Source organism: Pogona vitticeps, chromosome 1 (genome assembly GCF_051106095.1).
Source record: "Pogona vitticeps strain Pit_001003342236 chromosome 1, PviZW2.1, whole genome shotgun sequence".
Classification (NCBI taxonomy): domain Eukaryota; kingdom Metazoa; phylum Chordata; class Lepidosauria; order Squamata; family Agamidae; genus Pogona; species Pogona vitticeps.
Window position 1 is genome coordinate 199,327,866 of NC_135783.1, and position 72,089 is coordinate 199,399,954.

The window sequence follows — 72,089 nt, forward strand, 5'->3', positions numbered from 1 at the left end:
CATTAGCCAGGCTGGTCGGGGAGATTTAGAGTGTTGTAGTTCTGAAAGGTAAATTTCCCAAGCTCTGTTTGAAACAGCTTTCTTTACTTAGTTGCAAATTATATTACTTAAGCGTCAGTACTAATTCTGCATGCACATCCATCTGAAATCATCTTGTGAGTGCAGAGAGACAGGGAGAGGGTCGTTGTTTTTCTGTACCTAAACAAAAGCATCTGAGCTCAGATCTCTTCAGATAAATAAAGTGACTCATGCAAGCATGCATTTGCACTGCCTAGCTCTGTTTTGATTGCCTTTTATGGTTTTTGATAAACTTGACAGCCGGAGCCTTCTGAAGGTCATGGCCCGTGGACTGAGGAGGAAGTTATGCTTTCACACAAAGAACTTCATAAATATTACCGGCTCCTTGTCTACATTCTGCCTGGCTGCTGCTTCTTGGTTTAGAGAACCTGGAGACCAGATGCTGGAGGAGGGCAGAGAGGTTTCTTGGCAGAACCCCAGCTCGGTGAAAGAGAAAAACGTTTTGCTGGCAATGATGAAGCATTCGTTTCCTCAAGTTTGGAATCGTTTTGACAATGTACAACTAACACTTGACCAATGATAATGAGCGTATCCATCTATCACGTTTGAAGGGCAGGAGCTCCCTAAGGTATACGGTTCATATTCCAAACACTGAATAGCCAAAAGACATGTGGAACAAACAAACAACAAAAAAAAAGAAAAATGGCCGGCTTTGTGAGTGCTGAAAGAAGACCATAAATGGGCACCATCTTCTCGCTTACCGAAATGAACGATAAAGCTAGAAGGAAATAAGGTTCTGTGAGATGAGGGTGATCCCGAAGGAGTCCAGAATCCCTTTCTTCATTTGTTTCTGCTGCTGTTCCTTGGCAATGCTGTTTTAACATATATCCATACTGGTGGAACCTGCAACAAAATGTCTGAGTTGAAGATGGAACGGAGTGCCTGACGCAAACCCCTGTTTCATTCATCTCTTCTCTCCACCACGTACCTGTCCTTCCATTTGGGGCTACCACTTCCTCATTCTGTCCCATTGTTTGACTCTCTCTCTTCCTCTCTGCTTGGTGGGTTGCTTCCCTTGCCATTTCTCCCCCTCTGCCTCTCATTTCCATGTTCACTCTCTCGCACTGTATCTTTCATTTTTTTTTGCTACCTCTGTGTAGCTACTTCTTTTCTTTTTCTGAAACCTGTGTAGTGTACTGGCTGGCTGGATAGCTCACTGGTTTAGGTCTCTCTCTGAAGAGCCAGAGGTTGACTGTTTGATTCCTCATTGTGCCTTCCAGGAAAAGAGCCAGTTTGTGTGGTAGGCAGCAAACCCCCCAGAAGAAGGGATTAGTAAACCACATTTGTGTGTTCTCTAACTGGGAAACCCAAAAAGGGTCAGCATAAATCAGAATTGGCTTGAGGACACATTATTATTATTATTATTATTATTATTATTATTATTATTATTATTATTATTATTATTATTATTATTATTATTATTATTATTATTATTATTACAACTACAACTACAACTACAACAACTACAACAACAACAACAACAACAACAACAACAACAACAACAACAATAATAATAATAATAGAGCGCAAATAGAGAAAGGACCCGACGGATTTGAATTGGATAGCTGTTAAGGTCGCTACTAACCTTTACCTGGCTAAGGTAAAGGCTGCCAGTCGAGCATACTTCGCTAACCGGATAAGCGAAGCTTCCAACCAGCAGGCGGAGTTATTCCGTATAGTACGCGACCTATCCGGAGTTGGTCTGAGCAATGGGCCTCCCTCTAGTTTTTCGCCAGACCAATTTGCAGCATTTTTTAAATCAAAAGTGGAGGCCATCCGCCGGGACCTCTCTCCTTTTTTGAACACAGTGAGTCGAGCAGAGATGTCCAGCGCTCCGTCTTGCCCGGTGATTCTTGATACCTTTCAGCCTGTTACGCCTGACACTGTGGCCAGGGTGCTTGATCGCTGCCGTGCCACCACCTCCTCCTTAGACCCTTGCCCGGCCTGGCTAATCAAATTAGCCAGGCCTTTAACAACGGAATGGGCCACGGCTATAATTAATGGGTCTTTCCTTGAGGGCAGATTTCCATCTGCCCTGAAGGATACACTCATTAGGCCCATTAGGAAGAAACCTAGTTTGGCGGCGGACGAAATTGGCAATTACAGGCCCGTCGCCAATGTTTCTTTCCTAAGCAAAGTGGTGGAGAGGGTGGTGGCCGATCAGCTGCAAGCACTCCTGGATGAAACAGATGCCCTGGATCCGTTCCAGTCGGGCTTCAGGCCGCGCCATGGTACGGAGACGGCATTGGTCGCCCTGTGTGATGACCTATTGAGGGAGGCCGACAGGGGCAAAGTGTCACTGTTGGTCCTCCTTGATATCTCAGCGGCCTTCGATACCATTGACCACGGTATCCTCCTGGGGAGGCTCTCCGAGTTGGGAATAGGCGGCCTGGCATTGTCCTGGCTCCGTTCCTTCTTGGAGGACCGTCCTCAGAGAGTTCAGCTTGGGGAGAGTGTCTCGGCCCCGTGGATCCTCAATTGTGGGGTTCCGCAGGGGTCGATTATCTCCCCAATGCTGTTTAACATCTACATGAGGCCGCTGGGAGAGGTCATCAGGGGGTGTGGAGTCAAGTGTCATCAGTATGCTGATGACACCCAGCTCTATATCTCCTTTTTGCCAACCACAGGAGATGCCGTTCCGTCCCTTCAGCGCTGCCTGGAGACTGTACTGCAATGGATGCAGGAGAACGGGCTTAGGCTGAACCCGGACAAGACGGAGGTGCTGAGGGTGGGCGCCCCCGCAGCTCGGGATTTGGGAAACCCCCTCTCTTTTGGGGGGGTGACCCTGCCCGTCAGGGATGTGGTTCGCAGCTTGGGGATCCATCTGGACCCGGCGCTCACTATGGAGTCCCAGGTGGCGTCAGTGGTCCGTTCCGCCTTTTTTCACCTTAGGCGGATAGCCCAGCTGCGACCCTACCTTGATGTGGGGGCGCTCACTACCTTGGTACATGCGCTCGTAATCTCCAGATTAGACCACTGTAATGCGCTCTACGTGGGGCTACCTTTGGGGTTGCTGCGGAAACTACAGGTGGTGCAGAATGCGGCGGCCAGATTAATCAGTGGTGTGAAAAAATACCAACATATTTCACCCACTCTGGCCGCCTTGCATTGGCTGCCCATCCGTTTCCGCATCGACTTCAAAGTGTTGATGCTTACGTACAAAGCCCTAAACGGTTTAGGGCCTCGATACTTGGCGGAACGCCTTCTCCCGCCAAGATCTACCCGTGTCACTCGCGCGAGCCAGGAGGTGAGGTTGAGGAGCCTAACGCCGAGGGAGGCCCGGAAGGAGAAGACAAGAAATCGGGCCTTCTCGGCGGTGGCTCCTCGCCTCTGGAACAACTTACCTCCTGTGATCCGCAGGTCTCCCTCGCTGGGTGCCTTTAAGAAGCAATTGAAGACTTGGTTGTTCCGGCAGGCCTTTCCATCATACTCCTCTTGACCCCCCTTCTTTTTGTTTTTGTTTTCTGTTTTGTATATTATATGATGTAATGTAGTGCCTTCTTTTTTAGAATTGTCTGTTTTCGTTGTTTATATTATCTTTATGGTTGTTAGCCGCCTAGAGTGGTCCGTTTGGACCAGATAGGCGGGATATAAATCAAATAAATAAATAAATAAATAAATAAATAAATAAATAAATAAATAAATAAATAAATAAATAAATAAATAAATAAAAATAATAATAATAATAATAATAATAATAATAATAATAATAATAATAATAATAATAATAATAATAATAATAATAATAATAATAATAATAATAATAATAATAAACACCAGGTACAGTCAATCAAAATAAAAACATTGACCGGTATTATATAACAGACACAAGTTTTAACCAAAAACCTAAGTATCTGTTAAATATTGGCAAAGTATGTATGCCATCTTTTGTAACTCTGATGGTGTGATTTCCCAGATCTGCAAATGCTTATAGTACTGTGCGAAATTTCTTGATATTGTTCCCAAAGCCCCAATGACTACGGGGACCACTGAAGTGTCTTTCTTCCAGAGGCGAGATGTTTCGATGGCCAGGTTTCTGTACTTTGTTAGTTTTTCCAATTCTTTACTTTCAACTCTGGCATCATCATCATCATCATCATCATCATCATCATCATCATCATCATCATCATCATCGGAAAATATCAGGTGCAGTCAATCAAAATTATAATAACATTGTACAACAGATACAAATTTTAACCAAAAACCTAAGTATCTATTAAATATTGATGAAGTATATATGCTGTTCCTAATATTGCCATTTTTAAAATAATCATAAAATATTGAAGTTGCAACGGGCCTATAAGGCCATCAAGTCCAACCCCCTGCTTGATTCAGGAATACAAATCAAAGGATATCTGCCAGGTGGTTGTCTAAGTTTTTTTTAATGCCTCCAGTGTTGGGAGCAATAACCACTTCTTGAGGTAATTGGTTACACTGTCTTTCTGCTCTAACAGGAAATATTTCATGATATTCAATCGAAATCTGGCTTCCTGTAACTTGAGCTCATTGTTGCGTGTCCTGCACTCTTTTTGTAGCTCTGATGGTGTGATTTCTGAGATCTGCAACTGCTTATAATACTGTGTGAAATTTCTTGATATTGTTCCCAAAGCCCCAGTGACGATGGGGGTCACTAAGGCATGTTTCATCCACAAGCAAGATATTTCAATTGCCAGATTTCTGTATTTTGTTAGCTTTTTCAATTCTATCTTCAGCTCTGATGTCTCCTGAAACTGCAATATCAATGAGCCAGACATTTCTTCATTCTATTAGTACTCTGTCTGATGTGTTATGTTCAAAGTGTCTAGCTGCCTAGAGTGGTCCTGATCCGACCAGATAGGCGGGATATAAATAAAATAAATAGGAAAAAAAATCAGTTTGGATCCAGAAATCCCACAAGATCTTGACTTCATCATTTTCTGACACTTCTTTACCTGATGTTCCCATGGATTTTTGGAGGCTGGCAAATTATTGTTTTTGCATAATAACCGGTGCACTTTGCATAATTATTATTGTGCTTCCTGGGAAAAGAGCCATCCTCAGTCGTAGAATGTTGAAGTAAGTGATTGAATTGCACTGCTATATGTTGATGGAGACATGTTAGATGCACATGCTTTAACCAGCTTGTCTGGTCCAGGTGCACTCCAGTTTTTCACAACCTTTACTTGCCTCTTAATCATTTCAGTTCTTATTACAATATTATCTGTATGTTTTCTTTGAGTTTCTTCACAAATGTCTCCAATCCATGAGGTGTTTTGTTATGCCTGGTTGAGCTTTCCCAAATTTCTTTCCAAAGTTTTAGATCATCATCTGTACATGGGCCTAATTTCTTTTGCTGTACAATTTCTCCTAGTGATTTATATAATAATTGTTGGTATTTTGAAATTGCGTCTTTTCCCTATATTATTTCAAGCATCCATCATGTCTTTCAATTTTCTTTGCTGTGGTTGTTACCCATTGTTTTAATTCTTCCCTGATTTCAACATTTTTTTCCTTTCTAGGTCATATCTTTTGCATAGGTTGGCTTTTACTTTTCTTCTAAGTTTTAAATCTTTGAAATATTTTACATTGCTAATGTCTGCACATAATCTGTCCAACCCCCCCGCCTAATTTTCCATTTTGGAGTGTCAGGAGTTTTCTGGTTTTTTTGTAGCTTGTAACCAGGTTTCATGCCCCCCCTCCATGGACACAGCCCTTGTTGAGGCTGAGAGGCTTGTGTGCTTAAGTGAGGCCAAGAGCTATGCTGATGGTAGTGTTGCTACCTGAAGGGTCTCCCAAGTCAGATAGGTCTCAGCTGAGAAGCCAGACTAACTATGTCCATCAACCATCAATTATGATGAGAAGGAATAAACAGAAATCCATACTGGATTGGCCATCGCCTGGATCAACAAGGACCGCCTCAGATGCTATGGCTCCTGGACATCTGGTAACCAGTGGGCTGCAGGACTCAGCAGATCCTGTTGAGGAACCACGACAGGCTGATGCAAAACTACTGGAACAACGTAAATATAAAACTTGGACTCCTGACAAAAATTGAGAAATTATGGAATGCTACTATGACACAAACCCAACAGTCCATGGTTTTCAAAAAAGAATGATAAAAATTTGGAAAATGAAATACTTGAATAGTGACATAACTGAACAATGATTAAAGGACCAGAGAAGGTTTATCATCCAGAATAAAGTGTTTTCAAAACTGGAATTACAACAACTAGAAAATGTGGCAAAAGAAAAATGAACACAGAACAATGAGCATAGTATGGAAGACAAATGGAGGGTAGAGGCAGATGCAACGGTGGAAGAGAATGTATCAGTAGAGGAAAAACTTATGGAACAAGCCAGAAATTATGATTGTTGTAGGTTTTTCGGGCTCTTTGGCCATGTTCTGAAGGTTGTTCTTCCTAAAGTTTCGCCAGTCTCTGTGGCTGGCATCTTCAGAGGACAGCAACCTGTCCTCTGAAGATGCCGGCCACAGAGCACAGGTTGCTGTCCTCTGAAGATGCCGGCCACAGAGACTGGCAAAACATTAGGAAGAACAACCTTTAGAACATGGCCAAAGAGCCTGAAAAACCTACAACAACCATTAGATCCCGGCCATGAAAGCCTTCACGAATATACAGAAATTATGAGTTGAGAGAACAGCAGACATCACTGAGGGGAAAAAATAGAAAACCATATTAGTAAAAATACAGAAAGAGAAAGGCTCCCCATTTTTCACCAGTTATGAAGTAAAACAGTAAAAGTTCTACTAACAGATGCAAATACAGTACTCAGAACAACCCCAACCAGTACACTAAAGGAAATACTGTAAACCAGCTCAGCTACTACTATTACTGCTACTGCTGCTGCTGCTGCTACTTCTACTTCTACTACTACTTGAAATTTTAAGGTTCTTTGTGTTAGGGATTAAATGGTCTTTTTCTAGTGTGGTGTAATAAATAAACATCTCACATATCTTGAAAACCCTATTAGGGTCATCACAAGTTGAATGTGACTTGGCAGCCCATAGGAACAACTATATCTGGATAGAGCTGGTCTTACGTGGTATTGCACCCAGGTGCTTTTGGGTGTGTGAAGTGTCTATATTGGGGTGAACAACCTGGTCCCCTTTAGATGTTGGGTTGCAACTTCACCTGTTCTAGCGAGCATATCAAAGGGCAGCTGTAATCCAAGGACAACTGGAGGGCACTGTATTCCCACTCCTGTTCTGTAATCTTTCTCTGCATGCCCATGACAGAGGGCAGGATTGTGCTCTTCATCCATAGTCATTCAACTGTGTGGTGAAACATGCAGGCAAGGGAGAGGAACAGACACAACATGAATGAATCCTTATTAAGGCATTCATGAATGTTAAGAAACAGTTCTTTTATCACTCTATATGTAATAGAACTGTCAATAGAATTATACTGTCCAAATATAATAGAAAAATCTATAACAGTTGCCATGTAGTAAGGAAATGTTAGACTTAATCCAATGCAATCTGTCTTTATTTTCTGGTCTGCTTGGTTGAACACCACAAATATGATCTTGACAGATGTTAGCAAAAGCTGGGCAGAATTCAAGCCACAAAGACTAGAGGATAAAAGCTTGGAAGTTTTGGCTCAAGACTCTAAGATGCTGGATATGCAGGGGTGGTAAGAAGAACTTGGATATAACCCTGGATGGACACAGCTCGAAATTGATGATCTGGAAAATGAGCGCAAATTGAGACATACATCATTGATAGAAGGATATGAAAATGTAGTAGCTTTAGAGCTCTCTCTCTTTCTCTCTGTCTGTATGTGTGTGCATGCATGTGTGTGTTACAAAAATGCTGAAACACTGAATCCACCTGTTTTCAAGTGAGCTGGGAGTCTTTTTGCTTTAAGGCTGGACAGTTAAGCAACAGCTAGTGATTTGTGAAGTATACATATGTATTTGTGCTGCTGTTACTAAAAATCTGTTAGAAGTAAGGAGGCCATGGTCACACTAGAGAAATGCCGCCCCCTTCTATCTTGAGTGTTCTGCTTCCTGTATAGTTGCGTATTGTGGTCTTCTGGTATATATCCAGGTTTTTAAAAACTTTTTTAAAAAAACACACCATGCTGCTTATTTTGAGTGAATTAGATGTTGTATGTTCATCTACACCCCTTGAGCAGGACATATCCCCCTTCCTTTTCTTGATCCTTTCTCTGCTCTCCTTTCCCTGCCCCTTTTTAAAAAAATGTGTGGGTATATCGCTGTGTTGACACAACACCACCTGGGCTATTTCTTCCTATTTTCATGCTTCGTGACCTCTGTGAAGGAGACCCACAACGCACTGCAGTGGCAGTCAAAAGACAGTAGGGGGACTGTTGCTCCATATTGGACAGTATACCAACAAGCTGACATCCCTGTTTGAAAATTAATTAAAAAAATTAAGGGAGTTGAGTTAATTGAAAATTAATTTAAAAATTAAGGTGAGAGAGGTGAGACCGCATATCAAATGCATAGGAAATGAATTGCTTTAGTAGTACACACTCAATGAGAAGTTGGGTGTACTGCATGATGAAACGTTCACCAAATGTAGTACAGTACTAGCCTCCTAGTCGGCTGGATTTGATGTGGACATAGCATGGAGGGGGAACAAAAGAATCAATAATGGCCTCGCTATGTCTGAACCTTCCAAAAAGGGTTGAAATTCACGAGGAGTAACTTGGAAACAGTAATACTTACTGTTTGTGAAAATCTGCTTTGAGTATTTAATTGCTGTATTCTTTTGGCCATAGACTGAATCTGGAATGGAAACCAGTGTTGCCCACAAACCAGTAATCATTGAATCAACTGCTGAATTGTAACTCAACAACAGTATAAGCACTATTAATTCAGCGAAAGCACTGTAAATGAATGTAGACCCTTTTGTCTTTCTAGTACCAACCTACCAAGGTTTTTGGGGGTGAAAAGGCACACCTCACCTTCCCTTTTTGCCTTCTATTCCCCCCCCCGAAAATTATTTTAGTGGGAGGCTTAGAGGGTGAAGGAAAAGGTTGCCAAAACACTGTCGATTGTTTCATTCCAGTAGTGTTATTTGCAGTCTTCCCTAGAATTCTCAACACACTTGGGAAAAGATGTACAAAGGCCAGGGTTGGGCTTGTAATTAGGCACATAGCTCTGGGGGAAAAGCCCATTGTGGGAGGGGAAAGAGCTTAATGGCAGGAACTACACGTTCCCCTTAACTTTTAGTTTGACTCGTGGCTGCCCCCTTCTTGCTTGGTGGAAGAACCTGTCTCATATCCAGTGTTCGAACAGGTTATCACTTCCCTTGTTTTATTGACTTTTGTGCACAAAGGAGGCTCCAACTTATTCTTTGCTTTAGATAGCAAAAGATCTTGGAATGCCCCTGGACAGTTCTTGGTATATGAACAAGCAAAGTCAAGCTGCAGCATAAGGCCTTAGATGATGCTTGGTCTCTATATGCCTTCCCCAGAATAATAATTGGGGGTGGTGGAAATAATGCTATGGGGCTTTTTAACCTTGACATAACTTAAGCTCTGTCCCTAACAAAAGTCTAATGCGTCCAAATGTGCTTGTTTTGTTCTAGTGGACACTGTGACACTTTTCTTGAGCTGGGTACCAGAACGGTCTTTGTCTAAAGGGTCTCACTTGTCCTTCTCCTCCTGTGCCAAGCCAATTGTAGCATGATGTGGTGCTGCAGCTAGGAAGGGCTGTACTTGCCTTACATCTGGGATCTACGACCTCTTCTGATCTGGCTTCAACCAAGCTTTCAATATGTGAGGCCTTGTGTGGAATCCCTTGCCCTTCTGTGTCTATTTAGTGCATTCAGGATGCTGCCCATGGCCATCTAGGAAACAGATCCTGCTTGTGGCATTAAATCTCATGTATGTTGGCAGATTTCAATGCGCCTACCCAGGTCTCAGGGGATTGCTATGCTTACTCAAGTCTCTAGGAAGAGAGACAAATCTTAGGGCGAGCAGCAAGTACAAGAGGAAAACGTTTGGTGTATAGTGCGAAGGTGTTTGTATGTGTGTTCAGCACATCATACTTTAGGAGAACATGCAGGTATCCACATGGTCTACCTCTCTCTCTGTCCAACACACAGAGTGACCAGAACCCTATTGCTTATGTCTGCCACTGTAAGTGCAATGGCATAAGTCACAGCGGGGAACTATGGCAAGTTAAGGAGTTGCCACTTGCATTCCTAATCACAGGCTGGCTGCATGACTTGGCACGTGATGAGGACTACAAGCAGCAACTCTGTAACTAGCACCAATTGGTGGTTGTGACTTGTGCTTTTGCACGTATGCAGCTGTACACAAACAATAGGATTCTGACCATTATTTTGCAATTGTTACAGAAAGAAGCATTTCTTATGACATCTCAGGGTCCCACTGCTGTGACAATATAAATCTCCTCCCCCAAGTCTCAGGATTTGGCCCCGAAATCTAAGGGAATGGGTAATAACTGTATTTGGAATCCTATTTTTAACCAAAGGTGATATTTCACTGTTTCTTACCAAATAAGCCCTAATCTGCCTTTTGTTGTTGTTATGCTCATGTGAATTCATCCCAAGAGAGCTTCATGGTCCTAAGGTCCACATGGGTATTCTGTTGTTTTTGAAGTAGAAATTTAGAGTGTGTATGTGGGGAAAACATCTTGAAATATTATGGAAGCATAAGAAAACAAAGAAGGGCTTCATGAACGCTGCCAAGGGAGCTTCTGTAAAACGGGCCAAAACAGCCAGCTGTCAGGCATTCATCACATCTAGCACTGGACCAGAGTCTAAATCAGTTCTGTCAGGTGAGTTTTATTGCTGATCGATGAGTGGACAGAACCAAATGCAACCCAAAAAAAGTTGACAAAAACTGGGGCAAAGAAAAAGTGATGCCAGTTTTTAATGTTAGTAAGTCTGTATTGTTATGTAAAGGGGGAAGGATATGACTCATTCTTTACCTTTGCATTTGTTGGGAACTCATGGTGGGCTTCTAGCAGGAGAAGTGCAAAAATACAAGAGACAAACATAAAAGCACAAACACACATACATTAAACAGTAGTGTACATAAATTAAAAGCAGTGATCTCATCTACGTTACAAAAAAACATAGGCATTTCCCATTTCTCAGAATGATATTTGTTTGTTGCTTTTTAATGTTTCTGTGCTTAATGCTTTTAGCTTTAAATGTTGCCTTTTAGTGATGCACACAACCTTTGTATAATCGTTTTGTTCTTAAATATTGTCTTTGAATGTTGTGAGCTGCCTTGGGTCCTTTTCTAAGGAGAAAGGCAGGGCAAGAATATTTGTAATACAAACAAACAAACAAACAAACAAACAAACAAATAAATAAATAAATAATAAACAAACTGTTGAATATAAAAATCTTCCTACTGCATTTTAGGTTTGACACAGAACCTTGACTCTGTCTTCGGTGACAGAGGATGTAGGCAGCAAAAAATGCAAAGTCCCGCAGAGGATCTGTTTGCCTGCAAGGATCCTCAGCAAAGGGGTTACACAGTTCCATCCAACCTTGTTTTCCAGAGGCATCTGGAGACTGTGGCACTCATACAAACCTTCCATGCTTCCTCACTGCCTTTGCTTCCAGATGGGTTTCTCTTGGCTACAGAAAGCTTTCATTTCTGGATAGAAGAATGAGCGAATGGGAAGGCATAGGGAAGCCAGTGACAGTTCTTCAATTATGCATTTCAAAATCCAAGCCCAAGAAACTGATGTTGGGATTCAGCAGGAAGGCCCTGGTGCATTCCGTCTTCCGCACCCACAGCTTCTGTAACTGACAACCCAGGTACAATATCCTTCCTCCCCATTTTTTTAAAAATCCTTTGTATGGTGGCAGCAGGTAGGATGGCAAAGGAAGGTAGTGCTGGGAGCACTCCTGAGGAAGGTGCCAACCATCATAGGACACACGTGAAGCAAGGCTTTGTGAAATTATTGTTTCATGTCTGTTTTGGAAGTTCATTCCTCATCCAGGCATCATACCGATGGGGGGAAATTATACATCAGGTACATTCTCCCCCCCCCTCAAAGATAGCTCATAGAATCTGCTCTTCTTTAATTTTTTTCTTTTGTGTAGCAGTGCCAGGGCAGGTATAAATATTGGATATAAGTGTATATGGCCACTTTGCAGGATTAGTTGTGCCTCTCACCATTACATCAAGCCAAGAAAAGGCTAAAATTGGAACTGCCCTAGCATTGGACAGATGGAGATGCCTTCCACAGGAAAGAGATACAGATGTCCAAAAAAAGGCAGCAAGTTCTTTAATTTAACTCCCCCCCCCTTTTAAAAAAATTTCAATGAATGTGGAGAAGTGTGTTGGGGATCCCCCCGAGTCCCCACAGCACTGCTTCTCTTCAGTGTCTTGGGCCATCCCAGTGATTAAGATTCTCCATGGCTCACTCTTTCTCCAGTGGAGGAAGGACATCCCAATGGAAGGAGCCCCATGGACACGGTTAGATGCAGATGCAAGACAGGTTATGAGACCCACAGACCCTAGGATTAGGAAAGACCCAGTATCTAGAAGCACTGGGAAGACAAAAGAAGACAGAGGAAGAAATGCAGACAGGAGATTTGGAACGCCATGCTGATGGCCTTATAATGTACTGGGTAGCTAGAATTCCAGGACTCCTACAGCTGGTTACAGTAAGCTGAGTTGTGTATACTGGATGCTTGCCAGCATTAAATGTTTTAACTGCTGCCACAAATGCAAAAGTGTTTCTTCTTCCTATGTTCACTCCCTCTAAGCATTTTCAAAGGGCTTCCATTAAAAAAAAAAAAGCAACAAACCAGTGGAAAGATAATAAAGTAAGTTTGGACTTTTAGAAGAAAGGAAAAAGAAAAGAAAGGCCTGATTTATGTATGTTTGGTATGCTGTTGCTGCAAGATTTAGCAATTCATGAATTTTCTTCCCCTGTCTCTGCACACTTGGCCTCCTCCTGTCTTTAAAAAAAAAAGGAAGTGGAGGTATAGGGACAGAAAAAGAACGAGCTAAAAAGAACTGAGGTGTGAGGAGAAAGACGTAAAAGAAGACATATGCATCTACTGTCTGGCAGGCAGGATGCCAGGTTGGTTCCCTTTATGTAGGCCAAATGGCACCAAAAAAGCAGCTGCAAAGTGTTAGAAAACCAGACCTTGTTCTTGTAAACACGTTTGCAGATGTTGGGGGTAAGGAGAGCCCTGACGGGGACACAAACCCACTTTTCTGCTTCAGTGAAGTTGAATTCCACATAGTTCAGGTTCTTTCTGGTGATAAAGTAGAAATGATTGGTTTCCCAGGATCCAGACTCATGTGGAAAGCCTGCACAGATAGCTGAGGCACCCTATTCAGACTCATCGCCCTGCCTGTGCAGCAGTGGGGTGAAACTGGAAACCAAGAGGCCAAGTTAGAGCCATCCCCTCTACCTGTGGTGAGTCTGCACTATTGGATAACAAAACAGTAGAGTTTGTAGACTCAGAAGAGGTTAGTCTGATACAGAATCATAGAACAACAAAGTTGGAATGGACCAGAAAGTTCGTCTAGTCCGTCCGCTACAGTGCAGGAAATTCACAACTCAATAATGCCAGACAGATGTTGATACAACCTCTGTTTTAAAAACCTCAATTTTAGGGGAAGCATGCCTTTGTGCACACCTCTGGAACACCTGCCCAAGTTTTGATGCAGATCGACAATAATGCTCCAATCTGCCAGTCTCCAGATTGTGATTGACCGTCATCAAGGGATGGAGTCTTGACTGCCAGGTAGTGGTGACCAAGCAGGAGAACCTTTAGCTGAACTCTTCTCAGCTTGACAAGGGCTTGCAATAAGAATGTGGAGAAATTATTTCCTTGACTCAGAGTCCCCTGGCCAATATGGCCACGGGTTGTTGGTGCACACCATGACAGCAACAACCTTTTCAACCTGTGAACCCAAATAATTCCTTAGATGTTCTTGGGAGGCAGTGGATCCTTTGATATAGGAAACTCTTCAATGGTGGGTTGTAGTTCTGGCCCCAGTAGGTTTGGGATTTAGCAGTACACCTCTGCAAACTGTCACGTAACCATATCATGTTTGTTATAATGACTTAACATCTGGGTTGCTACACAGAAAGTGTAAACACTTTACTTCATTGCAATCAAGAGTATTTGCAATCATCAGGGTTACTGAAAACATTCTAAAAGTTAAAGGGGGGAAATGGCTTGGGATTTCCTGTTCTTCTGGTTCTATCTTACAAATATTTGTTGCTCCAAAATTTTGGCCATGTGAGTTCAAGTCCAGGAATGTGTAAAAAAACCCACAACACCCCAGAGACTTTTTGTCTTTTTTTAAAAATAAAGATTTTTAGTCTCTAAAAAAACAAAACAAAACAAAAAAACTCCCAGCATCTCAAATAGTTCTATATCAGTAATGAACATGTTGTATTTGTTCTAATTCACACTAGGATATTAAAGATTTACCTAGTGAATATTTTGTCAGAAATTAACATGACTTATCATCAGGACTTCCTTTGGTTTTAATCCCGCTGTAGGATGATGTGTTTTCCCTAATAGTGCAGAATCTCTCGTTAAGTTCAGGAAACAGGATATAAGGATCCGTCAGTTGAGCCAATTTATGAGCATAATAAAACAGCCCCTATTACCTTTGGCAGTCAAGGCAAGACAAGGTGAAACACAGTGTTGTAAAGTTATTATGACAAAGGAATTTAGTATTTACCTGACAAAATCAAGTAAAAATACTGCATGTATTTTTGAAACAGCATTTCAGGCATTATGACCTAAAATTAATAGCAGTAGCCTATCATTTATCCTGTTGTACAGGGATATTTCAGAGTTCACTCAAAGCCAGAAATGTCTGCTATTAAATCATTACAAAACTGCAAGCCTCTCTCTCTCTCTCTCTCTTTCTTTTTTTGGAAGTGTTTCCTCATGTCTGCTCTATGTCTACCCTTAGCTTCACCAGGCTGCTGGTGTTAACAGTTGGGGCGCCCCTCTTACCCCTCTCCCAATGTATTCTGCTTCTAAATTAAAAACAAATTTAGAGGCAAAATCGAGGTTTTGTCTGTTGAAGGTCTGTTAGGGAAAGCAATGGGTAGCACATGCAGCTGAGCTTGGTCGTTCTAAGTTTAACCTTTGGAGGAAGGGAAAAAGCACAAAGGAAACTGAGAGGCCAACTACACAGGCGTTTGTCCCACTCTGTAGCCCCTCCTAGAACAGCTGGGATTGCTCTAAAAATATTGACTACATTTATGTTCTTCTGAGAGTGTGCCAACCTGTCCCTGATGGGTACCAGTCTGTCCCAAACTGGTCTAGGGTTGGCGCCTGCTGTTTATTTGGAGCAATTAGAATCAGTCCAAATAAATAAGGTTTTCTGGCTCTTTTCTTAGATTTGGAGCTGTTATTCTCTGAGTTTCCTTGGTCTCTACATTGTTCCTTCAGTGCCCTCACTGTCTCTTGAAAAGTTGATGTTTGTGCAGTAAGTAGCTAAAAATGAACACTTAACTTGTTCATAAGCAATTAGAGATGGGCATGAACCTGGCTGGACAGTGTCTGTGAAGCGACCAACATGAATTTGACACAACTCCGGGAGGCAGTGGAAGACAGGAGGGCCTGGCGTGCTCTGGTCCATGGGGTCACGAAGAGTCGGACACGACTAAACAACTAAACACACATGAACCTGAAAAATGGTGGTTCGTAATGGTTCATGGTTAGCCACAAACTACGAACCGTCTTGAACCAACTGGAAAACTGAACTGCGAACCATTTCGGTTTTGGGGTCGTGCCAGGTGTGTAGGGCAACTTTGCCCTATCATGCTGCCGCTGCACCTCTGCTGAAAACACAATACACTGAAATAGTTAAACTCAATGAAATCAACTATGTTACAAAAACAACTACTGAATTAAAACATTTTAGAAGCACATCATTGTAAAAAAAAAAGGTAAAAGTAAAAAATAAACCATTCACCATTAAGGAGTCCAATTCCCCACTATGTTTCTTTGATGGGGGCTGGACTCGATGGTCCATAGGGTCCCTTCCAGCTCGGCAGTTCTAAGATGATGTTGATGATGATGATTAAAAGTTCCTTTCCGAATTGCCCATTCAGTTGCCCAAAGCCTCCTAATAAGAGAAAGTTCTTTGTATTTTTCTGGATTGAATTCTACATGCAGCAGGTACAAATTCTCCCACAGCTCCTAGGCAGCATGGCCACTGGCCCAAAAAAGTGACTTTTCTCATCTCTGATCCACATCAAGAGCAGCAAATGACACTTAAAGGCTAGCCCCTTACTGAACAGAGTTGCCAACCATCTTTATTTATTTATTTATTTGATTTTTACCCCCACCCCCCTAGACAGCGTCTACTTGGGGCGGCTTACAAATGTCAGAAAATATTATAAAATACAATAAAACAGCATAATCATTAAACAATTAAATCAATAATATGGTGTGTTCAAGATGGGGAATGATAGAACAAAAAGATAGAATTCAAGGACTGACAGAAAGGAAGGCCTGCCTAAAGAGTCAAGTCTTTAATTGGCTCTTTAAAACACCCAGTGAGGGAGCCAGGCGGATCTCTGTTGGAAGGCTGTTCCATAGTCGAGGGGCCACTGCCGAGAAGGCCCGGTTTCTAGTTCTTTCTTTCCGGGCCTCTCTCGGCGTTAGGCCTCTCAACCGTCCATCCTGGCTGTGCTGAGTAATTCGGGTAGATCTTTCTGTTCAGGCTGTCTCAACACACTTTGCTTCCTGAGGGGAATCTCCCAGTTCAAAATGAATAGTGTACCCAGACCTGGCCACATTATTTTGATACATGAGGCAGAAAACCCCACAAGTTTCTCTTCCCCAACACTGCCTATTAAAATCCAATAATTTGCCATGCTTCAAAATGGCTGCCTCGCTGTGCTTAGTGGTCGATTGGCCCTGCATCCATCTGCCCATTCATTTCTGCACCATTATACAATTCCCTTTTCTGAACATGCTTGTGAGCAGGAATCCCTCCTCTTAAGACACCTTGTCTCTTTCATGGAGAAATGACAATGGAGCAGGGCAGGACTAGGTGTTCCTCTTCAAGTGTGAGCCTATCCACACCTCTTGCTTGCTCCTGTTTAAGAGGTGGTTCCGTCATCCATTGATTCAGATTAGTTTAACAGATCTACTGTATGTGACATTTAGTCAATCCCTCCTACTTCCCTTCTGCTCTGGGATTATTTCCCCTTCCTTGGGAACTTTTTTTTTTGGCATCCCAGGTCCTTCCAGATCTGTTATCCCTGGATATTTTCTTGAATAAATCTGGTATGGGGGTGTTACAACTAGGATTTCCCCTGACATCAGCTGTAATGTCATCTGTGGGTCTGTTCTCCTCAGCATAGAGCAGGACTGCCTTGATCTCTTGAACTGTTTCCTGCATCTTTCCTTCTTTCATGTTCTGGAGAGGATTCCTCCCTCCCCCATTGTCCATAAACCAGCAGGGCTTGTGCATATCCCTTCCAAGGGGTGAAGATGGCGTGGAGAATGGGGAGGGTATGAAAGGGAAGGAGGGGGAAGAGTTGAATGGAGAAAGGAGGGGACGTGTTACAGTATGGGAACAACCTGGGAAAAAAATCCAGATTACTTTAAGGAAAAATTAAAACAGGTATAGAAAGCTGGAGGGATCCTAGATATATGGAGGAAAGGGATCACAATTTTGACCCACATCAGTTGGACCACACACTTTGTTTGGATGAGCCCTGAATAAGCAGGCTGTGGCGTCCACCCTTGTGCCCCTTTTGCTTGACCTTCAAGCCTCAGAGCACACGAAGGCAAACAATCCCTCTTTTCACTGCTGCCACCAGGTGATCCCTAAATCACCATTACCTCAGAAAGATTCAGGTCCACACTTCAAGTTCTTTTAAATAAAACTTTGGTTTATTGATTACAGGGATTCATAAATATCTTCAGTAGCTAATCACGCCTCAGAATTTGCAATACTCCACACTCTGTCTGGCTTTTCTCTCCTGCCTGACTCTTACATTTCTCCAACCGACCCTGACTGACTCAGGCTCCACTTCTTATAGCATCTTTCTCGGCTCCGCCTCTCAGCAACATGAATATTCATAAACCATTATATTACATAACAAACATAAACCATTACATAATATAACATGAACCATAGACCTAATAAATAGAGAACGCTACACAGGCCTTTAGGGAAAACACAAGCATTGTGGATAGATGGGTCTGGAGTCTGGGAAACTGTTGGTTTTTCTGTTTTGGATGCTGCTGCGGCTTTTTCCCAAAATAATCTGGCACCTACTTTCAAGGCCAGACAAGAATCATTACTGTTCCCCAGACTTTGCAGCTACATTTCTGATCTTGTTTACTTTTATATTGCTTTCGGGTTTTTCTGTGGCCTTTTGGTTTCTTATCTTTTATTTGTTATTTCCATTTTAATGTTGTGTTTTTGTTTTGGTCTTATAAAGGGTATGAAACATAAAGTGAAAAGATGCTATATCAATAAGGACACAAGGACATACTTAGAGCAAAGGAGATTCCCTTGAAGCTACTGAGACTTATTCCTAAGCATTTTAATCTTTCTGTTCTATCAGATTAAAAAAAAAAAGGACAATGGCACATGAGTCCCAGTCTCAACAGCGTTCGTTATACCTCAAAGGCCATGTGTTACTGAGTTTTGCTTTCAAACGAATGGCAGCCCTCTTTGCTGGGCCAGGAGGTGGCCTCATTTGGAAAAGGGAAAGAGGACAGCCTGGCCAACAGTGATAAGCCCTGCTGTTGGCAACTGCCACAGGTAGCAGATGGCAGAAATCAAAAATGGCTGGCCCTCGATGGCCCCTCTGAGCCCCCTCCCTTCTCCCCTCTGCTGAAGGGCACAGCTGCATGCGGAAGGACAGCCTGGTTTCCTTTCAGCTGACCTGCTGCCGTGTGGTGACTGTCCCTGGTCTGTGACAGTGCCCAAGTGGATGGCTGGTCTTTGCCAGGAAAAGCCCCCGCAAATGCGCAGCTATCCACTTGGGCACCTGGGAGGGATCCCCTACCCCCTCTGCCCTGAGACATGGGCATCAGCTTTTCCGTGGATAAAGGGGGAGATTGTGGCATTCCCTCCCTCCCACTGAAAAAAGAAAGAGAAAGTTTGTTCTTTCAAAATCAAGGAGCTTGAAAATAGTACTATTGGACTACAACCCCCAGTGGTCATGTTGACTAGGGGATTCTGGGAGCTTTAATCGAGACAAATGATTTCTCCAATACTGTACTCTGAGGGGAATGAATACAGGTTTGTATCTGTGCCCTTTTTGTAAGGAACAAAATACAAAATGGGTTTAGGACTGCGGCCTTTTGTTTTGTTAAATTCCTTACATTAAGATGCAGATTAGTTTCCACAGATAAATCAGCACGGACATATTACCTATCAAATCCCACAATCCCTTGGACTATTTCTTACCTGCTGTCAACCTTTGTGTCAGCGGGGGAGGGGGGATCTGCCTCATGGCCGGGCTTATGGAAAGGCTGAGAAACCAAAGAACAGCAGGGATTGTACATCTGTTGCTGACGCTAAATGGGATAGCAATATTGATGGCCTTACTAATTTATTTAGCAGACCAGAATTTTGCATGGGAATGAAGATGAGTTCGTTGCTTGTATGTCCTCACTACTTCATTCATTTGCTACATATTGCTATGGGCAGTTAACACACTGCTTGCTGTTTTTAACAGCACTCCCTTCTGGCTAATTTCACGTATCTTACATGAGTTCAAAATTGATCATGCATGATTTCAATCCCTGTGGACTCAGAGGATTTGACTTTTTTTTTTCCAGAGAAGAACATGTTCACGTGAGTTTTGTTTCTGTATTTGTCATTTATTGTAACTGGCAGTAGCAGGCATATACTTGCAGAAGGACACGGCGATTGTCAGAGAGTGAATTCCTTGTAGTTATTATTAAAACCCTGTGTCCCACTAATTTTGTGTCCCACCAGTGGCATGTGTCAATTTAGGACCCCCACTCTAAAACAGGGGTGAAGAAGCTTTTTGCTGTTGACGGGTGCATTTTCTCCCTCAACGTGCAACACTGTTGTCCCAGGGTTACATGTTGAGGATTTGTACTTTGAAGCAATGATTCTCAATTTCTGGCCCTCCAGGAGTTTAGAAGTTCAGTTACCAGAAGCTCCATCCAACATGTCAGGGATTCGGTGAAGTGACACCCCTCAAAATCTGGAAGACCAGGGCTGGAAAGCAGTAAAGAAGACCAGCTGTGTCTTGTGTATGCCTGTCATGCATTCTGAACTGCTTGGAGGTCCCAGCCATGAAAATTGTGGAAATCTGACAAAATAATGATGTTTTAGTTTAATGAGCTGGTAAACCAAACTGTACAAACCACAAAAACCTTAACAGAAGCAGTGGCAAAGTCTTCCAGAGTATGAAGGTCTGGCACATGGTTTCATGTCTCTTGCCAAGGTGGTGTAAAATTCGAGAATGGGGGAGGAGCACATTGAGAGGTTTGATCTAGAACCTACAGAGGCCAGATGGATCCAATTACAGTAATTTCATTGGGGCTTACTCAGGTTTAAATATTTTGAAATGTGTGGTTTATATCAATGGGATTTGTCATGTTTAATTCCGTAATCTCCACTGCAGAAAGACCTACTATTTTCCAGGACAGTAAAGAGAGTTACAGGAAAATGTTTTTTGCTGGGCAGTGGCCATATTGCTGAATGCAGTGGCTGAGACACAGGAATGGGCTTTTGCATTCTGTCGTTGCTCATCATGAGCTCAGTCCATGTGTTCCCATGGAAGCTGCATGAAGTGCAGTCGGCTGGCACAAGAGGTTTTACTGCCCGAGACACAGGAAAAGATGATGCTCTCCCCCTCCCCCTCCATTTCCACAGACACAACTGAATCAGACAGTAGGTGAACTATATTTTAGCACTAGCAGGATAGGTTCCCCCACCCCTGTCCCCAACCCACCTGAGGCAAGTTTAAGGGTAGCTCCAGTGGAGGTGAAAAACTATAAATTACAATAGCACATCATTCTAGCTGAAATCTTTTTAGTATCCTTAAAATACGATTCTTGCAGACTTTGCTGTCTGGGAAATTGAACTTTTGCATAAAGTCTCTGCTTGCCAGTTACAAAACAAAGCAAACAGAATTTCCATCACCCCACTGGAACTAGTCTGTTGGATATTACACCTACAATAAAAAAGGCAAACACCTAATGGTACTTGAAATTTTTTTAGAAACCTTAACAGAATCACAATAAACCAATAAACCAAATAAACCATATAGACCAATAGTAATAGTAATAGTAATAGTAATAGTAATAGTAATAGTAATAGTAATCATCATCATCATCATCATCATCATCATCATCAAGAACAAACCATAACAAAATATGGCTCCCAACTGATTTCAGTCCCTGTGGACTGAGAGGATTGGGTGGAAGGACATTGCTGAAGTCCTCCCTAAACAATTCAGTTTCAACCAGTTTTCTCAATGTTTGCCTCGCTTCCGAAGGAAGTCTGTTCCACAGAGAAAGGGCGACTACAGATATGCTCCAGCTTCCATTCTTCACAGCTGCTCACACGCAGTTCTAACAGTGCAAACAATAATTCAGCAAAGTTGAGGAAACTAAGCTTAGTGAAGCAATAAAGAAAAATAAGTCTGTTTGAGAATGTAAAAGGGCCCTCTGAACAGCAACACAAATCGCTTTCTCTTCAGCTCAACAAAAACTCTGAAGCATCACAAACAACCCTGATTTGTCCAGTGCCAGTACATGAGACTAACAGGTATGTATAAAACTGTGGTTATTTCCTTTAAAGTGGGGTGCTTCCCCTTGTTTTGAACTGTGCATATATGGATCAGAGTCCTGATGAATTTTCTATGGTAAGGAACATGACTTACATTTTCAGCTTTTACATTTCCATGGTTATTAAATCTTCACCATTTTCTCTGTATGTATTTAGGTTAAAATGTGGGTGGTTTTTTTGAAGGAAAGCACAAACGTTCTTTAGAACTACTTAGAGAAGCATAACACAGAGCACTCAGTAATATACCATGTTAATAAAAGGAAGTCTCGGGCTAGGTCCCATTAAAAGTCTAATTTGATTTCAGTGGGAGCAGAATTATGTCTCAGCAAAGAATGATGGAAAGCAGGATGGCTAAATCCACAGGGATTTACATCTGAAAAACATTATCTAACATGTGGGCAGCTACACAGGTGTTATAAAACTGCTGGTGTTGAGGGACTATTTGATTAGCTAATTACCCTTGTAAAGGAGCAACTTAATCTGTGTGAAAACTCCCTCAGATGAAACCTCATCATGTCATTCTATTTTTAAAACTATCTCTCCACAAATTGCAGTAAAAAGTAATTGGAAATTTTGAAAGAAAATCCACTTCGCTAATACTACAAAGGGGGGGAAAAGTCAACTTTTTTAGTTCTTCCCTGGTGGTCTCATTTTATTAAATTCCTTCTTAGTTTTTTCCCCCCACCTCAGTTTATTGGAGAGAGAGAGAAAAAACAATTATCTGTAAACGTAATTTTTAATGCATGGTAATAAAAATAAATGGTACAGCTCTGCCGCTGCTCACCTAAATCTTCTTCCCTGGTGGTCTGGTGGTATTAAATAATCTCTACCACATGTATTCATCATTTGCTGACAGGTAAAGAAAAAAAAATCCTCCTTTGGCTGTTATTGTTCACCAAATGAATACTGTGTGTAGATATAAGCTGAACGGATGTTATGGAAGGATATTTCAAGTCAAGAAGACCCCAGAGAAAACTCCCCTCTCCATAACTTCTCTGGCGTTTTTGCCTCGGATAATTGAGTGGCATTTCTGAATACTGAAAGATATCCATGGTTTATAAGCAACAGGGGTTTTCTGCCAGGGGATCTGGTACAAAACAGGCTGGCTGCTGTCACTTCTGAAACAAAGTCAACAGAACAAGGCATGTTTTCCAAAATGCTATTGTCTAGGTTTTGTAATATCTTACTGTGGTATCTAGAATAGTCCTACACAAGTATTTTGTGCTTCCTTCTCAGGCCACAGTTAAGATATGACTTATTGGGTCAAAACAAAACAAAAAAAGAAAAAACCTCAAAGTTAGTGTCAACCCAAACAAACATATGAAGATGGAATGAGAGCCAACAAACTGAAATGTGACAGTATTCTGCAAAGCTTCAGGCAGGTTAAAGCTATCACTGTCAAATTCTTCATTCTGATGGTGATTTATATGAATGACTAGTACAGAACTGGACATGGTCCTTTGGTGGTCCAGAGGGCTGAATGCCTTCATTCCAAAGGATACAAAACACAACAAGTTTTTGCAAAGGAATCTCTCTCTTTCCCTCAAGTCTTTGAACAACTTTAATCTGTACACTTCACATCTCAACTTGGAGCATCTCCACAATCTTTGAGGAGGCAGAACATTTCTTTACTTACCAATGTTTACTTTAATAGCTCTGGTGTCCCTGTGGCCCTCTTCACTAGGAGCAGGATTACTGACTATATTTCAGAGAACAAGTTTATACAGTATCTTTATATTCTTAAATGCAGCAGCAGGAAATAAGCAGCCACAGTATGCCCCATTTGTTTTTGTTTCTTCTTCTTCTCCCTCATTATATCCCTCTCCATCTGAGCTGTATGGGGCACCTGGAATGCCATTAGAGATGGGCTTGAGTTGGAAAATGAATCACCAAATTCATTCAAAAAATTGTTAATTTGTCAATTTGTATTTGTATGAATCAATCCCCGCAACAAATATGAATCAACGAGTTTTTAGTGATTTTTGATTTGTTGGGCTATAAAATGGCCTCCCAGGCACCTAGAGACACCAAAAGTACAGAGAAGCTTCACCTGATTCTCCTCTACGATCCCTCCAAGTTTGGTAAAGATTGTGTTTTCCCAAGCTAGCTGCTCAAGGACACTTTCCTGGGGGACCCCACTTTGTAGTATATAACTTGGATGTCTTCACCAAACTTGTAGGACTTGTAGATGAGAGTCAGTAGAAGTTCCTCCATTATTCTGGTTAATTTCTAGGTGTCTAGGGGAAACTTTCCTGGGGTGCCCTCCTAGTGGGATGTCCGGAACCCAAAATTCATTAAACTTGCAAGGCTTGTAGAGGAATGTCAGGGGAAACTTCCCAGCAAATTTGGTGTCTTTAGATGCTTGGGGGGCATTTTATATATATTTTTAAAGTAAAAAAAAAAAGAATTGATTTGTTGATTCCACAGGAAAAAATCATAAATTAATAATTCATGATTCATTGACCTTCGTGAATCATGAATCAAACTGAATCACATTTTTTTAAAATTCGTGCCTATCTCTAAATGCCATTCATTCCCACAGATAGGAAAGAGTGAGAGATGCCAGAACTGAGAAGGAAACAGGAGAGTGAAGCTGTGGCTCCATCAGGGAATTTCAAAGTTGTCAATATCAGATCTATGGGGAAACCCTAAAATATACAGTACTCTATCAGGGTGGTCCCAAGACAGAATACTGTCCGAAACAGAGTTACAGATGCTCACAGGTTTAGAATGTTGGATTTAAAAATAAAATTGAAAATATCAGATATACAACTTAAAGTCAAACATATAAAGTTGGAATTATTAGTACTTACAGATACTTTAGGATATTTTTTAAAGAACTGCAGGGAAAAAAATTAAGAGTGCTCAAAATAAGCCTAAAACCCAACTATCTCCTTTTCACATTTTTAAAAGATTGCAGTACAGTACACTTGAACAATTTTTAAAAATAAAAACCTATTTGCTGAAATCCTGTTGCTTAGCTTTGTTAGTTGCAGTAGAAACATACCAGTGAATCAATACTGATGTGATGAGCCAACTCCTTTGTATGTTCCATTGGTTCAAACAGCATACTCTAGTTGTGACTTACTTTAGGGTAGTAAGTCAACATACTATGCTAAGCAATAGAATTTCAGCCAGTGACTTGTAGTCTTGCTTTGGCATCATTTAGAGCAGCTGTTCACACACCAGAAGAAGATGTGCTGATAATCATAGGTGACTGGAATGCAAAAAGAGGGAACAAAGCAGAACCAAATATTGTTAGAGAATGGGGTCTAGGAGTCAAAAATAAAGCAGGAGAATGACTCACAAAATTCTATGAAGCCAACAACCTGTTTGGTGGAACTAGGTGCTTTAGTCAACCCAAGAGATAACTGTATACATAGCCAATACAGTATCAGAATAAAATAGACTACATAACTCGAAGAAGTAGATGGGAGAGCTGCATTTTCTTTACCAAAACAACACCAGGAGTAGATTGTGGCACTGACCATAAATTGTTAGTATAAAGAATTAGAGTAAAGCTGAAGAAGAACATGAGAAGTATCATAGTGCAAAGATACAATATAAAAATATTTCTGATCAATGTAAAGTTCATATAAAGAATAGATTTATATTACTAAACTCAAATGAACATGAACCAGAAGAACTAAGGACTGAAACCAGAGATGTTATCAGGGAAAAATGCAAAAAGACAATATTTGAAGTCAAAATAAATACCTAGATGAATGGTTTAAATCAGGGGTTTTAAACTCAATATACCTGGGGGCCGCTAGAGGCAGAGTCTGGGTGAGGCTGGGCCGCATCAGATTTTCACCAAGCGGAGCAAGAGCCCGAGGAAGCCGCCCAGGAGTTTCCTTAGCCGACAGACAGGTGGGCTGGCTGGCAGGCTGCAGTTCAGGATGGAGGGTGCAAGGGGTGCTGTCTTGGGAGAGAGCCAGCGAGCGAGGCAAGGCTTTTTTTTACTCTTGACAGCAGAGGATGTGTGGGCGCTTTGGGCAGGCAAGGCGAGGGCCACAAACTATCATCTGGGGGGCCACAAATGGCCCCCGGGCAGCATGTTTGAGACCCCTGGTTTAAATGGTTAAAGATATACAAGATGCCAAAGTAAGAGATGACACAAATAGAGACAAAGAAAATTATTACAACAACCACTGCAAAGAATCAGAAGAAAATAACAAAAGACAAAAAAAAGACATCGCTTCCATAAAGTCCAAGAAATCAAAGCAAAATTTAAGCCTAGTTGGAATAGTTTCAGATGAAGAAAGAGTGAAAACTTGTGGAAGAAGAATCAATAATCTAAGATACACAGATGACACTATATTACCAGTAGAAAGTAGGGATGGTTTGAAATGACTCCTGATGAAGATGGGGGAAAAAGTGCAAAAGCAAGGCTGCTGTAGAAGAAGAAGAAGAAGAAGAAGAAGAAGAAGAAGAAGAAGAAGAAGAAGAAGAAGAAGAAGAAGAAGAAGAAGAAGAAGAAGAAGAAGAAGAAGAAGAAGAAGAAACATATTGCAGAAGAATTATATAATGTTAACGTTGAGAATTAAGAAGTGGAAACTGGTGAAAATGTTATGTACTTGATTCAGTCATCAATTCTAATAGAGACTGCACTCAAGAAGACTGAGACTTGGAATGTTACCTTGGAAGGAATGTGAAAAATTTCTTAAGTGCAAGGATGTGTCAGTGAAAACACATCTGTGCTATGGTATTCCCAGTTACTCTGTGTGGGTGTGAAAGTTGGACAGTGAAGAAAGTTGACAGGAAAAAGATTGACCACCAGAAAGACAAATAAGTGGGTTCTGGATCAAATCAAGCCTGAACTCTACTGAGCAGCATGAATGATTGAACTGAGGTTTTCCTACTTTAGGTGTATAATGAGATGAAGAGACTCATTGGAAAAAGCAATAGTTCTGGGTAAAGATGAGGGGAATAGGAAAAAGAAGAATAAGAAATGGCTTAGCTTAATAAAAGAAGCCAAAGCTTGGAGTTTGCAAAAGAGGTGCTGACAATGAGGCTTCTTGGAGAGCGCTACTTCATATGGTTGTCGTAAATTGGAAGTGACTAAACAACACATTACAGTAAAAACATGGCAGTTATTGAGATCACAGAAACCAATTTCTTTTGCATGTCATAAGTGCAACACGATTGTCCAACAACAGTTAAAACAACAAAAGCAACTTTGGATTCAGCTTCCCTGGATCAACTTTGCAAAGTAATGCTTATGAACTAGTTTAGTGCACATGGATCCTCCCCGAGGGAGCCTCCCTCTAGACTAAGAAGAAGGCTCAATGTGCGGCTAAAGGTCCAGCTGATCTGATCTGCCCCATGCCATATAGGGGGCTACAACATTGTTTGTCTGAATAAAACAAAGGCAAAATGAGTAACAAGATTCATGAACATTTAAGAAACCCAATGCTGAATATTTAAATATTTCTGTTAATGTTTTTTAACTTTTACTTTAATCGTTAAGTCAGATACAAGCACAGAGATAGGATTCAAAAAGGAAAAAAATTAATGAAATGAACCCTTTTTGTTCATATCTTTTATGCAGAATTAAATTACTCAGACCTGTTTTCCACCCATATCAGGAATTTAATATTCAAGGGTCATGTGAGCGCCATTAAGATGACTGTAACCCTGCTGATGCATTATGGATATAAGTGAAATAAGCATGTGAGAAAGGGAGAGTAAGGGCTCTGTCTCCCCTTGCTTTGGCTGCTCAATTTATATGGACAGTGCCTGAATTCAGGAAGTAAGTCACAACTAGAGTAAGCCCATTGAATCAGCAGAACTTAAAGAGGAGTTGACTGAGCAAATACCTACTGATCCAGTGGGCCTATTCTAGTTGTGACCTACTGCTGAATTTCAGCCGGTGACTTTCTTGAAAAGAAGATGCTGCTTCGCCTGTAGAGGCTTTCCACTCCGCAAGGCAGAACCTTTTTTGCTTGCAGTATCCCAACTATGGGTTACCTTCCCTGTGGAGCTATTCCTGGCGCCAGTACTACAGTATTGTCATTGCCAACTCACAACACTGAGGCATTTTCATTGGTAAATCTTGTTTTATTGCATTTGCTGTGTTCTTTGTTTTGGCTATGAAGATGTGGATCTCGTGTTCTTAATCATGACATCTAGTCCAAAATCCTCCTGCGCAGCTATGCAAAAGGCATACCTTTTGGAGACAAATTGTCCCAAGTTAAGAAGTCACTATAGACATTCTCAGTTGCACACAGAGTCGCAGAACTTAATGTATAACAGAGAATGTCTATGATGATTTCTTAACTTAAGACAATTTGTCTCCAAATGTCATGTTGTTCGTGTTACACCAGTGTAACTAGGATCTGGGTCACAGCTTAAGCCACAGTTGCATGCCTTTCCTCCCCTAGCTAAATAATAAATGAAGTATTGAAAATACCATGTCATTGTTAATTCCATTCTGGTGCCATGAATTTTAAAAGGGAGTAATGTACCCTCTTCCTTGTTATTAATAATACAGGGGACTCTCAAGTCGTGATAGCTCAGTTTGTGATCACTTGCGCCTGCAGCTGTTCAAATATTAGCCAATGTCTCCCCCTGCTAGCATTCAAAACCTGGTTTTACTGCCACAATGGCTGGCACATTTATGTCACCAAGAGCGATATGAGAGAGGAGAAGGGAATACAGTGTAAGCCACAAAGCAGTAGAGGTCAAAGAGAGAAGATAGCAGCGTTTGCAAGGGAGTGTAAGCAAGCAAAAGAGGACAGGTGGGGGTCAGAAGAGAGAAAACAGCAGAGGCTGAAGGACAGGTCGGGAAGGAGGAGGAGAGAGTGCACATATTTTCCCAGGATTCAGACCTCTATTTTTAATAAATAGGAAAATAATATTTGCTTTGCTTGACAACTGTTTTCTCAACATCAAACAGGCCAGAAGCCTAGGAGTTTGCAGTAACATCATCATGGATACCTATCTTTCATGTGGCGTAAAATAAAGAACAAAGTCCGACAATACTACCAGTCTGTCGCTGGCAATGTGTTTTTGAAGGACAGTAGGGACATTCATTGGTATTGGTGCATACCAGCACGAGAATTCAAAGCATTCCTGTTGTTATGGTGATTTGCATGCTCCCTCTGGTTTTTCTCCCCCACTGAATTTGTATTAATAGCTTCTTATTTACATGGCATTTTAAGAGACCTACAGATGGACAAAAATGAGTTTAAAAACATCTTCAAAGTTTCATAAGTACCCTTAAGGGAATAAGATGTAATTTAGGATTAAGATCTATTTGCAATTTCATTTGGCAACACATTAAAAAAAACACATACACACACCACACAATGTATTTCTCTGCTTTTGCACTGATTCTGTCAAAATGACTTTTAAGGAAATTCCTGAGCAATTGATGATTTATGGGTAAGTCATGAGTATTTTATTATGCCCATAACGTTTTGCACATTCAACGGTTTAAAAAGATGATCACAAATCATGCCCTTGCATGTTGCTGATTGTCAAAGAATGGTATTGACATCTGCAAGTGATCTAGTGTTGGGTTTGATCCCTTCATTCGAAAGCTCAGGTTTGGATGGTAACAACTAGCAGACAGTTTTGGCAGTCTGCCCTGAATGTGGTCACACCTGGGGCATGGTTGGGTGTCCTTAGACCCCAGGGCTGCACCAAAAGTTCCGGCCTGAATCAGGTCCCTTGTACCTGTTTTAGATCAGGAAGAAGTGGGTCCACTCCCATGCACATTTTAAAAACAGTTTAATGTGTGCTCTTTGCTCTTAAAAGTTGTCATTTTTTTCCGGTTGCAAATTTGCAGTCTATCCTTCCTGCGCCAATGTGGTTCAGTTTACTTTTCAACTCCCAGTCTTTCCTACTTGGCTCTTTTATGCCAAGTGAAGCTGGATTCCATGATCACGAGAAGGGCTTGAGCCCAAGAAGAAGAAGCATCGCTCCGAGGGGCATGGCCTCCTTAAGACTGGGATAATATAGAAAGGAAGATACGTATCTACTGTAGGTCAAATGAACTAGCCAGGGCTGCCAAACAGCCCTGGCTTGTAACTATTGGGATAAAGTCTTGGTATTTCTGACCTGCTAACTTTTTCAGTTTTAGAAGAGGTAGCCATGTTTGTCTTTGCAAGCAGATTGGGCCCAGTTTGGCTTGTTCGCATTTTCTTACAATTACATTGTGAAGGGTGAAAGGAGGAGAGGAGAGGGGAAGAAGATATTCTGCAGAAGGTGACGTAAAGCGTGGCTTCTGTCTTTGCACAGCTTGCGTGACAACTGTAGACATTTCAAGGGTGTGCGTATGTAAGTCTTGTAACATGACCTCAACATGACCAGTTTAAAAACAAGAATAATTTGGGTTGTCTACAACATGGTTAGAGGACAACCCATAAGTTCAGTGTCACTGTGGGAGTTCTGTGTTCAAAGTATGAAGAATGAGGATAGAAAAGACCTGAGGGTGGGAATGAATCCCCTCTTCCTGATAGATTTGGGAATGACCCATGGTATCTCTAGCTAATGGGATAAATGGCTGATTTGCTAATTCCAGTCCCCTTGTTTTCTGCCTTTGTCCTCCCCTGAGAGTACAAAGCAGGGGCAAACCTGTACTGAGATTTCTAAAGAATTTCCTGCTCTGCCTTGTACTGCCTTGCTGATTTTTCAATCCATCATTTCCAGAGCACATCTCTAGATACTTTATATTGCTTGAAATGACCTTCCACTTACTTGCATATGCAAAGCTATTAGGGGATGCTGAAAAACCACCGCATAATCTGGCTCCTGCCTGCCTGCTGATGTGAATGCATCCCCAGTGCACACTGTATCACACCCAGATAGAGAGACAGAGAGAGAAAGCTGTTTATGAATGTTGAACTTTTCTTCACCCAGAATCATTAAAAAGCAGGGCAAGATATTTTTACAGGCACAGATTTTAGCGCATACCTTGGAGCCAAATTGGACATTATATTAATTGCAATTAAGGTGCATGCTTTTAAAAATGTAAATAGCTGCTGCTCACAGGAGGGAGGGAGGGAGGGAGATGGTAGCCCTGTCACTGCTCCCTAGTTATGGCCCCAAATGTTCTATTCATGTTGCCTTCACTGATGGGGGATCGGAAAGTAGAACAAATGAATCTCTAGCTTTCAAAAGATCTCCCACTGTTGAATATCCTACACTTATCAATGCAAAAAATGTGTAATATAATGGGATATTCCTCAGTTATGTGTAGTGAGTAGTGTGTTTGAATGTGATTTCATGTAACAGAGCTAATATTGACCACACCAAGGCAAACTTTAGTGTTCACTGCTTTCTTAGACACTGGGATGGGTAACTTCTGGCCCTCCAGATGTTGATGGCTGCAGCTCTTATCAATCTGAAGCAGCCTAAGCGATGGTGAGTGATTATGGGAGCTGCACTCCTACAGTATATACAGGGCCTCCCTTTGCCCTTGTGTGCTCTAATATCAACTTTCTCACTCTTTGAGTTTGTGCTTCTATGAAACAGTTACACAAGATGGATATGTTAAGATTACCTTGGAAGGCTACGATTATCCTATGATGGCCCTGCAGTTCACACATGATCACAACAGTCTGCTTGTAACATTTGTACTCTCCTATCAAAGGTCAGCTCTTAAGCTTTCCCTTTTCCCTCTTATGCCTTGCTGAAGCTCTGCCCCAGCCTTCCATAACCTGTGGCCTTGCAGATGTTTTGAACTACAGCTGCCATCATCTCTCAATAGAACATGCTATCTTGGGCCAACGGGTGTTACATTCTGAATTATTTGGAAGGACCTAAGCTGGGGAAAGGATGCAGTCCTCTGTCTATTTATGCTGCTTTCTCTGAGTGAGGATCTGGGCTTCAGCTCCCTAAAGCCCATATTATGTTTGACCTTCTGCTTAAAGTACAATTGTGGGGGCGAAGATTAATCTGGTAATAATCCTATCACATTTGAAAATATATCGTAGCATCTGTAGTGTGCAAAATAGAAGATAGTGCATTGTATGGTATGAGCGTGTGTGTAAACACACACACACACACACACACACACACACACACACACACACACACGGAAAGCTGTCTTTAAAAAGATGTTTCTAAAACATCTTTCCAAGTGTCTTACAAGAAATGCATTCAGACATCAACAGTTAATATTAAACCACTACAATGGAAAGAATGATTTAAAAATCCATTTCCTTCCAAGCCACATAATCCATTATAAGAAAAAGCCCTCATACTCATTCATGAAAACAAAATGCCACGGCAAAACCATTAATCCATCATGATAACTTAAAGGAGACCAGGGTATATAAAAATGTTTGAAGGTTTCACCTAAAAGACAATGTAAAGGGAGCTAACACTATCTCTGAAGAGAGACAGAGAATTCTAGACATTGGTGGGCGCACCTGACAGTCCTGCATCTCTTCTCTGATATGACATTAGAAGGTATTTAAACATGGCCTCTGCAGCTGATCTTAGTGCTCAGGCAGGTTCAGATAGATGTAGCAGGTCATTCTTTTAAGTACAGTAACATTGTCCCAAACTGCTAAGGACTTGCACAGAGATGCAATCTGGAGTAGATCTGAACTCTAGTATATCTGCATGCAAGCCTGCGAAAGGTTTTATTCCCTAATTTGGATAACTTAGTGGTTTAGGTCTCTGGCTGTGGAGCCAGAAGTTGGGAGTTCGATTCCCCCCATGGTGCCTCCTTGGCAGAAGCAGGACTTGATGATCTAGAGGGTCCCTTCCAGTTCAGCACTTCTAAGTTGATGATTTGGAAGCCCTTCATTATGGCTTATGTTCAAGGACTCTCCCATTTTAAAATGCAAATACAGTATAAACACTGTCATATCAAAACAAGAATCTTTACATTTTACTTAAAGCTACAGCTGAGGGCAGAGGCTCAAAGTACAAAATTCTGACACATAAGACTATTTTTTGTAAGAATATATGTACTACATAGTTGTGTATAAAGTGTAATGTATGATGGTGCTTCTTGTTTATAACTAGCTACCTGCATGTTGGCCATCACAAGCTATTGTGACCAATAATAAGATTAGATCCTTTAAAAAAAAAATAAGGTCTGAGATCCAAGTTATGTTCAGGACACCGTATGGCTTTAGATCAGGCTTAGAGGGAAACTGATTTGATAGAAATAGGGTGCTGCTAAATAAAACATTGAGCTACAAAGGTGGCTTCTCAGCTGACAGCACGGAAGAGAAGGAAGCAAATCAGCCAAATTACCACAGAGAAGCAGGTGGTGGATGCCTTTAACAGAAGATGTTAAAGGGTTTCTCAAAAGTAGGGCAGAAGGAGGAAGGCTTGTTGTTGCTGTTGAGCTAGTTTGTTAACCCTCGTAGTTTGTCTTATTTCTTTGGTTGTTTCCAAGCTCAAAGCTAGCAAAAGACCAGCATTCCACCACCTGGTATTCCCCATATGTGTGGATCTACAACCTCCATTACACGCAGGTAACATGACCAGCCGCTGTGCATGGCAAGAATTGTACTGTAGAACATCTGGAAGGCATCAAGTTGGGGAAGGCTGCTGTGGCCCTCCTAAGCGGCATTCCATGTGCAGTGGGAGTGAGTCTACCCTCCATCATCCCCAATCCTTGTTTCAAGATTTAAGCAGTCAGGTCTGAAGGGCTTTCTATTTATGTGCACTTCTTTTTTTTTTTTAATTTATAGAAAAGAAAACAAATATGAAACAAAAAAATCACATACCTAAAAAACTTAGTAACATAAAGCAACACAAACAATACAATTATACATAGCATGACACCCTCCCCCCCAAACAAGGGCCATTTGGAGATATAACCATTTCCCCCCTCCATTTATGGAGACTTGTTCCATTGACAATTGCAAAGGGACCCAAGCCTTCCCCTTTATTAATTCAAAACCAATAGTTTCTCCTCAGATATCAGTTAAAAATTCTTATGTATCAAACCCTTCTTTACTTAAATATTACACGTCACCTTATCATTAATAGCTACATGTATTCCAAACTTCTTTCACTTAATTGAAAATCATGCTTTATTTTTCAGTACTTTGCTCCTGTTAATCTTGCTTCTGTTAATAAATTTGAAATTAATTACAGTATTTTGTTGTCCAGTTTTGTTGCTCCTTGTCAAATATTGATAAAAGAGCTATTTTAGGACATATGTCTATATTTAATTTAATTAGTTCATTTATTCCCTTGAAAACCAACTGCCAAGAGTAAAAATCCCAGAACCCTTAAGCTCCTCCTCAAGCTCTAAATCCTGTATGTGATGGGTATTTTGCTTTGTTTTATGGAGGATTTCGATGAAAGTGATCTGAGCTAGAATGGCTGTGCATATTCCATCCTAGATCAAGGCAGTATGACTGGATGCCAGCTGCTTGCCTAGCTCGCTTGCCAACACGAGCAGAAGCGTGCTGTTATGCACATGTCGTGCTTGTGGGCTTCCTATCGGCATCTGGTTTGTCATGGTGGGGACAGATTGCTGGGCAAGCACTTGCATAGTGGCTTCCCATCCCCCCCACCCCCGGCTTCTTACTTCTTTCTCAACCAAGACTATCAACTTTGCATGGCTTCTGAGCATTGCTGTACCCTGATCGGCTTTGTTGTAAGGGTGGTGGAGGGAGGAGGCTTATGGGATCCCACCCTTCAGGCAGCTTTGTTGTACCAGTTTGGGGGCAGTTCTGCAAATTCCCAAGCAGGTGCCCTTTTGACTACATAAGCACAGACTCCCAGAGAATGAGGTTGTTGCAGATGGATGTGGGGATTAGTGTCTGCAACAGCCAATGCAGCAGAAAGTAAAATTGCCAGTTCTCAGGGCACTGGAGGACGTCTGAGGGAACTGCTGTGCTTCTCTGGGTCTCCAAGCAGGAAGATAAATCTCAGGGTAAGCAACACTAGAAGACTATAGGGCTTTCTATTTGCAGGGCAGGTTGTCTTAAAGACAAGCCCCCAACTCCACGCACCCCCAGCTGATGCCAGACCAGGGCTCATTAGTTCAATATAAAAGTGTGTGTGTCTCTGAGTGTTGCTCCCAAACAAATGTGCAGGATCTCTCCACAGTCCCCTCTCCTCACTCCCAGTTTTTAAGATGCTGATGTTGGGGCCAGGTCCATCATATCATTCGGAACAAGATGGGATCCGAGCACCAGCGTTGTGTTTCTTTCGTCTTTTTGTTGCAGAAGCCCTGACGGCAACAGTACAAAACCTGGCATGGGGAAATCTCTTCAGATTTGCTTGTCCTGCCTCCGCAGCTTAACAAGGTCCGTCTCATTCTTATTTTGGGAGGCTGAAATCACAGAGAGTGAGGCACTTACGACCTGGCAGTCTTCAGCGGACAGGGGAAATATTACAATCTGGGCCTTGTTGACAAGAAACAGGCAAGCACAAGTATCATCAGAGACCGTCTTCTGCTTGAAATGAAGAGGGTGACTACATGGGCATTTAGCCTGTGGTCTGGTCCACTGCAGGGATGGGCTTGTACACTCCTAGAGCAGGCGAACAGGTGAAATCTTTGCTGGAGCAAACCAGTCTCCCCTCAGAGTGCTCCTACCTACCCCTTCCTGAACCTTGTCAGGGGATTCTATGTTTTCCATACAATCACTGGAAACAAACCAAAAGTGAGCTCTCCACTGTCAATTTGCCTGTATTGTGAACAGCTAAAGAAGAGTAACACTTCAGTTTATTGGCAAATTAACATTCCCTTGACTCTGTGGAGGGGCCGAGAAGTGATTTTTTTTTTTTGTTAAAATGTTTTAGGGCAGTGCACATGGAACAACAAATGAACAACAAATGGAAAGCTTCCTCTTGGAAGCAGAAGGAGACAGGAGAGGGCTTTTCTCTTACAGGCCTGATCAGGAGTCAAAAGTGATCCATTTTCCATAGTTGTCTAATTGCATAGAGTAGAGACTTCCTAGATGACGCCATAAGGGACCGGAGCTTGGTCTTGCAGTACCTGACAGGAAAACAGCTGTCAAGAAAAGCAAGAGCCCTGAAAAATCATGATATTTATGGATATACATAATGCTTTCATAGACTCAGAAGACTTTTCTGGTAGACAAATAAACAGCAACTTGCTTGTTGTTTATTCATCTCCTGAAATTCTTCCTTCTTAAAAATGTTTCTGAATATGTTGGAGCAAGCTGGAAAAATATATTTAGTTTACATACCCTGCACGCTGTCCCCCCAAAAAGAAAACTAGGACCAAAAAGTAGAGAAAAAAATTGGATGGCAAACTCAGAAAGAGCAGTGAATGGATAATAAAACATTTAGTGCTTTTCAATTAACTGTTCTGATGATTAGTACACTAGTATATTACAGCATAAAAACCATGTCTATTAATTTTTTGCAGCCATTATCTTGACTGTGATTTACTCGCCTCAAATAATTAATGTTGCTATTAAAAAGGCGGATGTAGGCAAATGTCCTGAATAGAGTACCATGGGCTGGAGGAAGGATGAGGTTTGAAGAAATGGTGTTGGGTCAGTCGAGAGAGCGGGGAAAGCATAGAGAGAGATAGTTAAGAGAAGCCTAGTGGAAGAACAGGAAGGGAAGAAGAAGAAATGCCACAGAAATCAAGGCTTGCTGAAGTTAAAATGGATCAAGCCAGCTTCCTTACTGGTTGCAAAGGATTTTTTTTTTTTTTTTTTTTTTTTTTTTTTTTTGCTTTCCTTGTAGTTTAATTTTAATTCTGGCTCAAACTGCCTGTAAATGTTAGACTTTTGGACACCATCAGCTTTTCCTCATGGTGAGGAGAGGCATTTGAATGCTGAAGATGATGAATAGGTATATATGCAGAACAAGCAGTCCTCTGGGGTCTTTTCCGAGGCAGCGAAGCATCTTTATTTCAGGTAACAGTGGCAGCTGGAGGGCAGCATTTCCATCCTGAAAAACAGGGCCAAGGTTCCTCATAAAAACACAAGCGAGAATGCCGCAGAACTATGCATGCAGGCGTCAAGGGGAGGAGAAAAATCACCGTGAAATGAAAATGGAAGGACTGCTGAGGAATCAGCCTAGGAGAAGTGATAGGTATAAGATGCAAATTGTTTTCAGTCCTTTCAGTCAAGGCTGCCAATTAAAGCATCAATAATGTATTTACTTTCTTTTTTCTGTACTGCTCTTCTCAGGCAGCAATCCCATGAACACTTACTGAGAAACCAACACAGTGATGCTGATTTCTCAGTAAACATGTATAGGATCGCACAGTTGCTCTCCACATTGCCCAAATTCAGTTTCTTTAGGCTTCTTTTGTTCCCCATGCTGTGGACAGCCTCCCCTTTCACCACCTTCAACCTGCCTCCAGTTTTGGCTCCTGCACAAGATGTTTTCCACAAGACCTTCAAGATGTCTAGGACCTCCAAGTCATGACCAAAAGCAGCTTTCTCTCTATGTTTTGTACACTGTGCAATGTGGCATAAAGAGAATCATGGAATTGTAGACCTGTAAGGGACTGCAAGGGTCACCTGGTCCAAATTCCTGCTGATGCAGGAAATGTACACCTAAAGGATTCCTTACAGATGGCCCTCCTACCTCTTTTTGAAGATACCAACAAAGGAGACTCTGCTCACTTCAACAGCTCTTTGCATCATATCTCCACCTCCAGTATTTAGCTGAAATTTCAGGTAAAAGATAGTGAAACAATTTGGATACTTGCAGCCAGTCAAAATGGATAATACAGGACTCGATAGGCAGACAGTCTAAAGCACAGTTCTGTAGTCCTCCTAATATATAGGAGGACTATAGAACTGTGCTTTAGACTGTCTGCCTATCGAGTCCTGTATTATCCATTTTGACTGGCTGCAAGTATCCAAATATATATATTTAGTGGAAATACTGAGCTGTGAACCAACTCTGTGGCTGAAAATCTGTTGTGCAGTAATGCAAATAGTGGGACTTTTAGATGTGAATCGACATAAATCAAGAAATTCCCATAGACATTTTCTGTTGCAAGCTAACTTGTGCAGTAATCAACAGGTAGTATCTATGGAGATTTTGAACCTTACAGGCAATCTTCCCTCTAAGCTGCACACACACACACTCTTGCCCAAAGCTCCATCGAGGTTGCTCACAGGCAGCCAGTATGTTTACTTCACATTTTCAATGACGCCCCACCCATCCCCATGCTCATGAAGCTCCCGTGCAAGGAACATTGTTTACAGGACAACATCTTACCATTACGCTGTTGACGTAACTGCACAACAGGGTTTCAGCTTATGTATCACTGATTGTACAAAACTCGGTCATGTAGATGCTTATAACTGGCATACACATTCAGGTTGGAATCCAACTGGCAGCCCAAAACAGAGCAGACCTATTGAATCAATGGGATCTATCAAAGCATTGACCTACTGCTCAGCAATTTATTCATTGTTTCTACAATAACTGGAATCACCAATTGCCTTACAATCTCTTCCCTCTAAGCTGCACACACACACACTCTTGCCCAAAGCTCCATTGAGGTTGCTCACAGGCAGCCAGTATGTTTACTTCACATTTTCAATGATGCCCCATCCATCCCCATGCTCGTGGAGTGAAGCTCCCATGCAAGGAACATTGCTTACAGGACAACATCTTACCATTACGCTGTTGACGTAACTGCACAACAGGATTTCAGCTTATGTATCACTGATCGTACAAAACTCAGTCATGTAGATGCTTATAACTGGTATACACATTCAGGTTGGAATCCAACTGGCAGCCCATAACAGAGCAGACCTATTGAATCAATGGGATCTATAGAAGCATTGACCTACTGTTCAGCAATTTATTCATTGTTTCTACAATAACTGGAATCACCAATTGCCTTACAATCTTTTTTTTAAAGAAGTGGAACTTGGATGACAAGTTCATGGCTCTTTTTGAACAGCTGTGCTTTATAAACACATTATTAATGTCCATCTGTTACTGACTTTCTAATTAGATGTGGAAGTTCCAGTTTGCTCCTTCAGTGTTTGAATTGAGCCACAGTTGACATCTGCAGTGCATACAGGGTACAGTTCTTTTTCAGAAAGTTGAACAATCAGCCACAATAAGGTGAAAATAAAGTTTGGCTTCTTCTTTTATTTTTATTTCCAGAAATGCTTGCAGGCGTATTAATGAGAAGGTATGGCAGGACTTATTCTAACACTGGGTGAAGATAAACTGCTTTAAATCACAGTGTGCTCCTGAATGTCTTCAAAACAAAGCAGTCAGTGGATGTTGCTTTAGTATTGAACCAACTAAGAAAAAAAAAACAAGAGAAAGATACAGTAAAAACAAAACGAACCTAGAACTTCTAAAATGCTGCCAACACATCACTGGTTTCCTGTTTTAAAAGACAAAGCCTGTGTTAAGGTTGCTACGTACTTGACAGTCAAAAAAATCCCCCTTCTCCCTGAACTGGGAGACAAGTTTCTTCCAATTTCCCTCCCCCAAATCCTTTTCATATACATCATTTCCAGCTGGTATATGGCAATCTGGAGTCACACTTCCTGTTAATCTGGGTTTGTCAGGCTCAAAGAACCACTGGATCTTAGCAGAGTAGCTCTGATGAACTAGATATCAAGAGCAAGCCAGCTGGCGTCCTTTTAAGGAGAAAGGTAGGTAAAAATATTTTAATAAATAAATAGGCAGGTGCACAGCAGAAACTTTTCATTTCATTTTTTGTTTGGGTATGTCTGCGCTTACAGAATAGCTCACTATCTGGATTGCTGTTTTGGTGCTGTTTTGTTTATAGATCCACATGTGTTCTGATTCAGAGAAATCTATTCCACTCATTTTTAGAGCTGTCCTACTCCTTTTTTGCACAGTGGTAGGGCTACAGGTTTGGGGGTACAGTTTGGAGTTCTCCTAATTACAGTGGTGCCCCACTTAACGATTACCCCACTCCACGATGAATCTGCTTAATGATGAGGTTTTTGTGATCGCTTTTGCGATCGCAAAACAATGTTTAAAAGGGGAAAATCTGCTTGATGACGATCTGTTCCCTGCTTTGGGAACTGATTTTTCGCTAAACGATGATCTAAAAACAGCTGATCGGCGGCTCTCAAAATGGCCGCCCGCTGTGCAAAATGGCTCCCTGCTGTGTTAAGGATGGATTCCTCGCTATACAGGCACCAGAAAATGATCGCCCTATGGAGGATCTTTGCTGGACAGTGAGGTATTTCGCCCATTGGAATGCATTGAATGGTTTTCAATGCATTTCAATGGGCTTTTTACTTTCGCTTAATAATGATTTCGTTCTACAGCGATTTTGCTGGAACGGATTATCGTCGTCAAGCTAGGCACCACTGTAGTCCATTTTGTAGACCATGCAGATGGGCAGTCCACACCAAAATAGAGCTGTTGGTGGTCTTATTTGAGGTGACAACCCTGTGAAGTGTTTGGTGGGTTGTGGCACTGAAAAGGAACAATGGAGAACCCCCACCTCTATTTTCCTCTACCATTTCAGATCGTTTTATATTTTCCTGTTGGTGTAGCACTATTCTATATAAATGAGAGACATTGGCAGTATTATGTGTACCATGCTAGGTAGATGCATTGCTGTTTTGCTATCTCATGTATTTAATGCCAAAGGCAGTATAGGCTGCTGAAGGATGGCAGCAGGAGAAGGGGGCTGGAAGGAGAGTGTCTTTAATTCAAAGGGAGACATATTGGAGTGATCCAAAGATCTGTCAGATCCTTCTCATGGGAGAAAAAAAGTTGGTCAATGTGAATGGAATGCTCAAGTGAGAGATAAAATAGATCAGACTAAAGATAAAACCCTTTTAAGTGCGAAGCAGACCACTCCAATTTCCCCTGTCTGGACCTGGTCTTTGTTTTGAAGTAATCAGGTTGGAGATAATTTTTGCTGCTGAAACATAATACTGTATATAGTTAACAAATAAATAATATTAATTAGGCCTTGACTCCTGTATTGTTTCTAACCAATTCTTTATTGTTGCTCTTTGTGTTTCCCCACTATTATTGTATTGGATTTTACCCAGATTTTTATTGTCTCTTTTTCTTTCATTACTTATTTATTTACTTTTATTTTATTGAGCTGTGTATCAATAAACCATTTATTAAATTGGTCTGAGTCAACATTTGGGCCTTATCCTAAGGCAAAAATGATAAAGGTTACTTTTTGGGACTATTTGTTTCAAAATCGTCTTGCCAGCACCGCCGTTGACTATGGCTGAGTGCAACAAAATTAGCAACAAACTTTTCCAAGCTCCATTACTGGATCAGCTTCTTTCATGAGGATGTATGCGGAGAAAAGAGGTCCAGGAGAGAACCAGTGGAGGACAGGGATGCACAAACCAACCTGCATCAGTTTCCACCTTCAATATAGCTATGAATATAAAGGGTAGAGGACAAGTTTCCTAAACTTTTATGCCAGATTGGTTCCTTCATTTTATTTATTGTTTCAGTTCATATTCTGCTTTTCTACATTTAATACTAAAAGCAGGTAACAACTAGGGTAATAATGAAATACAATGAAGTCAATAACAAACTTTAAAACAGTAAAAGAAAAAGGGAGAACACACAGCTCTTTCTTGAAAAGGGCCAACAATGGCCACATAAAACGAAATAACACAAACTATGAAAGTACGGCATAATGGCTGTCTAGCTCTTTATGGCATACAGATTGCTGGGATTTTACACTTGAGTCTCCACATGGAATATACTGTAGTCCTTTCATTTTTGTTCAAGAATTTACTTTTGAAATTTGGTGTAAATTCAAAGGCAGCTGAAGTTCTGTTGCTTTAGTGTAGTAAGTCACAAGTAGATTAAGCCCATTGAATCAGGGAAAATTTGCTGAGACACTTTCTCCATAAATTCCTTTGATTCAAGTGAGCCGACTCTTGTTGCAACATAATATTCTAAATTAAATCATAACTACAGCAGGCCCATTCAATAGAATTTGTGGGGGTCTTGAATTACCAGATCCTCAATGATTCAGTGAGCTGACTCTGTTGTGACTAAGCAATAGGTTGCATGTTTAGGTTTCCACATGTTTTATCATCCTAACCATACAGATTTGCAACTGATGTTGATGTTGATGTCTATGCATTTGCACCAATGTTCACTCAACACCAAATAGGGGGCAACTTTGTAATATGCATGTGCAGAAGTTGGCTGGATACCTCAGCTGGAAGGACAGCTAACTGGTGTAGCCTTGATTAAGCTATGCTGTCCAAAAGCACCATCAGATAAAGCGAATAATAGATGGCTTTGAATACTCTATACACAGAAAACCCCAGAAAGGGTTCCCCATAACTTGGAACTGACTTGATGACATATGATAATTTTTATAATCCATGTATACGCAAGTGAAAATTGTTATGGCACTTTAAAGGCAAATAATGTCCCTCTTGACAGAGTGAGGAAGGCTGACCAGATAACCTCCATGCTTGCCCAGGTCCTTTCTGCTGTTGGTCATCTCAAGGCCCTTCCTTTCCTTCCTTATGGGCAATCTTTTAGTAGAGCAGGCTTTTGAACAGGAGGCCATTGCCTGAGAATTCTGAGATTCTCCCCTGCTTGTTATGCTGAAGGAAACATAAGTTTTATCCATTCATTTTACCTTAACGCAAACAAAAATATATTTTTTCTCCTGGGATACGAGTGGAATAGCAAACCTCACAGTCATCAAAACTCCTTCCCAGTTTGTGTGTGCATGTGTGTGGCTGGTGGGTGGGTACAGCTTAGGTGACTGAGGGGGAAAAATTACAAACATCCTTTCAGAAATATTTCAAAAATTCTTTTGACTTCTTAATTTATGACCTGGCCCCTTGGATGTCCCAAACATCACATATGTGTGATAGTGAATAGGCATTTGCCACTTCGTAACATGCTATAAGAATGTTCTTACCAGACATTTTAACTGGAAGAAGATTATTAAGATTTTCTTCAGCAGTGGTGTGGCAAATGTGCATTGGATTGAAATACAGTACTATGTTTGTTTAGTGAGGCCCTCCTGTTATTCTTGGGAGGAGAGATTTCTGGCACAATAAACCATGAGTAGGCTGCTCCAAGTGTTGGAAAATACATCAAAAAGATAATAAAAGTGGCTAGACTGAGATTTAGAATATGCAGATAGTGTCCTCCTTATTTTCATTATATGTGTTACTGCTTTTTTTTCCTTTGCAAAATCTTTACCTGGATCTTGCTGTGCTTTGCCCCAAGCATTTATCACATTTTCTTGTGACAGAATAACCGAAAGCAGCATTTGTAGTTACTCCTAAATTGCTTATACTTTTAAAGAAGTCTTGAAGTTCTGTGACACACCAACAAAAAACATCAACAAAAAAACTAATTTCTTTTAAGAAATATGAAAAGAGGAAGCTGCACAAAATGGGGCAATTAATCTTGCAATAAAAATAATTGTTTACAGTTAAAATTAATGTAACATGTATTCTTCAGCAGATAATAAATGATGGGTTTTCTCATTAGCATTTGAATTGATTTCCTCTAATTTCTGAGGAACACATGAGCATGTGACTAGATTAAGTTTAATTGGACTACAGCTGGCACTGATCGTGAGTGGATAGAGGTGGGAGGTTTTCTGACTGATTGGTGGTCTTTACCGTTGTCTTCCATTGTCTGTTTTTCTCACCTCATTTATGGAGAGCTGAAACAATAGGATATAAAAGTAAAAGAAAATTCTGTGATTGGTGAGCAATGGAAAACGTAATGAAGGATATTCATGGCAATTGCTTGTTATCAGTGGGTGAACAAGATTCAGGAAAAAAAATTTAAGCTTACAGGAACAACATATTTTACCTAACACATTAAAACTAACATTTATAAATAATTCATTTAATTCAGAGTAAGATCTGTATCTACCAGTGTACAGTTGGACTGATTTGTGCATCTAACTTTCTTCACTCGGTCCTTTGAATTTGACGCATTCAAAGGAATTCATAAATGAAGTTCTCCGGTTCTTTGAAACCAATGAAGGAGGCCTTGTAAATGCTGGCAGAAGTATACGTAAGCTACATTGCCTTAATCAGAGATCAAACCAAGAACAGAAATTCCAGCCTGTATATAGGTAATCTTCCAGTTTACTTAGCTTGGAAAAAATATTTGATCAGGTCATTCCTACTGAGCAGTCTGTGCTCCTTACTGAAGGTTAAAGATAAAGTATGTGAAGATGTCTCTATCTATAAGCAAAAACATATATTAACAGAATTCTGTTTCTAGAAGGAGTGTTCCCTCAAATAGTGGAAAAAGTATAAAGATGAAAATACCTTAAAAGGAGGAGCTTACATTTAACGCATTAAAAGAGAAGATTTCCTCAGGATTATTTCTGGAATGTAAACAATGATTTCTTTTGCACATCTAATTCTGAAATTATGAATAAAAAGGCAGGTCATGTTGCTGGAGAAACGGCAACAGGAATGAAGAGTTTTCTGAATGTGTATTTTGGCCCCACATCTAGCATGAATTGAGACTCATTAAGATGTACTATTTGAAGATGTTCAAGGGACTCCATTAGTCATTTTATTTGATTTCTACAAAAACAAAGTTTGCTTGGGTGTACCTCTAGACATGGGCAAAAGGAAGATTGCTCTGGGACGATTTCCAATAGAGCAAACACCTGGCCCAGTGAAAACGGTCACTTTAAGAGGATATGCAGTCTCATTGAAGAGGATGGGCAATTTAATCCGGACGTGACAAATACCATGATAGAAGGCATTTTACGGTCATGAATCACTACTCTGATGGGCCTGGGTGTTCCGTTTTAATTTTTATGGTGAAAGCAAAGACGTAACATAAAACATTGAGGGGTGGGGATAGAAGCTTGATGAATTTTTTACCGTGACCAATTCAGGAAGGGGCACTGAAACAGCTTTTGCTCCCCCAATCTCTCCTTCTGATGCAGCCAGGTGGAATGGACACGCTTTGGCTTGAACTGTGCAGCTTGGCTCATGGACATTCTGCCTACATAGTGATTACAGAATTAATGTGCTATTCAGTAGCCACTGAATATTGCTTACTGGGAAACCTAGCAGTGAAGGGCAAGGCTTACTTTTTCATCTTGTATGGGGGATTCTAAGAATTTGTCATTGAGAAAGTAAAGCTTTCCCACTTCTGGGACAGGTAGTTCCTTTGTGCTTCAGTGAGACTTCAGTGTGAGTTAAAGTACAAGGTCTGGACTCTGGGGAACTTGTTAGTATTCTGCTCTGTGGATCAAAAGGAGAATTTTACTAGAAATTCTGCAACATAACCATCACGGCTTTATCCTAAAATGATTAACATATTATTTAAAATAGATGGGTGAGGAAAGTGTGGAGCTACTTGACTCCCATCAGCCTTGGCCAGCAGAGCCAGTGGTGATGGATGATGGGAGTTGCATTCTGGAGGGTGGTACTTCTCCATTCCTGTTTTAAGAGATAATTAAAAAGCAGTGTGAACGTTCTGTTGGAAAACGCTATCCAAATGTATTAATTGTGAAAAGGCCCCCTTGCCCTCCCTCTGAGTTGGATGGTCTCTTAGCATCCACACCCACAACATCCGTGTGTTGAGTGAACACTGGCACAGATGTGTGGAAATCTACATCAGCTGCAAATCTGTATGGCTAGGACGATAGATCATGTGGAAACCTAAACATGCAGACGTCACATATCCACACCAACTATATAGATCTGTGTCGGTGGGGGGGGGACAGGGACACTTCTTGATCGAGGTGGGACCTTCAGCCAGGGCCCTCTATCACGTAGAGTCACTTCACATGATCGATCTAGCAACTGGGTTGCTGAAATCAACAGTGTCTCCAGAATCTTCATTGTCAAGGCTGAGAGGCTTCAATCACAGGCTGAATGCCACTGTCTACCACAATTTGTTCCAAACTAAAATTCTGGATGTCTCTCCCCCGCCGCTTCCCTGGCCCCTTTCTACTAATTCTATTCATGAATTAAGCATTATTTAGATCACAGTAATAAAATTAGGTTCATGTGCGGGTGCTGGGAAAAGTGCTGAGAAGCCAAAGTGTATATGTGGTGTCTCTGCCATAGTTCTTTTGACCCTTCACTCTGCATGTGGATTTGTTTCCAGCACAAGCGCTCTCTATTGTGATGCCTATCTGGAAATCTGCACTAAGTTTGAACTAAAATATAAATATAAATATCAAAACATGCTGCATTCCCTCTGAATTTCTGCATTAGCTACTTAGTTGCACCCTCTGGTTAGAGAATGCTAAATTAAAACACACAGTGCATAGTGTAAAGACACCTTAAGATGAACATTTTGTTTCTAAATGCCACCTTCATTTTTAATCATTAATAATGCATGACAGACAAAATCTGTTAGGGACAAATGGGCACCTACTGCATTCACGTCTTGCTTTCTCCCCCACCTCATTGTTGTTATATCTAATCTATATAGCTAATTAACATTAATTTCTAATCAGTTCTCATGGGAAAAGTATAATGGTTTTTTCCTGCCCAAAGTCACATGTCCTTGCTTGATGATGGCAACCTTCAATCACCAGGTTTTAATTAACATGAAGGACTATGTTCTTTTTGTCTGGCATGACATTAACTTACTGTTTCAAAGAACCAAACTTCACTTTTAACTAGAATAAAGATACAATTTTAAATAGACTGGGGCAAAATCCAACTTTTATGCCCAACTGGAGTGGATCCATTGAACGAATGGGGACTTGTTAAGCCAAGGCTTGTGTAGCTCAACAGTGGTTATGGAGTCCACTGTGACTGAGACTAAAAATTGGGTTTAGCTTATTGTATGGTCCTGGATCGTGCCAATATACTTGGCACTGGTTTGGCCTCATCTTGAGTACTGTGCCCAGTTCTGGACACTTTAAGAATGATGCTAACAAACTGGAGCAAGTTCAGAGGAGGGCAACAAGGATGATCAGGAGATTGGAAACTAAGCTTTATGAGGAAAGCCTGAAAGAACTGGGCATGTTTAGTCTTGAGAACAGAAGACTGAGGAGGTAGGGGGAGATATGATAGCATTTTTCAAATAATGGAAAGACTGTCATCCAGAGGCAGGATTTTTGTTCTCGATCATTCCAGAGTGCAGGACATATAATAATGGGTTCAAGTTCAACTCAGATGTTGAGTGCACCAGTTCTAGAGGCATTCAAGAGAAAACTAGACCACCATCTGTCAGATCTGCTTTGATTTGGATTCCTGCAGTGAGCAGGAGGTTGAAATCAGTGGCCTTGTAGGCCCCTTCCAACTACATGATTCTGTGATTTGCATAATGCCTATTCATATTTTGGTGATTGACTACTCATCTTTAAAAGATAGGTTACAGAAAGAACAGAGATGTGTACAGACCAGCACGGGATGAGAGCAGGAGGATAACTGTATTTATTTTTCATATGTTCCTAGTATTCATGGAGGCTGCTTCTAACCTTGCCTAGTGGTGAGGAAATACTCCATTCCTTGATTTGTGTTCTCAAATGCTTGATTGTGTAAAAGACCCTTCAAATGTTTACCACTGTCTGTCAGCATCCAAAATGCATCCCCTTTCATAAAAAAAGATATTACTCCAGCTAGGATAATCTTTCCACAGAGTTAATGTATGGGCAGGTTGATGTGACATATGTCCCCCCCAAGTATCCAGCACTCCAGATGCTTAGGGGTTTAAAGGTAAAGTATTTGAATTGTGCTTGGAAAACACAAGTGCCGACAAAAGCTGCTCCCAGGACTCAGTTCCATTGAACAATACAGCAGCTGTCATTGGAGCTAACTGCATTTTTGAAAAGCAATCTTCAAAAGCAGCCTGGCTATAATACGCTGCAGTTGCACAGAGAACCTGGAGCAGGGATAGCCAAACTCCGTCTGTCTGGTAGAGGCTATTTGAAGGTGGACACTAAACATAGCTGGCAAAAGGTGCTCCATGTCCTGGGGGTCCCTTGCGTCACATGACAGAGTGAACCTCATCTTTTAGGAAAAGTATAAGTGAAATTGGAATGTCTTGCACCCCTGCCTCCCCCATACAGTAGTGTTCTCAGGTCAGTATCCTACAGACGCAAACCTGAAATCAGGAATGTGCTTTTGTGACATCACAGGACAAAATCCCTGTGATGTCACAGAGGCTGGACAGGCAAAGACTTGGCCAGAGTTGTCAGCCAATTGGGGGGGGAGGCAATGAGCACAAAACCCATGCAAATATTATCGTCCATAGCTAGTGAGCCCTGCCACTAGCTGAGAATAGATGGAGGTGAGTGCCCCCAAGCTTCCAACATCCTTCACCTCTAGCCTGAAAACCCAGGGAAACATAGTTGTTCATTGAGATTTTAGGCAATGCCTTGAGACTTGGCCATGCTACTCCCAACAGACACCCATCAGCCATACCTCTACTTTGTAGTGTTGGTTCTCATCCAGTAATGAAATGTTCAGTAGTTGAGGAACTGGGTCTTCGGACAGTCAAGACAACTTTCTGTCATTTCCCACAGCTGGTAAAATCAGAAGAAATTATCAAATACTGTAGCGAAGTCTGTAATCAGTATGAAATGAAAACTGAAGAATGAATTTGTAGGCTTCATGCGGCATTCGGCTTTTTGGGCTGGAGAACCTGAGTTATTTTAGTAAAAACTTCCACAGGATCCCTGTAACTAGGAATGGGCAGATCCATTTCTATCCTACATCACTTGCACAAGTGTTCCCTCATAAAGGTGTTCCATCCTGTTTCTACATTAACATGTAATTCTCCTTTAAAATCTGCATGGAAAACTTCTCATTTACCTGTGTTTTTGGATGCCTTTTGTCTGCAAAACGTAACCATCCCAAAGCGACATTTTAAAAGTCGTATTTCTGTGAGCTGAGGCCTGTGCCAACAACATGTAGAAAAATGCAAAACGGAATGGATGGCTAAGTTGAGACCCTCACATTAGTGGATCAGGCCATTCGTTGCACCACAGATTACAAAAAGTAAATTCACTAGGCAAATACTACCTGTAACACACTGGGTTTATTGCACTATTTCCAACTGGCTGGGCTTCCACACAGCAGGGTTTTCTCTTCTCTGGGCCTTTCAATCTCTCACACATTCTGCATATTAAATCTTTCATCAGCCCTCAAATGCCTTCCCCTTCACTCCCCTCTTGCTTTGCTCTGCAGGAGAGCTGTAATGCATAGGACTTATTTGGTGGTGGTGGGTAGTGGTAGGGTTATCATAAATTGAAATACAAGCACACTTAAAATTCCCTAATAAATAAAGTGCTATGTTGTTTCAAAGCTGCCTTTTCACCTCATTACAGGCTCAGCAGAGTGGAGAGTGATGTCATGGTTGACCTAGCACCACCATGCCCATAAATGTTACAGTATGTTCCCCTCTCTTACTTCCTGGCTAAAGCACTGGGAAGCAGCTTTATATGAAATTCATGTTGTGCTGACAGATTTAAAAGTTGTCACAATCCGGAACAGACAGCAGCTGAAGTTAACAGACTCATCAGACACCCACCACTCTCTTGTACTCTTAAGTGATGACATTCTCAGTTTAAAGAGTTATGTTTCTATCATATATAATTGCTGCTTATCTACAGAATGAGAAGTTGAGCCCCAAAGAACCCTGCTCTAAATTTGATAAAGAGCTTTTAGTGGGATAGTATGTGAAATATTTAATGACTGGCTTGAGGGACTGACTGCACACTATGGCTTTAAAATATAGCACCTCTGTTGCTTTCCTTGTGCGTATATATATATATAGAGAGAGGAGGTAGTCTATTGGCTGAAGGAAGGAGATAATCCCAGATGCTGTGCTTCATGCCATGAAATTGGTCTGTTATTCTTAGCACACTTAAGAATCAGAAAAGTCCAAATGTTGCTAAACTATAAATCTAGAGGGAGGAAGTGAACCAGATTCATCTGGAAGCCCCCCCACCCCGGCTTGACTGGGATTTCCAAGCAATTGGAACAGAATAGATGCTGCCCAATATTCTCCCATGTGATAAATCGTGCCACTGAAAGAATTTACAGACTCAAGAAAGTGCTTCACAAACAACTAGCTCCAAAATACCACGGTGGCCCTCAGAACCCAGACTGAAAGGACTTGTGTATTGAAATAAAACTTAGGTGTGAAAGGGATTTGCCCATATCTGCATGTAACCTTGGTCTGTTTTTTCACACGCCACTAAATATTCCTTTTCACATTTATTTAGTGTCACCCCTGGGATAAAAGCCTAAGCAGGTAGACATAAAATCTTCTCCAATGTATAGGTCTAATGCAAAGCTACACAAATAAATAAGTCTCAATTGTAAATATTGTTGTAGATTTTTTTAAAAAAACAGCAACACAGTGACATTGACTGTCCAGAAGTTATCTTTCATTTTCCCAGAGGATTCTTACTAAACAACTGGTTTCTGCTCTTGGAAATGATGTTTTGGTATCACCAGTCAAAAGAAGGATGCTTTGAAATACCAGCTCTCCTAACAGTTCTCACACTGAGGCAGACTCTGTCAGGAAAATGCAAGGAGAGGCACTGGCAGAGAAGTGCGGTTTCAAGTTTGGGTTCTTTTGCTTAGGTTTTAGTATATGTTGATTTTTCTGATAAATGAGCCTGACTTCAAAAGTTCAACTCAACCTCAAAGGGGATTAGGTATTGCCAGTGCTTCCATTTTAGGTTCTAATTCGTGCACCTGTTGACTGGATGGGAGCTCCCTTTCTGAACAGGAAGTTAGGACACAAAGCCTTCCTGCTAGGCCTTTCTCCTAGGTGAGTGTGATTGGGTTTGGAGTAAATTAAGGACAGCTCTTGTTTTTGGGCAGGAAATAACCAAGAGGGCTCATCTTGAACTTTAATGGATTTATTAAACTTAACATCCAGAGAATCAACAACAACCTCTATGGGTTCAAAACAGCTTAACTCAGGAAGTTGACCATAAGAATTAGGTAACACATTAAAGAATGAATTGTCCTGTTTCACTGTGGAGCCGGACCAAAACACTCTCTGTCCGTTGGCTTCCGTAACGGTGGCTAGTTCATTAACTAGCCATGTGAAAAATATGTCATTGCAGGCGGATGGTTAAATTTAATGAATATGGTTGCAAAAACCTAGAATCATCCCATTTACTTGGGAGTAAATCCAGTCCTGGATTAGCCATTAAGCAAAACAAGCATGTGCTGAGGGCATCAAGAAGGGAAGGGGGCACCACAGAGGTTTCTTTTTCCAATGCCAGATTTACCGTGGACCCTGGTGCAAAGGGTGCACCCTCCTTAACAAGCCACATCCACCCATCCAGATCCCTCGGCTCCCTCCCTCAAGAGCCCAAAGAAAGCCATCTCCCTCCCTAAAGTGACTGAGTGTGAACCAGTGAAAACTAAAAAGGCTAAAGACTCACCTAGCGAGAAAACTCATGTTTTGAGTGAAAGGATCGATCATCATCATTGCGTGTTTTCTGTTTTGGTTGGTTGCTTGTTTTTTTACTTCTGCATTTGAGGAGGTTGGGTGAGGATAAAGATAAAAAGAGCTGATGGTCTTTTAGACCCATGGCCTCTGCACTGTATGTATGCAAACTAAAGAAATAACAGCCATTGTAAAAACCGGTCCAAAGGGGGTTTCAAGCTCTTGTTTGAGCTTTTCAGTTTACAGATTCTGACAAAATCTGTTTACATTAATCAAAGTGCGCAAGTGTAAGATTTGGTTAGAAACCAGTAATTTGATTGTATGTATGATTTTGCCTGTGATATATTGCACTTTTTTTGTCACGTGCTATACAATTCAGTTACAATATTTTCTTACCTATAACGTGCACAGATCCTGAAGCTGAGGCTCCAATACTTTGGCCATTTCATGAGAAGAGAAGACTCCCTGGAAAAGACCCTGATGTTGGGAAAGTGTGAGGGCAAGAGGAGAAGGGGACGACAGAGGACGAGATGGATGGACAGTGTCATCGAAGCTAACAACATGAACTTGACCCAACTCCAGGAGGCAGTGGAAGACAGGAGGGCCTGGCGTGCTCTGGTCCATGGGGTCACGAAGAGTCAGACATGACTTAACGACTAAACAACAACAAAAATAATGTGCACATTATATGTTTTTCCCCTAGTTGTGGGACCTTCCATGTTTTATATTTGCAGGGGGCACCACAGTAGTTAGTAACTACTTACCTTAATCAATTCAGTGTTTAAGGCCTCTAAAGATCTTAATCTGATACTGAATAACTCAGTTAGAACTCAGTGGCTGAAATCCAATAATAAGTCACACCTGGAATAGGCCCACTGAATCAATGAGCATATTATGGTGAGTCAACTGTTCTGCAAGTCCATTGATTCAATGGGCCTACTTTAGTGGTTACTTCCTACTGAGTTTCAGCCAATGAAATGCACCTTGGAATAGACAAGTTGTGGATTTTGACTGGGGGGGGGGTTGGAAAAAAGGGAATGGAAAAGGGACAATGTTCACAATGTTACAAGAACTCCATCCCTAATCTCTAATATACTTTGTTGAACACGAGAAGAGCAAATGAGTAGAGGATCACTAATGTGGGAAGGTGAAAGGTCTTTGCACAAGTGGCCCCGAGTGAGGGCTCTAAGGAGGAATCCATATTGGGAGTCCCACAGGCATCTGTAATGGTGAGTGTAAAGCACTCTGTCAGAGGGACGTTTTAATGGACAAGTGTAAATCTGTGAAACATATTCAGGTTTGCTGAGCACATGAAAAGTGTTTTTCATGTCTTGAGTTTGGGCTTTTCTTATGAGAAAACATTCTTGGGGAGAAGCTAAGACAGAGATTTCTTTATACACACATGTACACACATGCACAGTATATGCACACACGTGCACTTGCCTGCCTGTTTCACTAGTTTTAAGTACATGCGTGCATAAGGCACATTGTTCGTTTCTTTTCCTGCAAAGCATGTAGAATGTCTGCCTCTTCATCTTTTGTAAAAATCAGAGATTGCCTATTCAGGCACATGATTTGTTCAGTAGGTGGAGAGTGCTTTACACCTCATCATTACCTACACCCCTGCATTCTCCCACACTGATTCCTCCTCAGAGTCCTCACCCAGGACCACCTGTATGCAAAGACCTCCATTACAATCTTTCTTTACACATTTGCCCTTTTCATGATCGGTGCCTACTCAGTGTGTAGTCTATCATAAGTCAATTCCTTTTGCCCTGTCCATCTCATCTGTTTTCAGATGCACTGCTTCTGAAAATGGAAGTTCCACATAGCTGTCTAAATATGAGGTAACAGATGGCTGCTTCTCCAAGTAGGGGTGAAAGTGTCCCATTTTCATAGCCCATGTTTTTCCCCACCTGAGTCTCTTCAAGTGATTTGTTTGATTTTGTGATTTATCAATGAAGGCTTACTTTGCAAGTCTGATATCTGGGGCTCCTATCTCTGAAAAAAACAACAACCCTTGTTGTGGGAAGCAAAACAGTTTAATTGCTGGGGATGTGTGTTCTCCTTAACACATTGTTCTGTTGCTTTTCCACACTTTTCACTTCCATTCCAGCCATGCTGTCATATGGCCTTAGGCTGGATCATGGGGTGCTTTTACTGTATTTCTTATGGAAAGATCTTCCTTGTGAGGGCATCGGATGGCTCTGCCCCCAGCCAAGAAAGCATGCGCACAAACATATTGACACCCCAAACCCAGCCACACGTTGGCAACCTTTCTGTTGCTCAGTGTCCGCTTTAGCCTCCCTGCCCCTCAAGTAACCGGTCTTAGAATCTGGCCCTTCGGAAAGAGGTATCACAACATTGTATTTCCCTGACATATCCAATTAACGTGTGTAAATAAGGCTTGGTGTCTGAAGGTAGGGCAGGGCACCGTGTGTCCTCTGTCACTGCTGTCAGATGAAGGGGACATCTTTTTAATCCTCCCTTCCGTCCAGCTTCCCCAGATCCATATTAATTTATCTTTGTCTCTGGCAAGGCCTCCCTCAGATAATTGTCTCTCATTTGTACGGTGACCTTTGGTAGCTCGCTGGTTATCTTGTAAGGAGCGGAAGAGAAACTCCTCACAACGAGAGAAGCTGCTTCTCCCTTCCTCCTTCTGCTCTGCAAACGCAGGAGCCTGGTTATTTCAGAAAGCATGAGGGATTCCCTACATTTCCTGGCAAAAAGTTATGTTGAGTTCCCTGCAGGAGGCAAGCAATGGTGATGCCTAAAAGACCTCTATTAAAAAGTTACAGAATTCTGCTTGTTGGAAGATTAGATCAGGCAACCCTGTGCATTGTTGCTAAGTGGGTTTCCCCCCCCAACTGCCCCACATCACCGTCTTGCTTTCTTTTCATAGTGGAATCTAGCTTCTTCTTTGACATTGGCGTGGTTGGCTGGATTTTTCTTTTCCATTATTGATTTAAAGCTGTGCATATATTACACTACCAGCGTGCTGCTCAGTTCCATTATGTTTATGGCCCGCAGAGAGTAGTACAGTATTATTGTTCCAGAATTAAGATATTTTTAAAGGAAAGCATGGCTGACGTTGTAAAACGGAGGGAATTAGAGCCTCCATGGTCTGTTTGCTGGGCTAGGAGCATGGATTAATAACGTGTTAAAAAAAATCAAACCATGAGGGATGAACTATTGACCCAACTAGCAGGTCCTCATCAAGAGAGAGCCTAACTGAGTAGACCATTATTAATCACTGCTTCCCCTGTGTACTTTGATTTCTCTCTCTTTCTCCCTGCTTATTGTTAATAAGGAGAAGTGCTTTACTGACCATGGTTTGTGGAAACATAGTTGAGAAGGCTTTTCACAGGTCCAATTATTTTGTTCAAGCAGCAACAAAATAAAGAAGAAAGGAATAAATTCTTTTATAGACCTGTTCCCAAAACCTTGGGTAGGTTTATATAACAGCAAAGGTTGTTTATTGGGAGAAAGGGCACAATACAGGGCATTAACTGAGTAGCTGCAGGATGTGGAGTCTATGATGCAGATGTTTGCTGCTCTCAGGCATTACTGCAGTATACACACCACTGTACTCTGTGGTCCAATCTAGGCCAGGTCATACCAGGTGGCGTGAGGACCCTCTGGAAAGCACTGTCTCCAGTTAGCTAAATCGTAGCCTTGAGATAAGATGTAAAGCATTATATCCTCCTTTTTAATGCTGGCCTTTTAAAAGGGGGGGGGGGAAGCTTCTCTATTATTTTCCAGTGGCTAACTTCACAAGGCACACAAAAGCAGGTGAAAGTGCTCAACACTTTTTTAAAAAGCAGAGTTGCTGGGGGGAGGGTTAAAAGTGTAGAATAAGAAGAGGAGAAGACAATAGAGACAATGATCTGTCCACCATTCCCATTTTTCATTTTTCATTTATTATTTATTCATTTAAAATATTTTTATCCCACCGCTTCCCTTAAAAAGAAACCCAAAGCGGGTGGGCTGCTTTCCTGTATTTCCTATGAGACTAACCCCCCCCCCTCAACACACCTATTTCCTTGTAAGGTGCACTTTGTTTCTGAGGATCCTTTATTGGGAGAGGGGCTTTTGGAGCTCTCAGGAGGCCCTCATCTGGGATTTGTCATGGTAAAATATGTGTGTCAGAGCTGATTTCATAACCTCTTGTGAAACTGAGAATGGATTGGACAGATTACTTGACAGCATGGAGCCATAGATGTTGGAGGTAACAGCCTTGTTTGTGATAGTGGCACCTCAGGTATAGAATTGTCTCCCGAGAAAGATTTACTTTTCAGGAGTCTTCCAGATACCAGCTCACGTCCTTCTTATTATCTTGGGTGTTTAACAAGAACTAGATGTAACTGCACCATTACATTTGCACCTTAAAAACTAATGCCCAGAATCTTACTGGTATTTGTTTAAGTTTTGTGTAACCTGCTGCCGCTAATTGATGAGGTGCCAGTGTGGATCTCACTTGCACAGTAGAGTGTGTCAGCAGCCACACAATGGCGATGCATCTGGGAACTCATCAACTGCAATGAGATGCAACAAGTTACACAAACATTATATGAACACCAGCAGGATTCTGGCCAACACGTTTTGTTCAGCACAAGCTTTCCTTTGGAATGCAAGGTTGCATCTCAAGTAAAGGACTACAGTATTCGAAACCAATAAAACTTGCTAGTCCTTAAGGCTCTGCCAGACCTTGTTGTTTTTGAAACAAACTGCAGGCTGTCTAGCCTTCCGGATTCAAATATTTATACAGTATTGCTTTTATTTGTATTTTAAATAGACTTTTATCTATATTTTTATTTGTTGTATGTGAGATTTTTTTAATTGATTTTTTTGTAGATTTTTATACTGTTTTGAGTGGAATTTTGTTTGCTATCCTGAAGGCTGTCTATAGTCAAAAGGCAAGATATATAATTTAAAACACTAACTTCAATCAAAATCTTTATTTTCTTTATTCTTAAGAAAACACAGATCTTTTGACAGCAGATATCTATGTACTAAATTTCAGAATATTCAGACTTTATTATTATTTTTATTGTGTGCTGTCAAGTCAATTCTGACTTATGGTGACTCTTTTAATGGTTTTCTAGGTAGAGAAAACTCAGAAGTGGTTTCCCATTCCTTTCTTCTGGTGGCGTCCTGGGATTGTACAGCTTGCCCAAGGCCACCCAGGCTGACTCTTTTCTTAGGCAATACTTTTGAGTTAGTTCTTACTAAATATTTTTAAAATCTGCCTTAAAACTAGGTGTATATCATATATGAATGTTGTCCTGATATACCTGGATCATTACCTTTCTGTATTGTAGTGGCCCTATTGGATTTATGAGGAGTACATGGGAACGGAAATACTTATTTGGGACACCATGATCCTAAACTTGTTACTTGGATGTAATCTTCACTGACTTTGGTATTGCATTTCGGATTTGTGTGCTTAACCAAGAATCAGAAGGCTATTCCAAAATGATGTGGAGGACAGACCCTGGACTAAGACAGAAGCCAGCTCTGGTGTTCGAATAAGCAGGTTCGGTTGACTGTTGCTGCCTTTTGTGGTATTCCTCAGAGACCATAACTATTACAGGTGCTTTAGAAAAGCTGTTCTGGGTTTGCTGGGACAATCCATTTTTAAAAAATAATAAAAAAATCTAACGCCACATGTAATGGGAAGCAAAGTGAGTTGTGCATGTGATGTGAATGCAGTTCTATACAAACACTTCACTTTGTTACAAAATGTTGGCCAAGATTTGCAAACCCTCTTAAGTTGTTCCTGGAGCCCAAGCCAGTTGTGGGCTTGCGTCTCTGGAACAATACCTCCCCCTATAATGGCAGACTGCTTCTGAAATTGGCATGGTGCTCTTAATATTCAACGGAAAAAAGGTCATAGGTGTGCATCCGCTGTAAGTTGTGACTAAGAAGCACACTGGATTCCAGCCCTTGAAAACGGAATACTTCCAACTGTTTCAATTAAGCGATGTTGTTAAAGTGTTTTAATGTATGACTTCACCCTTCATTTTATAGCATTCCTGGAAAACTGTTACAAATACAATAAATGCTCATTTAATCTTGAACACTCTACCAGTTGTCATTTGTGAGACAGTGCAATAAAATGATCACAAGCACTAAATGGCCTATTTTATATAGAATACAATATTCTTTGCTATAGCTGTGAGGTATGCTTTAAGTTAGGACTTACCTCAGGATTTAAAGTTAAGACATTTAAAAGGATCCGTGCGTATTCCATTTGACACGTGACTTCCAGTAGAAGTTAATCAATTTCTAAGTATTCTACTCCTTCCAATTTTGTAACGAATTTTATAGGAGAGGGGAACGGATTCTGTGATACTGCTTGCTTTAACTGTTATAATGTTAGAAACCTGATGCTTATTATTGGCTAATATGAATATTCCTATCAGAACTGTTTCCCTGGGGTTCCACAGAGATGCACTTGCTCATGCACAAACTTCGTATTGTTGTGAGTGACAGTTACCGTTTGGCGCATGATATTTACATCCTTTCATCAAATTGTCTCCCTATTGCACAATTTCTAAAGCTCCCCCTGCAATATATATGATTATGGTAATTTGAAAACAAAACATAGAGTGGAAGAAAAAAGAATGATAAATGTATGTCATCTTAATCTTTATGGTTCTAGTAAATTTCATACCCTAGAGTAGACTGAATTCACTTTTGAGTTGCTGGTGCATTTTGGAAATGAGTCAATCAACAGGCTTTTCCTTACCCATTACTGTTTCCTCTGAAAATCGTAGAGATCTGTTTTTATTCCTTTACTGAAGTATTTCTAAATAATATGGCTGCCTTTACCTCACACTGAAATCGTTATTTCTGTTCTGTTTATAACAGTTGCAAAAATAAAAAATCACCCTGTAACACCAAAATCATGTACGTTTGTAGCTGAGTATTTCATTTTTAACCCCTTAAATGGTGGGGCACTAAATTAAAAAAAATATTTCCACAGCAGGCGAATGTTAGAAACTGGGATCAGTGGGGAGGCAAGATTGGTGGTGGTGGGGAGGACATACTCTTTAAAATGTCACTCACAGCCTTGGTCTACAACTGATTTCATTCAAAGAATTTGGATTTATTATGATTTAATCACAGCAAAGTCCATGGCATCAAGTTAGTTTGGATGGATCACAGCACTTCAGTTTTACAAGACTGTGGGCTGTGCCTTGAGCGATTACATTATTTTATATTGCTGCTCTAAAAAACAGTTATGTTCATTCTCTTGAGGGGTTTAGGAAAGATAGCATTTATAAGCTTGGCTCTTCTCCTTCCACACTGGTCAGCACTGTTGGAGGGAGGGGCATATAGTCATGGCCAAAAATATTGGCACCCTTGCAATTCTGTCAGAAAATGCAACCCTTCTCTCAGAAAATTGTTGCAGTTGCAAATGTTTTGGTACTCACATGTTCATTTCTTTGGTTTGTGTTGGAACATCACACACGCACACACACATACCAGAGAAGAAAAGCCAAATCTGATATAATCCCACACAGAAACCCAAAAATGCACGGCCAAAATTATTGGCACCCTGGCTAATTTGTGAGAAATAATTGCTTTTCAAGCATGTGATGCTCCTTTAATTTGTACTTAGACACACCTGTCGCAACTAAGAAGTGTGGGCAATATTGTAATCATCACACTTGCAACGAGTTAAGATGGAGAAAAGTTGACTCAGCCTTTGTGTTGCGTGTGACACTGAGCATGGAGAAAAGAATGAAGTGTAAAGAGTTGTCTGTGGATTTGAGAGAAAAAATTGTGGAAAAACATTGACAATCTCAAGGCTACAAGTCCATCTCCAGAGATCTTAATGTTCCTTGGTCTACTGTGCACAAATCATCAAGAGGTTTACAACCCATGGCACTGTAGCTAACCTCCCTGGACATGGACGGAAGAGTAAATTTACTGAAAAATTACAATGAAGGGTTGTTTGAATGGTGGGTACAGAACCCAGATTAGCTTCCCAACAAATTCAAGCTGATCTGCAGACACAGGGTACAACAGTGTCAGCTTGCACTATCCATTGCCATCTGAATGAAAAGGGATGCTATGGTAGGAGACCCAGGACGACACCACTGGTGACACAAAGATATAAAAAAGCAAGACTGAAGTATGCCAAAACATATGTGACAAATTCACAATCCTTCTGGGAGAATGTACTGTGGATAGATGAGACAAAAGTAGAGTTTTTTGGTTAAGGACATCATGGCATTGTTTACAGAAAAAGAAATGAGGCATTCAAAGAAAAGAACACAGTCCCTACAGTCAAATAAGTTGGAGGTTCAAAGTTATTTTGGGGTTGCTGGCACTGGATGCCTTGACTGTGTGAACAGTATCATGAAATCTGATGATTATTAAAGAATTTTGGGACACAATGTAGTGACCAGTGTCAGAAAGCTGCGTCTCCACCAGAGGTCATGGGTCTTCCAGCAGGACAATGACCTGAAACACAGTTCAAAAAGAACTCAGAAATGGTTACAAACAAGGCGCTGGAGAGTTCTGAAATGGCCATCAATGAGTCCAGATCTGAATCCCATAGAACACCTGTGGAGAGATCTCCAAACAGCAGTTGGGAGAAGGCATCCTTCAAATCGGAAGGCCCTGGAGCAGTTTGCAAAAGAAGAGTGGTCCAAAATTCCAGTAGAGGAGTGTAAGAAGCTCATCCATGGTTACAGGAAGCGATTGATTTTAGTGATTTTTTCCAAAGGGAGTGTTACTAAATATTAAGTTAAGGGTGCCAATAGTTTTGGCCAGTGCATTTTTGGGTTTCTGTGTGGGATTGTATCAGATTTGACTTTTCTTCTCTGTTTTTTTGTGTTGTTCCAATGCAAACTAAAGAAATAAACATGTACGTGCCAAAACATTTGCAAATGCAAGAATTTTCTAAGAGAAGGGTTGCATTTTTTGACAGAATTGCAAGGGTGCCAATATTTTTCGCAATAGCTGTAAAAGAATTACCTAAAATGGTTTGTGTTTGTATTTCTGGAGTTCATGTGCACGTTCCCCTCTTAGCATGTTCAAGTAAGCAACGTGTGGAATAGAAATGTTAAATCCGAAAACAATTCTAGCTGTGAGGCCTTCCTGCTCAGTGTCATGAACACCAGGGATACAGAGTCTCAGGCCTGCCAGCTGGACGCAGCCTGTGACGAGGCTCCCCATACCATTTATGAGCTGTTTCCGCCATTGTCTGATCAGAGATAAGACAGCATGTAAAAGGGATTTAAACTGTAAATATTTTGCATAGAACTGAGCTGTGTATTTCAGGCAGACAACTTCAGCATGGAACTTAGCTGTTGTTGGTGGCAGGAATGCCATTGCAGTGAGCCTTCATAGAATTAAGCCATGTTTTGTATACCGAATGGGGGAGAAATGCCAAAATTACATCGGACTCGGCCCATGTTGCTTTGGTCCTACCTACCGTACTTGGTCCTTGGTCTCCCCAACTCCAGAGGTGCAGCCGCTGAGACTTTTTCCAGACTAGAATTTGGAGCCCTGCCATGTTAGATTGTCATTCAACAAGTGGTAAATGGGGGCCTTCCAGCCTTTATCATATATAAGGATTGTGGAAGGACCCCCCTCCCCAAAACTAGGCCATATTTTTGATTAACCAGTAAACCATGATGGAAAACCTTGGGACTGCATATGCTTCTCGTTTATATACCAAAAAAGCCCTGAGTTGTCTGAGAGGACTCTCTGAGGTGCTTCCTTCCTCACATCCACTTTGCCACCATGTTAGAGAGGCACCCTCTAATACTGGAAGGTGCTATGTCCTGCACTTGGTGTGCGCACTGTCCTCAGAGTGGGGTATTTGTGTGCTTCTGAGATGATTGCGCAGAGGAGGAAGGAGCCACGTTTCAGTCTGAGGGTAGAGCAACTGTACAATGGATCCTTTTTGTCGCGTTTGTTGCTCACCAGGTTAAACACACGGGCAGTGACTTGAACAGAGGGAAGGGGAAATCCAGGGTAATACAGAAACAGTAGACGGAGCTGCTGGCACCAAAGAGAGAAGGAGAGTGACAGCTGAACCTTCCAAAAAGACCAAAGATCTCCTCTGAACAGTCCAACCACTGAGCCGCTTGGGAGGACTCTAACAGAGGTCACTTTTTGACTTCTGGAATATTCTTCATTTTCTTTATAGTCTCATTCAGCTTAGTTTACCAAACTTTACTAAAAAAATTTTCCCCCTTTCCTAGGAAGGACAGACTGTATCATTATGAAGAATCATACATGTACTTATTCCTCTGGCAGGTACTTATTATGTGTTACAAGAGCTTCTGATATTAAGTGCATGTGGAGAAGCCCATCCACGGTAGCTGTCACTGTTTTGGAGAACTGTCAGAATATGCCCAAGAGCTGATTATCTAGGTTTTGCCTGATATACTTGCACAGACTAATGTGGCTACCTCTTCTAAAACTACATTATGCAGAGTTGGTAGAGAGAGACAGAGGTAAGAATTCTGGCTTGTTCATATATTTATACATACCCCGCCTATCTGGTCAATATGACCACTCTAGGCTAGAATCAAGAAACACCCCCCCCCCATGTTAAGAATCATTCCCTGGATGACCTTTTTTAAAAAAGTGGAGAAAGTACTGAAAAATATGCCCCCATGGATATAATCACCCACAATTTGTGTTGGGTACAGGAAAATACAACAGGCTGTGCCCTTTCAGAATGTAATTGGGGAAAATATATGCAACAAAAGACAAACCAAAATACAGCCCTTTGGGCTAGAAGCAAGCATAGCTTTGGCTATGATGCTAGAATATTTTTCCTGGATTTGCTATTGTTTAGCTTCAAGGAAGGGATGTGTGTGGGGGTGGGTGGGAGTGGCAGCGGCACAGTAGTGGTACTGGTTTTTGGGAGGGGGAGTGGATTGGAGAAGGTAGCATTTAAAATGATCTCCTGAACTGCAGTCTGAAGAACAAGCCATTCTGTTGCACACATGGCGCTGTGCAGCTGAGCCCTCCAATTCCCCATCTGTGCTTCCTTGAGAGGGGCTGGGCTTGATAACCCATAGGGCCCCTTCCAGCTTTGCAGTTCAAAGGCTATTTGTAATGTTTTTCTTGACAATGTCTGAAGCAGGTGAAGGGCATGTGGTGAGAGGAGGCTTAAACCTCCCCAAATAGCTGCCATTCCCACTAGCTTTGCCTTCTTCCATGTGAGGGATAAAAAAACCCAACACTCTCCATTGCTACCAACAGACCCCCCCCCTTCCCCAATGCCTCTGCAGGGGGGGAGAGTTAAGCAGCTAGTACAGATTTACATTACACTATTCATGTACTAATTAATGGTGTAATCGGTGGGGGGCATCTAGTTCACATTTTGGACTGCCTGTGGCATGTTCTGCTTTGAGCTGCTTCCTGGCAAACACACAACACATGACAGCCTGACCTTGATCCTCAACATGCTGGACCTTCTTGATCCAGCAGTAGGGCCACTGTTTTTGGGATTGCTTAAAGGGAGACCGCTCCCAGCAAAACGATTCATTCTAATGTGCTAAGACATTCACTTTTCTCACCGTCTGATTGCACCCGAAGATAAAAAGGAAAGCTCAGCTGTATAACTTCATCCTTATAATTTAGTCTGGCAAGTCCAAAGACTTCCATACTGCTTGTCCTGTGAAGCAGGGAAAGAGTGAAAGAAACATCTTTTGAAATGTCCTGCCCCTTTGAACTCACCTGGGATGAGGTTTGCTACAGATAAACAAGCAAACAAGCTTCTAGGGTCCCCCCCCCCCTTTTTGTGTGTGTGATCCCTCCTTGGGAGGGAAGATTGGTTTTGGACCCTCTGAAGTAGCCCATTAGGAAGATAAAATGTAGCTGTCACAAGTGGGTCATTAGTTCTCAGGGTTCCTGCTGGAGCCTCAAAGGATTGCTATGCTTCTCCTGTTCTCCAGGTTTGGAGACAAATCTTAGGACAAGCAGTATTGCAGGAGAGGAAAACTTGATTTTTGTGTCTGGTGGGATTTTAAATCCTGGGGACCTATCTCTACCCATTCCTAACTGGTGGTAGGGCTCACTGCCTCAATGGGAAACAGTATGAATTAAATAAGAAAATCATGAATAATAAACAAGTAGTGATCATTGTGTGGTTCTTACGTTGCTGGAAGTTAAACAATGCACTTGAAACAACATTTACTGCTGCCAATTGGTCTTCTTCTTGTGTCGTCAATGCCTTCCCCTTGCTTCCCTTGGTGAGTCCATTGTGCCGTTTGTAGCAAGGCAGGGAATGGAGCATCAGCATCACAACTCCTGGTCCTTCTTGTTGCACAAGCCCCACCAACAGTAGCACAAAGCCTGGGGGTGGTGGATATTGCAAGATATGCTCCTTCAAGCTCTGAAGGACCTATCTGGGTTGCAAGCTTTTGGCCCTGATATCTCAGGGAATGGGAAGTTATTGGCCTGGCCATCCTAATCATAAGTTGTTTGAACATTTGCCTGTACTCGGCCTATCTGAACTCTGAGGTCTTTCTTATTTGCTAACCCAAAGGGTGAGTGTGATGAGATGGGTTTTTGAGTTAAAATCTTGTAAGGAATATGGGTTTTGTAACTAAGAAATGAGCAAGAGAGGTTCCATCTTGTTCTCTGTATAAAGGATCTGTATAATGCTGACAGGTTGTTTGCTAGTGCGAACAGGGAGAATGTTGTTCTGAGAGCCTGAGAAAGGACTCGGTGTGATTAGATAGATGGGAATTGTTGTGACTCTTTGCTAAACCACAGTAACCCAAATAACATCTGGTGTGTATGGGAAAGAAGTCATGTGGTGCAACAGGACTGTTTGCCTAGTAACAGACTCTGATTGGATGACATCGTGGGAAGGTACGATAAGCCCTTGCCAGTTACTCTTGAAAAAGGAACTTTTCGCCTATGGACATTGTCATTCGTGACTCATCCTGATGTCTTTCATGACTGACTCTTCAATCTTACGTGACCAACCCTGAAGTCTATCGTGACCATTCATTACATGGACTGATTTTTATGCTATACTGGATTACCCTTGGACCTATGGACTATTTCCTAAAGACTATTTCTTTAAGGACTATTTCCTATGGACTATTTCCTATGGATTATTTCTTTATGGACTTTTACGTTTGGAATACTTCATATGGAATATGCTCTTGGACTTTTCTAAGGACAATGGGACATTTACTGGATTTTTCTTTTTGGTACAGGATTTTTATTCTACAGGATCACTGAGGACTATAGCCTTTTTCTAACATGATTGGACTATTTTGCTTTTCCTAATGGATTACCTTATTGGAACTGTTTTTATTATTTTTCTTGGCTTTTTGTATTTTTGTAAGGTTCTTGGACACTTTTCTATTTTTCATGTTTTCTTTGCCTCACTACAGAGTTGTAAATAACTAACACAATGCTTATTTACTTGCCTTGGCTTAGTTTGGTTTTGATACCTAGAAACATGCTTATTCTTTAATAAAATAATGATTATAAAAATCAATTGGTTTCCTGAACAGTACACTTGTCTTAGGGTCATCTGAGAGTGCTGCCTCGACCTAGCATACTTAAGGAGTCCTGCCTGTGGTGCAAGATAAGTCTAAGGACTACAAAGCCCACATGGTTTTCTAACAGCAATAACTGAGAGTACATGGGTGTTCTTATTAGGGCAGACTTGTAAGAAGGAGGGTTGTAGCTTGGCTAGCTGAGTTCTAGGACTCACTCAGCCCATTTTAGCGTGTGCAAACTCCTGATTACTCTCTGTCCAGGCATTCACGTGTGCTTTCGAGCGCCGTGTTTGCTCACAGTGAGAGGGCCTTTTTGGTAGTGGCCTGGAACCTCTGGAAGGAATTGACATTGGTGGCTCTGTCAGGCTCCCTTATTTTGGGATGCCTTCAATAAAGCTATGAAGGGAAATGTGTTGTCATCAGTTTTAATTGTATTTGCATTTGCTCTTTTGAAAGATTTTAACTCTTTTGCATTTTTTGTTTATTATGTATACCACCTTGGGAAGTTCTGCCCTGAAAGGTAATATAAAAATGATTTGCAATAAACAAATTACTAAACGCTCCTATACATCTCACCTTTGTCTGGCACAGTCAACCGGCCTTGCAACCTCTCATTACAAAGTACAGAGGTCTCAAGAGAAGGATATGGTAGAATGTGAGCCTCTAGCTGTCTCATAAATTGAGTTTAGGATGGAATAGGAAGGCATTTGTTAGGTTTTAAAGAGGTATGCTTGGGAAATATGTGTCTATAAGGCAATCCCACCGATTCCAGTGACATTGTTCCCCATTTCGCCCCCACAGGCATTCAAAATGCTGGTCACTATAAGATTTTCCAGCATCTTCTCCAATGTATTTTCAAAGGCTTTCATGGCCGGGATCCAATGGTTGGTTGTAGATTTTTCGGGCTGTTTGGTCATGTTCTCCAGAACATGACCAAGCCTACAACAACCATCTTGTCCAATGTTTTAACACAAATCTCCTCACCAAACACAACCACTAAAGGTAGGGCTGACTCTTTTGCTTCGTGTCCTTTTCTTGACAAAACACTCCATCCAAGTTTGACAAAAGTCTTACCGATATAAAAAGACAGGTACAACACAAACTTCTGTCCTTCTTCTCTAGTAAGGTTAGTAGCAGCAACTTGTGAAGGGGAAATTTTGAACAGGAAGATTGCAATGGGGGAAGGTTAAGTCACCCTCTATTGGATGCTACATTTAGAGAATTAGACCAATGAAGGGGTGAGAAACATCTGGCTCTCCTTGGACTCTAAATCTGCACTCTTAGGTTCTACAGATGGTCAGGCTCCCTTCCACATTGGCACTACCATTTGTTCATTTCCTGGCTTTTCTACGGTCCCTTTACTAAAGTTGTCAATCTGTAGCCTTCCAGACATCTTGGAACTCCACTTCTAGGACACCTGATCCTTGGCCATACTGGTTGGGGCTTCTAAGAGCCGGAACCTAAAACACGCTGCGGACCTCTGTCCTAAGACTTTGTCATTGGCAATAACAGCTTTTAAGCAAAAAACGTCCCAGTATTTTTGGCCCCATGTCCCAGTTTTGTGTTTGGCTTTTCAGCCTGAGGGCCAAATAAAATTTCACAGCGGGCAGGCAGGAGGAGGAGGAACTGCATTCCAATGGATAAGAAAGGCCACGTCCCTAAATAATGGGATGTGGAGCCAAAAATACGAACATGTTTTCACTTAAATATTACTGCAGTAAAGGATATGTGGTGTGGCTAGTGACAAAAGGGGGAGCGGCCATTACTAGTTGTTGGTGGACATCAGGAGCTCTTTCTTCTTTGGTTTGCTCCATCCTTTCCTTTCGTGCACCCACTAGGAGGCCAGCATTGCAGGAATTATTCTTCCTTACACACATTTTAAAAACCAGATAGAGCCCTGTTACAGGAAATGCCTGCAAGTTCATCCAGCACATTTTGCAAAAAGGTGTCCAGTTTAGACCTTTTTGCTCAGACACACAGGCTGCATCTTAGCTGTCCGGGCACTCTCCCTCTTGTGAAAGGTGAGATGATTTAGAGGCAGGGAGAAGCTTAATTTTTCTTGATCACCACGTGCAACCTGGAATTTTAATGGCAGGCATAATTAATTCTTCTGATGTTAATCATCAGGGCTGGGCTCCACAATTATCAGGCTTGTGCAGCTGGGGCATGGTGCAGACATGAAAAATTAGGAAAATGAATCCGTAATTGGGTGGCAGATTTAATCTGCATCATGAAAACAAAGTTAAAAAGGAAAGGAGACTGGGAGAATTTCAGCCCAGGCTCTTGTGCCAATAAGTGCTGACAGAACTGAAAAATGTTGCCGATGTCCAAAGTGATTGGTAATTACCAAGCCATTGAATTTTTTATTGTCAATTTATCATTGCACTGAGGTTAAATTTAACATCTTCTTCTAAAGCCATCACTCGAGGAGGAAGGCAAGCTTTGTGTCATGTGATCCAAGGAGTCAGTGAAAGGTTAATCAGGTATTCCTTTCTCTGGCATGCGCTTCAAAATAATTCCTTCTTTTTTGTATCCTTGTATAAATGTATGGAATGATGGAGGGGGGGGGCTCAAAAGGGGTGGGGGTGGGGGAGATGGAATTTTTGTGTTTGCAGCACCTGTGCATTGCAGTTATATATTTGACTGCATTCCTCAACAGCATCTTTATTATTTCCTGGGCAGGTTATTGATGGTGCTCTATTATAACAGATGTGTCAGCGTGGCCCCCCTCCTCTCCCTATGAATACATATACTGTATTTAAATATCTTGATGAAAAGAAAAAGAAACACAGAGTCTATGAGTAAAGCGAGAAATCAGGCTTGGGCAGCACCTTTAATGGGCTGATGTAATAGCATTAAAAGTTTACTTCTGGCTCCTTTAAGGCCCCTGATCAGGCTGAGTGTTACAGGATTTGGGATGACACACAGTGGACCCTCTACTTATGGAATTAATCCGTATTGAAATGGTGGCTGCAGGTCGAAAAGTCTGTAGGTCGAGTCTCCATTGACCTACAATGCATTGAAAACTGATTAATCCCGTAACCGGCCATTTTTATTCCATTTTTGTTCCATTTTGTTTTTTTTTTTCTGGTCTGTAAGTCGATTCTCCAGCTGCAAGTCGAACCTAAATTTTGCAGCCAGAGAAGTCTGTAACTCGAAAAGTCTGTAAGTCAAGCCGTCTGTAAGTCGAGGGTCCACTGCATTTGATAATGTTATTTTTCATAGTGAAATAACAAGGATAGACATCTCTGTGTGTGTGTCTTTCCCTCCCCCCTTATGTGTTTGAAATTACAAATTTATATCTTAGTAGAATCTTAAGAGTCCTGTGCTACCTTGTATCTCATTTAAATATATGTGCATCTTCATCTTACTAGCAAGTCACACTTAGAGGGGGAGGAAGCAAAAAAATTTTTAGAACACAAATACATTTTTTAAATAGTGATCAGTTTATGGCATGTTCATGTACCCAGTGCAACCTCCAAAACAATTACACTTACTAAAGAAAAGAAATCATATACAGAACTCTGTGTTTTGGGATTTTAAAATGAAAAGTGGTATAGATTTTTTTTAAAAAAAATAAGCAACACAAATAAAAATACTGCATAGTAAAAGGAAGAAAAAAAAATCCAAGGCAGGATTATTTTGACTGATGTATATAATGCTCCAGTGGAAATCAATGGGACTATTTCAGGCAGTTTGCCTCTGTTTGGATTCTGCCTGTACTTGTGTGTTTAGTCGTTTAGTCATGTCCGACTCTTCGTGACCCCATGGACCAGAGCACGCCAGGCCCTCCTGTCTTCTACTGCCTCCCGGAGTTGTGTCAGGTTCATGTTGGTTGCTTCGCAGACACTGTCCAGCCATCTCATCCTCTGTCGTCCCCTTCTCCTCTTGCCATCACACCTTCCTAACATCAAGGTTTTTTCCAAGGACTCTTTTCTTCTCATGAGATGGCCAAAGTACTGGAGCCTCAGCTTCAGGATCTGTCCTTGAAGTGAGCATTCAGGGTTGATTTCCTTTAGAACTGATAGGTTTGTTCTCCTTGCAGTCCAGGGGATTCTCAAGAGCCTCCTCCAGCACCACAATTCAAAGGCATCAATTCTTCGGCGGTCAGCTTTCTTTATGGTCCAGCTCTCACTTCCATACATCATGACAGGAAAAACCATAGCTTTGACTATTCGGACTTTTGTTGGCAAGGTGATGTCTCTGCTTTTCAAGATGCTGTCAAGATTTGTCATCGCTTTCCTCCCAAGAAGAAGGCGCCTTTTAATTTCAGGGCTGCTGTCTCCATCTGCAGTGATCATGGAGCCCAGGAAGATAAAATTTGACACTGCCTCCATATCTTCCCCTTCTATTTCCCAGGAGGTGATGGGACCAGTGGCCATGATCTTAGTTTTTTTGATGTTGAGTTTCAGACCGTTTTTTGCACTCTCCTCTTTCACTCTCATTACAAGGTTCTTTAATTCCTCCTCACTTTCTGCCATCAGAGTGGTATCATCTGCATATCGGAGGTTGTTGATATTTCTTCCGGCAATCTTAATTCCGGCTTGGGTTTCTTCCAGTCCAGCCTTCCGCATGATGTATTCTGCATATAAGTTAAATAAGCTGGGGGACAATATACAGCCTTGCCGTACTCCTTTCCCAATTTTGAACCACTCAGTTGTTCCATGACCAGTTCTAACTGTTGCTTCCTGTCCCACATATAGGTTTCTCAGGAGACAGATAAAGTGGTCAGGCACTCCCATTTCTTTAAGAACTTGCCATAGTTTGCTGTGGTCCACACAGTCAAAGGCTTTCGCATAGTCAATGAAGCAGAAGTAGATATTTTTCTGGAACTCTCTGGCTTTCTCCATAATCCAACGCAAGTTAGCAATTTGGTCTCGAGTTCCTCTGCCTCTTCGGAATCCAGCTTGTACTTCTGGGAGTTCTCGGTCCACATACTGCTGAAGCCTACCTTGTAGGATTTTGAGCATAACCTTGCTAGCGTGTGAAATGAGTGCAATTGTACGGTAGTTGGAGCATTCTTTGGCACTGCCTTTCTTTGGGATTGGGATGTAGACTGATCTTTTCCAATCCTCTGGCCACTGTTGAGTTTTCCAAACTTGCTGGCATATTGAATGTAGCACCTTAACAGCATCATCTTTCAAGATTTTAAATAGTTCAACTGGAATGCCATCACCTCCACTGGCCTTGTTGTTAGCCAGGCTTTCTAAGGCCCACTTGACTTCGCTCTCCAGGATGTCTGGCTCAAGGTCAGCAACTACATTGTCTGGGTTGTCCGGGATATCCACATCTTTCTGATATAATTCCTCTGTGTATTCTTGCCACCTCTTCTTGAGGTCTTCTGCTTCTGTTAGGTCCCTCCCATTTTTGTCTTTTATCATGTTCATCTTTGCGCAAAATGTTCCTCTAGTATCTCCAATTTTCCTGAACAGATCTCTGGTCTTTCCTTTTCTGTTATCTTCCTCTATTTCTTTGCATTGTTCATTTAAGAAGGCCCTCTTGTCTCTCCTTGCTGTTCTTTGGAAGTCTGCATTCAAGTTTCTGTAACTTTCCCTATCTCCCTTGCATTTTGCTTCCCTTCTCCTCTCTGCTATTTCTAAGGCCTCGTTGGACAGCCACTTTGCTTTCTTGCATTTCCTTTTCTTTGGGATGGTTTTCGTTGCTGCCTCCTGGACAATGTTACGAGCCTCTATCCAAAGTTCTTCAGGCACTCTGTCCACCAAATCTAGTTCCTTAAATCTGTTCTTTACTTCCACTGTGTATTCATAAGGGATTTGGTTTAGATTATACCTGAGTGGCCCAGTGGTTTTTCCTAATCTCTTCAGTCTAAGCTTGAATTTTGCTATGAGAAGCTGATGATCAGAACCGCAGTCAGCTCCAGGTCTTGTTTTTGCTGACTGTATAGAGCTTCTCCATCTTTGGCTGCAGAGAATATAATCAATCTGATTTCGATATTGCCCATCTGGTGATTTCCATGTATAGAGTCGCCTCTTGTGTTGTTGGAAAAGAGTGTTTGTGATGACCAGCTTATTCTCTTGACAAAACTCTATTAGCCTTTGTCCTGCTTCGTTCTGAACTCCAAGGCCAAACTTCCCTGTTGTTCCTTTTATCTCTTGGCTCCCTACTTTAGCATTCCAGTCCTCTAGAATGAGAAGAACATCTTTCTTTGGTGTCAGTTCTAGAAGGTGTTGTAAATCTTCATAGAATTGTTCAATTTCAGTCTCCTCAGCAATGCTGGTTGGTGCATAAACTTGGATTATTGTGATGTTGAATGGTCTGCCTTGGATTCGTATTGACATCATTCTATCATTTTTGAGATTGTATCCCATTACAGCTTTTCCCACTCTTTTGTTGACTATGAGGGCTACTCCATTCCTTCTACGGGATTCTTGCCCACAATAGTAGATATGATAATCATCTGAGCTGAATTCGCCCATTCCTGTCCATTTTAGTTCACTGATGCCCAGGATGTCGATGTTTATTCTTGCCATCTCCTGTTTGACCACCTCCAGCTTCCCAACGTTCATAGATCTTACATTCCAGGTTCCTATGCAGTATTTTTCTTTGCAGCATTGGATTTTCCTTTCACTTCCAGGCACGTCCACAGCTGAGCGTCCTTTCGGCTTTGGCCCAACCACTTCATTAGCTCTGGAGCTACTTGTACTTGTCCTCCACTCTTCCTCTGTAGCATGTTGGACGCCTTCCGACCTGAGGGGCCCATCTTCCAGCGTCATATCTTTTAGCCTTTTGTTTCTGATCATGGGGCGTTCTTGGCAAAGATACTGGAGTGGCTTGCCATTTCCTACTCCAGGTGGATTGCGTTTAGTCGGAACTCTGCACTATGTCCTGTCCGTCTTGGGTGTCCCTGCACGGCATAGCCCATAGCTTCTCTGAGTTACTCAAGCCCCTTCGCCACGACAAGGCAGCAATCCATGAAGGAGCTGCCTGTACTTAATAGTGAAAAAATGGGACTATTTCAGGCAGTTTGCCTCTGTTTGGATTCTGCCTGTACTTAATAGTGAAAAAAAAAATTACCATTCAACTGCTTATTCATTCCTCCAACGTGGTTCTGATATTAGGAAATAATCCCAGGATTTGTCCAAACCCACGTGCCCTGACAAGGTCTGTTGAGATTATTAGTTGATTTTTGAATTAAGAGTCTATTTTGTGCATTCCCCGCTCCTTTTATGAATTCCTCTCGTTATTGCGGTTCAGCTGCTTTTCCGTATAATATAAAATTACCCTATTGTCCACCTCAGTTCAGCCCACAGGTTTTTTTCCCTCCCCCTTTCCCGCTGAGCAGGCATCGTGACTCAGTGGGTGCTTCAGTGGAAAAGAACGGAAGGCAGTTTCTATAAATTAAATATGGAAATAACCTTTAGGGAATAGTTGGAAAAGAAATCGATGTGTGCATTAATTACTGCAATTCATTACTTAAATAAATGCGAAACATAGCTCCCCCCCCCTTTTTTTGCTCCTAACAAATGTAAGGGCGGAAGATGTTCGCAACAAAAGCTTT

At 41.5% G+C, this 72,089-nt stretch overlaps 1 long non-coding RNA gene across 1 annotated transcript; it reads left to right on the forward strand.

The window, feature by feature from the left end:
• The first annotated feature begins 21,496 nt into the window (after positions 1-21,496).
• Positions 21,497-57,979, forward strand: LOC144589419 (uncharacterized). Its single transcript, XR_013545511.1, has 2 exons — positions 21,497-21,803; positions 51,483-57,979. It is a non-coding gene; the product is annotated as an uncharacterized LOC144589419 (long non-coding RNA).
• Positions 57,980-72,089: the final 14,110 nt, after the last annotated feature.